The sequence below is a fragment of the Bos indicus genome, chromosome 3 (genome assembly GCF_029378745.1).
Source record: "Bos indicus isolate NIAB-ARS_2022 breed Sahiwal x Tharparkar chromosome 3, NIAB-ARS_B.indTharparkar_mat_pri_1.0, whole genome shotgun sequence".
NCBI lineage: Eukaryota > Metazoa > Chordata > Mammalia > Artiodactyla > Bovidae > Bos > Bos indicus.
Genome location: NC_091762.1, coordinates 13,046,395 through 13,118,483, shown reverse-complemented (window position 1 = coordinate 13,118,483; position 72,089 = coordinate 13,046,395). Strand labels below are relative to the sequence as shown.

Here is a 72,089-nt window from a genome sequence, read left to right as displayed (position 1 = left end):
TAAGTGATGTAGGCATAATATCAGGGAGGGTATAATAATTTCACTCATTTTATTTATTTTTTCTTTTTTTTTTTTACTTTGTATGCTTTTTCTTCACTTAAATCGAAACATTCACATGTGACTAGAGGTCAGCATACTGGGCATTGCAGTCTTAAAACACACACGATTAGGGTGCATCACTCTCTGAGAGGAATGTCCCTTTGATGAAGTATCCTAACAAGGTCAAGAAATGGTGTGTGTTTTAATTTCACTCATTTTAATTCTTTCTCTCTATCATTCTAGACACCCAAACAGTTACTATCATCTGTTGTGTTACCCTTCCTAAATCTTCCTCTACTTGCTCTTCTTCTCTTATTCCCATCTTCCACCTGCAGCTGCAACACTTTTACATTTCCACCAGCAATATAAGAGAATTTCTTCACTTCATCTCAATCTCTCGTTATTTATTTATTTATTTTAGCCATCCTAGTGCTGATGAAGTGGAAACTGCTTGTGGTCCTGAATTGCTTTTCTTAAACTGTTCATGTTGAACTAATAATTTGTATGCCTTATTTGAAGAAATTTCTTTCTCTCAATTTCATTCTCCCTTTTTCTATGCATTGGCCCTACCTCTCCATTGAGTCTGCTTTTGTGTCTGGTCACAATGCTGACTTTATATTGTTAAATCCAGTGGTCAATTTTCAGTCCTTATTTCTCATAAGTTCTCAGCCACAGTGGACCTATACTTCTTGAAACACTATTTTCACTTTGCAGTCACCATTATTTTCTACCTACTGGATGGTTGCTCTGAAGTTTCCTTTATCAGTATCATTCCAACCTCTAAATTTTTGAATTGCCAACGTTCATAGCCATGACCTCGCTTCACTGTCTACACTCATTTCTTTTTGGTGCTCTGGCCATGCAGTAATCCTGTGACCTTCTGTGGCAAAAAGGACTAGAGATGCAATCCGTCCCTGGACTCCATAGTGTGAATATGCAACTGTTTACTTGACATCTCCATGTGCATGTATAATAGGTATCTCCATCTTGACATGTTTAAACTCAAATTCCCCAAACATTCTTCCTATAGAGTTTCTCATCCTTCCAAATGTCATCTCAATCTTTCCATTTTTTTTTTTCTGGTGATAAAACCTTGGTTTATCCTTGACTTCATTCTTCTTTTTCATTTTCATTTCTTTTTCACTCTCTATTAGAAAATATATTTCAGCATTCTATATATATTTGAATACTTATTTTTGTGTATCTATATGAAAAAAAATATGTTTATAACAAAATGCCTCTCACCACCTCCTTGGTCCAGTTGGGTCATGGTTTCTCACTTAGATTATCACAGTTGCCTCAGAGTCTCTCACTTTTGTACTTAATCCTTTAATATCTATTTTCACAATATCACCCAGATGAATCTTTTCAAAACCTAAGTTGCATCACATTACTCGTGAGCTCGGAACTACCCCATTAGCTCCCTTTATCTGGAAGGTCCTATATCATTTGACCTCATCTTCCTTACTCCTCTCCTTCCTTAATGTACTCTAGGATATTGGGCTTCCTGCTATTCCTCCAATACTCTGTGCATGCTCCTTCCTCTCTAGAATTCTTTCCCTCCAGGTATCCACATGTCTCATTTCCTGACCTACTTCAGGCCTTTGTTCAGATGTTAACTTCTCAGTAAGACCCCTAACCACCCTGTATCAAACTGCAAACTCTTTCTGGTGGTCTCCTTCCTCCTTAATGCTCTATTTTTCTCCGTAGTACTTTCACAAGGCTGTGTGACAGGGTACAGTTATTCTGGGCTGTTGTTTAAAGACAGTTGGTATTGAGGCCTCAAAGAATAAACTGCAATCCTATCGTGCAAATACCATTATTATTTCCAGAAAATGGCACATAGCTAATAGGTGGCAGAGCTGGAGTTGAAATCTAAGTGTTGGATTCTAAAGCTCTTGAACTCCATATAGTCAACAATCCTTGCCTCCCTAGCATAAATCTCTCTTGATTGTACTGTATGATTTTTTTTGTGTGTGCATTGTCAGATTCAGTTTGCTAGTATTTTGTTAAGGATTTTTGTGACTGTGTCTCTAACACTGACTTGTAATTTTTTTTGTGTGTGATATCTTTGTCTGGCCTTGTGTTCTTCTCTCTACAAGTTTTTGGAAGAGTTTGAGAAGGATATGTGTTAATTTTTCTCTAAATGTCTGAGAGAATTCATCTGTGAAGCCATCTGATTCAGGACTTTTGTTTGTTGAAAGATATTTAACTAAAATTTAATTTCATTACTTGTGATTGGTCTATTTATATTATTAATTCTTCTTGATTTTATCTTTGAAAACTGTACCTTTCCAAGAATTTACCCATTTCTTCCCAATAGTCCATTTTGTAGGTCCTCACTGGGTCAGACCCAACTCCTCCAGGGCAGCCTAAGGAGAAAACTCCTGTGGAGAATCCAAATGCAGAGGTGGAGTTAAAACCACAGTTGAAATCCAGGGGCAGTGTGGATAAGGGAGAGAATAGAAAACCTTCTCACCAGCTGTACAAGTTACAGATTAAATCCACATGACCAACTAGGTAGACTCTGTGTCTATGGAATATATAAAAGGACAATGCGAGGCCCCACAAAAGAAAAAGCAGTAGCTCTGGCAGATATGCACTTTGGAGGCAAGAATACGTAACAGTATGACCACATTACAGTCTGAGCTGTCCCCATAGCAGGTCCAGAGAGCAGCCCAGTATAGGAGGGCATCCTAGGGACACAGAGATGGACTGTGATCACAGCAAGGGAAAGGACACTGGCAGATGATATCTGAGAAAAACATCTATTATTATTCTTATATTTTGATTTGTTCTGCAGTTGGTTCTGGATTTTTCTTCTTCCTCTGTTGCTGTGGTTGTTGATTTGATTGTTACTATTAGCATATTTAAGCTTTTGAGAACTGTTTTTAAATAGCACTTTTTATTTCCTTCATATACTTCTACATCTATGTTGGCCTTTTGCAGTTCTTTGGGTTTTTTTTTTTAATATATAATTTTATTTTAAAAATCTTTTTCCTAATTTAAAAATTTCCCCTTGGTTTTGTTTTTTCTTATTGTTCTTTTCCCACTGTAGTTATTCATATATATATATATATCTTTTTTACATACTTCTATTTAACTTTGCTTTTCTATTTTCCTTCCTTGCTTTCTTTTTTTCAACATGTTTGTTAGTTTGTTTAGTTTTCTTTGCTTTATTCCTCAGTTGGCACTTTGTTTTGGTTTTGCTTTCTAGTTTGTGTTTTAGTCAGTTTTGTTTTTAATTGGTTTATATCATTTTTGGTTTTCTTTGTTTGCCAGGTCACTATCTTGTACTTTCTTTTCTTTGGATTGTTTTGGTATTCTTTGGGTGTGTGTATGTGTGTGTATGTTCCATTGTTTTTGTTTTTAATGTCTGACTTTGTATGTACCATTTATCTGGGGTTTGTCTTTTGCTTCTCATTTTGTGTGTGTGTGTGTGTGTGTGTGTGTGTTTTAACCCCCTTTAATGCCATAATAAATGACTTGTGCAATTTCAGTTTTCTAGCCAGAGATCAGTCCTGAGTTTTTGGAGCAGGAGCGCTGAATCCAGGACCCTGACTGCCACAGAACTCCAAACCCCAGAAAGTATTAAATAGTAAGAATTCCCATGAAGGCTTCCACCTGTATACAAGACCTAACATTGCCCAATTTCCAGCAGCACCCAGTACAGGAAGCCTCACTCAAACAACAAGCGAGACAGAAACATAAATCCAGTCATCAACAGAGAGGATTCCCATGGACACCCCCCAAAAAAACCACCTACACACAAAAAAATATGCCAAGGCTGTCTATTGTCATCCTGCTTATTTAATTTATATGCAAAGTGCATCATGAGAAATGCCAGTCTAGATGAAGCACAAGCTGGAACCAAGACTGCCAGGAGAAATATCAATAACTTCAGATATGAAGATAACACCACCCTTACGGCAGAAAGTGAAAAACTAAAGAGCCTCTTGAAAGAGCCTCAGTGAAAGAGGAGAGTGAAAACTCTGGCTTAAAACTCAACATTCAAAAAACAAAGATCATGGCATCTGTTTTGGGGCATCACTTCATGGCAAATAGTTGGGGAAACAATGCCAGACTTTATTTTCTTGGGCTCCAAAATCACTGCAGATGGTGACTGCAGCCATGAAATTAAAAGATGCTTGATCCTTGGAAGAAACTCTTTGATTAACCTAGACAACATATTAAAAATCAGAGACATTACTTTGCTGACAAAGGTCCATCTAGTCAAAGCTATGGTTTTTCTAGTAGTTATGTATGGATGTGAGACTTGGACCATAAATAAAACTGAGCACTGAAGAATTGATGCTTTTGAACTTTGGTGTTGGAGAAGACTCTTGAGAGTTTCTTGGACTGAAAGAAGATCCAATCAGTTAATCTTAAAGGAAATCAGTCCTGAATATTCATTGGAAGGACTGATGCTGAAGCTAAGGCTCCAGTACTTTGACCACCTGATGCAAAGAACTGACTCACTGGAAAAGACCCCGATGCTGGGAAAGATAGAAGGCAGGAGGAGAATGGGGAGACAGAGGATAAGATAGTTGAATGGCATCACTGACTTGATAGACATGAGTTTGAGCAAGCTCCAGGAGCTTGTGATGGACAGGGAAGCCTGGTGTGCTGCCGTCTGTGGGGTTGCAAAGAGTCAGACACAACTGAGAGACTGAATTGAACCAATAGAGCTATAGACTCAAGGGTTGGGTTTCCTCATGGCAGGAGTGCGACCCCACCCATCAGCAGATAATTGAATTAAAGTTTTACTCAGCAAGGTGCTGCCCACCAGACCAGTTCCTCCCATCAGGAACCTTACACAAGCCTCTTAACCTCATCCATCAGAGGGCAGGCAGAAAAAGCAAGAAGAGCCACAATCCCATAGTGACTAAAACAATCATTACAGAAAATTAATCAGTATGAAAAAGCAGAAAGTTATGTCCCAAATGAAGGGACAAGATAAATTCCCAGAAAAACAACTAAATGAAGCAGAGATAGGCAGCTTCCCAGAAAAATAATTCAGGATAATGATAGTGAATATAATTCAAGATCTTGGAAAAAGAATGGAGGCAAAGATTGAGAAGATACAAGAAATGTTTAGCAAATACCCAGAAGAACTAAAAAATAAGTAAACAGAGATGAATAATATGCTAGAAGGAATCCATAGCAGAATAATGAGGCAGAAGTACAATGGTATAAATGACCTGGACAGGATGGTGGAGATCACTGCCATAGAACAGAATACAGAAAAAAAGAAATGAAGAGACTCTGCGAGGCCTAAGGGACAGCATTAAATGCATGAGCATTTGTGTTAGAGGGGTGCCAGAAGGAGAAGAGTGAGAGAAAGGATCTAAGAAAATATTTGAAGAGATAATAGCTGAAAACTTCCCTAACATGAAAAGGAAATAGTCAACCAAGTCTAGGAAGCATAGAGAGTCCCAGGCAGGGTAAGACCAAGGAGGAACACACTGAGACACATAGTAATCAAAATGACAAAAATTAAAGACAGAGATAAAATATTAAGAGCAACTTGGGAAAAGCAGCAAATAACATACAAAGGAACTTCCATCAGGCTATCAGCTGATGTCTCAATAGAAACTAGAAGCCAAAAGGGAATGGCATGACACATTTAAGGGTGAAAGGAAAGAACCTACAATCATGAATACTCTGCTCAGCATGACTCTTCTTCATATTTGTTGGTGAAATCAAAAGCTTTCCAGAGAAGCAACAGTTAAGAGAATTTAGCACCACCAAACAAGCTTTACAACAATGCTAAAGGAATTTCTCTAGGCAAGAAGAAAGAAGGAAGAGACATACCTACAGAAAATAAACCCAAAGCAATCAAGAAAATGGTAATAGGATCATACATCTCAATTATTACCTTAAATGTAAATTGATTAAATGCACCAAACAAAAGACATAGACTGGCAGAGAGGATGAAGACATGTAAATGTATGCTCTTACCACATCACTCTGTTTGATCCCCCAAATTGTACATAATTATTTTATATTGTTAGGTTAATTGTTTCCATTATGGCTTGCAACTGTAATTGTCTGTTAATTTTTATCTAGCTATTGATTGTGAAAACTGATAAACATCTTTTACTATTGTGATTATGTAACTATTAGTTAATACCATCGTATCATGATTGGTCAACAGAAAAATAATAGAATTCTCTATCATCAAAGGGCTTCCCTGATAGCTCAGCTAGTAAAGAATCCGTTTGCAATTCAGGAGACCCTAATTTGATTCCTGGAACTGGAAGTTCCCCTGGGGAAGGGATAGGCTACCCACTCCAGTATTCTAGGGCTTCCCTGGTGGCTCAGACAATAAAGAATCCACCTGCAATGTGGGACACATGGGTTCAATCCCTGGGTTGAGAAGATCGCTTGGAGGAGAGCAAAGCAACCCACTTCAGTATTCTTGCCTGAAGAATCCCTATGGACAGAGGAACCAGGTGGGTTACATTCCATGGGTTCACAGAGTCAGATGCAACTGAGTGACTAAATACAGCACAGCACATATTATCAAAACTACCAATTAACAGAAAAACCCGTTATCACTTTTTTGAACCCAGATGCATATCAGAGTATCTTGGAATTTTTTTGAAAAATACAAATGCCTGGTATTCTTTTTTTTTTTTGCCAAAGCTTCAGATATGTTTCCAATGAACAGATATGTTTAAAAACAACTGGGCTATATGAGAATCTTTTACTTTTATCTAGTTTGTTTCATTTTTCCTAGTTCATATTCAGTACTCCCTTTTCATTTGGTTTATGTTTTCCAGTTTTTCCATCTCTTTTTTAAAAAAAATGTTCTGTCTCAAGCCTTCATCCAGCATAGTAGAAAAGCTTTGTATGTACATATATAAATAATATGTATTCTATATATTTAGAAAACATGAATTTTTGCATAACTAAAAAATTTATGACATTTTGATTCCATATGTTTGATTCAGTGTAAATAGAACATTAAATTTCTAAATTAAAAATAATATATGAAACAAGCAACAGATGTTTACTCTATAGCACAGAATTATAGTCAATATCTTATAATAATCTATAATGGAAAATAATTTCCAAAATAATATATGTGTATATGTATAACTGAATCACACACACAAAAAAAGAATTCTACTTTTTGAAATTTAGTAATGTTTATCTTGTTGCCAGGTTTTCTAAATGCCCTATGGACATTTAATAGCAATGTATGAAATACAAAATTTTAAATATATTTGCATAGGATATAAGATTAATAAAATTAATTAAATGTACATCTATTATATTAAAAAGAAAACTGCTTGTATGGTGTTAACTAAACTTATTGTTGTAATCATTTCATAATATATATGAGTATCAAATCATACTAAACACCTTAAACTTTCAATATGTTTCATGTCAACTGTATCTCAATAAAGCTGAAATTTTAATATAAAAAAGCAATAAGTAATATACAAGGGAAACCCCATACAATTAACAGCTGATCTTTGAGCAGAAACTCTGCAGACAAGTAGGGAATGGTAGGATATATTTAAAGTACTGAAAAGGAAAAAATGTACAACCAAGATTACTCTACCTGGCAAGAATCTCATTCAAAATTAATGGAGAAATCAAAACTATTCAGAAGGAAAAAGTTAAGAGTATTTAGCACCAAACTAGTTTTCTCAGGGCTTCTCTGATAACTCAGTTGTTAAAAACAAAAATCCGGAGGCAATCCAGGAGACATTGGTCAATTCCTGGGTCAGGAAGATCGCCTGGGGAAGGGAATGGCTACCCATTCCAGTATTATGGCCTGGGGAATTCCGTGGACTGAGAGAAGTCCATGGAGTGGCAAAGAATTGGACACGACTGAATGACTTTCACATTAAACTAGCTTTACAACAAATACTAAAGGGGCCTTTTATAGACAGGAAGCACAAGAGAAGCAAAAGACCTATCAAAACAAACAAAACAAGAAAATTCCAGTAGAAACATGTATATCAATAATTACTTTAAATGTAAATGGACTTAACACTCCAACCAAAAGACACAGACTGGCTGAATGGATTCAAAAACAAGACCCATGTATATGCTGTCTACAAGAGACCCTCTTCAGACTGAGAGACGCATACAGGCTGAAAGTGAGAAGATGGAGAAAGATGTTCCATTCAAATGGAAATCAAAACAAAGCTAGAGTAGAAATTCTCATATCAGACAAAATATACCTTAAAATATGAACATTAGAAGAGATAAGGAAGGACATTACACAATGATCAAAGTATCAATCCAAGAAGAAGCTATAACAATTGTAAATATTTATGCACCCATCATAGGAGTATCTCAATACAAATGCAAACACTAACAAACATAAAAGAAGAAACTGACAGTAACACAGTATTAGTAAACAACTTTCACTCCCCACTTACACCAATGGACAGGTCATCAAAATAGAAAATTAATAAGGAAATACAAGCCTTTAGTGACATATTAGACCAGATGATCTGCCTCTTGAGAAAACTGTACGCAAGTCAGGAAGCAACAGACCTGGACATGGAACAACAGACTGGTTCCAAATAGGAAAAGGAGTATGTCAAGGCTGTATACTGTCATCCTGCTTATTTAACTTATATGCAGAGTACATCATGAGAAACACTGAGCTGGAAGAAGCACAAGCTGGAATCAAGATTGCCAGGAGAAATATCAATAACCTCAGATATGCAGATGACACCACCCTTATGGCAGAAAGTGAAGAAGAACTACAGAGCCTCTTGATGAAAGTGAAAGAGGAGAGTGAAAAAGTTGGCTTAAAGCTCAACATTCAGAAAACTAAGATCATGGCATCTAGTCCCATCACTTCATGGCAAATAGATGGGGAAACACTGGAAACAGTGGCTGACTTTATTTTGGGGGGCTCCAAAATCACTGCAGATGGTGACTGCAGCCATGAAATTAAAAGATGCTTACTCCTTGGAAGGAAAGTTATGACCAACATAGACAGCATATTAAAAAGAAGAGACATTACTTTGTCAACAAAGGTTCATCTAGTCAAGGCTATGGTTTTTCCAGTAGTCATATATGGATGTGAGAGTTGGACTATAAAGAAAACTGAGCACAGAAGAATTGATGCTTTTGAACTGTGGTGTTGGGAAAGACTCTTGAGAGTCCCTTGACTGCAAGGAGATCCAACCAGTCCATCCTAAAGCAGATCAGTCCTGGATGTTCAGTGGAAGGACTGATGTTGAAGCTGAAACTCCAATACTTTGGCCACCTCATGCGAAGAGCTGACTCATTTGAAAAGACCCTGATGCTGGGAAAGATTGAAGGCAGGAGGAGAAGGGGATGACAGAAGATGAGATGGTTGGATGACATCAATGGACTCAACGGACATGAATTTGGGTACACTCCTGCAATTGGTGATGGACAGGGAGGCTTGGCATTCTGCAGTTCATGGGGTTGCAAAGAGTCGGACATGACTGAGTGACTGAACTGACTGACTGGCTGACCTAATTGTTATCTTCAGGACATTCCATCCAAATGCAGAAGAATACACTTTCTTCTCATGTGCACATGGAACATTCTCCAGGATAGACCACACTTGGAAAACAAATCAAGCCTCAGTAAATTTAAGGAAACTGAAATTATATCAAGCATCTTTTCTGACCACAATGCTATGAGACTAGGTATCAATTACAGGAAAAAAAAAAAATGTAAAAAACACAAGCACATGGAAATTAAATCAATTGTTTCTAAATAATGGACAGGTTACTGAAGAAATAAAAGGGAAAAAAAAATCTCTAGAAACAAATGTCAATGAAAACACAATGTTCCAAAATCTATGGGATGCAGCAAAAGCAGTTTTAAGAGGGAAGTTTGTAGCAATAAAATCCTACCTCAAGAAACAAGAAAAATGTAGAAAAGACAACCTAACTTTACATCTAAAACAACTGGAAGAAGAACCAAAACCCCCCAAAATTTTTAAAAGGAAAGAAATCACAAGGACCAGAGCAGATACAAATGAAAAAGAAATGAAGGAAATGATAGTAAAGATCAATGAAACTAAAATCTGTTTCTTTGAGAAGATAAGCAAAATTGACAAATCACTAGCCAGACTCATCAAGAAAAAAAAGAGAGAAAAATCAAATCAAAAAAATTAAGAATGAAAAAGGAGAGGTTATATTAGACAATGCATAAATACAAAGAGACTATTATGAGCAAAATATGGCAATAAAATGGACAACCTGGAAGAAATGTACAGATTCTTAGAAAAGTTCAACCTCCCAAGATTGAACCCGGAAGAAATAGAAATTATGAACACTATAATTATAAGCACTGGAATAGAAACAGTGATCAAAAATCTCCCCAAAAACAAAAGACCAGGGCCAGATGGCTTCACAAATGAATTCTATCAAACATTTAGAGAAAGCATAATGCCTGTCCTTCTGAAACTCTTTCAAAAAATTGCAGAGAAAGGAACAATTCCAAACTCATTTTATGAGGCAACAATCATCCTGATACCAAAACCAGACAGAGACATCAGAAAAAAAATAAAATTACAGGCCAATATCACCGATGAACATAGTTTAAAAATCCTCAATAAAATTCTAGCAAACAGAATTCAACAACATATTAAAAAGATCATACACCATGATCAAGTTGGGTTCATCCCAGGGATGCAAGAAGTCTTCAGTATATGCAAATCGATCAGTGTGATACACCATATTAACAAATAAAAAGATGAAAGCTATATGATAATCTCAATAGAGGCAGAAAAAGCTTTTGACAAAAGTCAGCTCCCACTTATGATAATATATCTTCAAAAAGTGGTCATGAAAGGAACCTACCTTAACATAATAAAGGCCACATATGATAATCCCACAGAAAACAATAGTCTCAATGGTGAAAAACTGAAAGCTTTTTTTCTAAGATTAGGAACAAGACAAGGGTGCCCGCTGTTGCAACTGTTATTCAACATAGTTTTGGAAGTCCTAGCTACACCAATCAGAAAAGAAAAAGAAATAAAAGGAATCCAGATTGGAAAAGAAGAAGCAAAACTCTCACTGTCTGCAAATGACATGATACTATACATAGAAAACCCTAAAGATACTATCAGAAAATTACTAAAGCTAATCAATGAATTTAGTAAAGTCACAAGATAAAAAATTAATGCACAGAAATCACTTGCATCCCTGAACACTAACAATGAAAAAGAAATTAAGGAATCAATCCCATTTACCACTGTAACAAAAAGAATAAAATATCTAGGAATAAACCTACCTAAGCCGACAAAAGGGCTGTATACAGAAAACTGTAAGACACTGATGAAAGAAATCAAAGATGACATAAACAGATGAAGATGTGTTCCATGCTTCTGGGTTGCAAGAGTCAATATTGTGAAAATGACTATACTACCAAATGCAATCTACAGATTCAATGCAATCCCTATCAAATTACCAACGACATTTTCCACAGAACTAGAACAAAAAAATCCACAATTTGTATGGAAACACAAAAGACTCTGAATAGCCAAAGCAATCTTGGGATATAAGATTGGAGCTGGATGAATCAACCTTCTTGACTTCAGATTATACTATAAAGCTCTGTCATCGAGACAGTATGGTACTGGCACAAAAGCAGAGATATAGACCAATGGAACAAGATAGAAAGACCAGAGATAGACCCATGCACCTATGGGGATCTTGTCTTTGAAAAGGGAGGCAAGAATATACAATGTGGAAAACGCAATCTCTTCAACAAGTGGTGCTGGGAAAACTGGACAACTATGTGTAAAGAATAAAATTAGAGCACTTCCTAACACCACACACAAAAGTAAACTCAAAATGGATTAAAGACCTAAATGTAAGATCAGAAACTATAAACTCTTATGGGAAAACATAGGCAGAACACTCTATGACATAAATCACAGCAAAGGGATCCTCTATGACCCATCTCCTAGAGTAATGGAAATAAAAATGAGAATAAACAAGTGGATTATAATTAAACTTAAAAGTTTTTGCACAGCAAAGGAAACTATAAACAAGGTGAAAAGAAAACCCTCAGCATGGGAGAATATGATAGCCAATGAAACAAGAGGCAAAGGACCAATTTCCAAAATGTGCAAGCATCTCATGCAGTTCAATACCATAAAAAAGAAAAACCCAGTCAAAAAGTGGGCAAAAGACCTAAACAGACATATCTCCAAAAAAGAAGTATAGATGGCTAATAAACACGTGAAAAGATGCTCAACATTGCTCTTTATTCAGTTCAGTCGCTCAGTTGTGTCTGACTCTGTTAATTTTCGCTTATTATTAGAGAAATGCAAATCAAAACTACAATGAAATACCACCTCACACCAGTCAGAAAGGCTGTCATCAAAAAACCTACATTAAAAGCTGGAGAAGATGCAATGAAAAGGGAACCCTCTTGCACTGTTGGTGGGAATGTAAATTCAAACAGACACTATGGAAGACAATATAGAGATTCCTTTAAAAACTGGAATAAAACTACCATATGACCCAATAATCCCACTACTGGTTATATACCCTGAGAAAACCATAATCGAAAAAACACATGTACCCCAATATTCATTGCAGCAGTATTTACAATAGCTAGGCCATGGAGGCAACCTAGACGTCCATTGACAGGTGAATGGATAAAGAAGCTGTAGTATATATACACAATGGAATGTTACTCAACCATATAAATGAACACATTTGAGTCAGTACCAATGAGGTGGATGAACCCAGAGCCTACTATATAGAGTGAAGTAAGTCAGAAAGAGAAAAGCAAATATCGTATATTAACACATATATATGGCATCTAGAAAGATGGTACTGATGAACCTATTTGGAGGGCAGCAATTGAGACACAGACATAGGGAACAGACTTATGGACTTGGGGGTGGGGTGGGGAGAAGAAGACGGTGGGACAAATGGAGAGAGTAGCATGGAAATATATACACTGCCATATGTAAAATATACTACCAGTGGGAATTTGCTGTATGACTCAGGGAACTCACCCTGGGGCTCTGTGAACCTAGAGGGATGGGATGGGGTGGGAGGTAGGAAGGAGGTTCAAGAGGGAGGAGACATACGTATACCAAAGGCTGATTCATGTTGATGTATGGCAGAAACCAACACAATATTATAAAGCAGTTATCCTTTATAGAAAAATAAATATATTTTAAAAAATGAGAACAATCAGTAAGTGCTAAACTAACAAAAGAGCTTCCAAGGTGGTGCTAGTGGTGAGGAACCCACTTGTCAATGCAAGTAGACATAGAGATGTGGGATGGATCCCTGGGTTGGAAGGTGCCCTAGGAGGAGGGCATGGCAACTCACTCCAGTATTCTTGTCAGGAGAATCTCATTGACAGAGAAGCGAGGCAGGCTGCAGTCTATAGGATTGCACAGAGCTGGACATAACTGAAGCAACTTAGCATGCAGGTACACTAACAGAACAAACTTCGCATGCAGGCAAACTAACAAAACAAAACAAAAAGAGGAAAATAAAAAGATAAGGGAAAAATGGAAGAAAACAAACTCACAAAAACAATAAAAAAGAAACAAAAAATTAAAAGCAAGCAAAAAACACAAATAAAATATAAGATAAAAATAAAACATTTAAAAATATATATATTAAAAACCAGTAATGCTGAAGACGCTGAAGTTGAACGGTTCTATGAAGACCTACAAGACCCTTTGGAATAACACCCCCAAAAGATGTCCTTTTCACTATAGGGGACTGAAATGCAAAAGTAGGAAGTCAAGAAACACCTGGAGTAACAGGCAAATTTGGCCTTGGAATACGGAATGAAGCAGGGCAAAGACTAATAGAGTTTTGTCAAGAAAATGCACTGGCCATAACAAACACCCTCTTCAAACAACACAAGAGAAGACTCTACACATGGACATCACCAGATGGTCAACACCAAAATCAGATTGATTATATTCTTTGTAGCCAAAGATGGAGAAGCTCTATACAGTCAGCAAAAACAAGACCAGGAGCTGACTGTGGCTCAAACCATGAACTCCTTATTGCCAAATTCAGACTTAAATTGAAGAAAGTAGGGGAAACCACTAGAGCATTCAGGTATGACCTAAATCAAATTCCTTATGATTATACAGTGGAAGTGAGAAATAGATTTAAGGGACTAGATCTGATAGATAGAGTGCCTGATGAACTATGGAATGAGGTTCGTGACATTGTACAGGAGACAGTGATCAAGACCATCCCCATGGAAAAAAACGCAAAAAAGCAAAATGGCTGTCTGGGGAGGCCTTACAAATAGCTGTGAAAAGAAGAGAAGCGAAAAGCAAAGGAGAAAAGGAAAGATATAAACATCTGAATGCAGAGTTCCAAAGAATAGCAAGAAGAGATAAGAAAGCCTTCTTCAGCGATCAATGCAAAGAAATAGAGGAAAACAACAGAATGGGAAAGATTAGAGAGCTCTTCAAGAAAATTAGAGATACCAAAGGAACATTTCATGCAAAGATGGGCTCGATAAAGGACAGAAATGGTATGGACCTAATAGAAGCAGAAGATATTAAGAAGAGATGGCAAGGATACACAGAAGAACTGTACAAAACAGATCTTCATGACCCAGATAATCACGATGGTGTGATCACTGACCTAGAGCCAGACATCCTGGAATGTGAAGTCAAGAGGGCCTTAGAAAGCATCACTATGAACAAAGCTGGTGGAGGTGATGGAATTCCAGTTGAGCTATTCCAAATCCTGAAAGATGATGCTGTGAAAGTGCTGCACTCAATATGCCAGCAAATTTGGAAAACTCAGCAGTGGCCACAGGACTGGAAAAGGTCAGTTTTCATTCCAATCCCAAAGAAAGGCAATGCCAAAGAAGGCTCAAACTACCACACAATTGCACTCATGTCACATGCTAGTAAAGTAATGCTCAAAATTGTCCAAGCCAGGCTTCAGCAATATGTGAACCACGAACTTCCTGATGTTCAAGCTGGTTTTAGAAAAGGCAGAGGAACCAGAGATCAAAATGCCAACATCTACCGGATCATGGAAAAAGCAAGAGAGCTCCAGAAAAACATGTATTTCTGCTTTGTTGACTATGCCAAAGCCTTTGACTGTGTGGATCACAATAAACTGTGGAAAATTCTGAAAGAGATGGGAATACCAGACCACCTGATCTGCCTCTTGAGAAACCTGTATGCAGGTCAGAAAGCAACAGTTAGAACTGGACTTGGAACAACAGACTGGTTCCAAATAGGAAAAGGAGTACGTCAAGGCTGTATATTGTCACCCTGCTTATTTAACTTCTATGCAGAGGACATCATGAGAAACGCTGGCCTGGAAGAAACACAAGCTGGAATCAAGATTGCTGGGAGAAATATCAATAACCTCAGATATGCAGATGACACCACCCTTATGGCAGAAAGTGAAGAGGAACTCAAAAGCCTCTTGATGAAAGTGAAAGTGGAGAGTGAAAAAGTTGGCTTCAAGCTCAACATTCAGGAAACGAAGATCATGGCATCCGGTCCCATCACTTCATGGCAAATAGATGGGGAAACAGTGGGAACAGTGTCAGACTTTATTTTTTTGAGCTCCAAAATCACTACAGATGGTAACTGCAGCCATGAAATTAAAAGATGCTTACTCCTTGGAAGGAAAGTTATGACCAACCTAGATAGCATATTCAAAAGCAGAGACATTACTTTGCCAACAAAGTTTCGTCTAGTCAAGGCTATGGTTTTACCTATGGTCATGTATGGATGTGAGAGTTGGACTGTGAAGAAGGTTGAGCACTGAAGAATTGATGCTTTTGAACTGTGGTGTTGTAGAAGACTCTTGAGAGTCCCTTGGACTGCAAGGAGATCCAACCAGTCCTTTCTGAAGGAGATCAGCCCTGGGGGTTCTTTGGCCACCTCATGGGAAGAGTTGACTCATTGGAAAAGACTCTGATGCTGGGAGGGATTGGGGGCAAGAGGAGAAGGGGACAACAGAGGATGAAATGGCTGGATGGCATCACTGACTCGATGTATGTGAGTCTCAGTGAACTCTGGGAGTTGGTGATGGACAGGGAGGCCTAGCGTGCTGCAGTTCATGGGGTTGCAAAGAGCGACTGAGCAACTGATCTGATCTGATTTAACAAAATAAGAAAACAGAAACAACACCAGCGAATGAAAAAAAAAATAAAATAAAGGAAAGAATAATACTAATAAGAATATTTTCCTGGGGCTTCCTCAGTCAGTTTCTCAGTGACACAGAGCCAATTCTTGCTTCCCCAGAAGGCCCTCCAATATCTCTAGATAAGTCTGTGCACCTGCTGTAGGCACTTTGGGACCAGCTTACACTCTGATCTGGCCCAGCTCCCACATGTACTTGCCCTCAAAGTTCCCTGCTCTTAAGTATAAATAGCTTTGAATTGTGGGAATACTCTTTGTCTGTTCAGGTATTCCACATATGCAAGATTTGCCAAGCTGACCTGTGGGATTTACTCCATGACTTGTGCAGCTGCATGGAAAGATTTCCTTTCTTCTTTCTTAGTTGCACCACCCCCAAGGCTCAGCTTTGGTTTTGACCAAACCTTTTAATGTATGCACCCTCAAGTATCTTTTTCCTGCTCTGGTGGAAGGGAGTCAAAGCAGGGACTGCATGAGGCACACTTACAGGCAGGCAGTTGGCTAGCACAAGGTGGCCACAACTAGCTTGCAGTGGAGGCGAGTTGTGGTGGGGACTGGTAGAAAGTTGAAACAGACTGCAGTTGCTCACTTTGGGTGGAGTCCCTCCCAGTGCCTTGGAGGCTGGGGCTGGAGAGTGGGGAGCAGTGTTCCCCCCACCCCCATGCACCATTCAACAGTGGTGCCTCATTTCCTAAGCAGACCAAGGTTCCTCCAGGACCATTCCCAGCCATGGAGCCCCTCACTCCCATCCCCTCTGTTGTGTCTATGTAGCAAACAACAGTCCTCTCCCAGGATTCTGTCTCTTAACCCAACACTTTAGCGCTCAGTCCCTGCATGCACTGACGGATTTCCATCTCAGGCAGAGGCACTCAGGGCAGATTCACAAGGAGGCTTTGGGATGGATGGTGCTCAGGACCCCAGAGCCTACACTGTTGGAGTAGGCCTTGGCTTGAGGAGCAGGCCAGCCAGCTCAGATGGGTGCCCTCTAGGTGCCTGGGAGGCCGAAGAAGCTGGGAGGTGGAGAAATGGGTTGTAATGGTGGACCTGCCACTTGCATACCACTCAACAATGATGCCTAACTTCTATGGGGTCCCAGGCTTTTTTCACATTCTTTTTTGGTTGTGAAGCTACTTACTCCTGTCCTTTCAAGCTATGTTTCCATAGCCAGCAGCTGTCCCCTCCCTGAGTCCACACTCCAAATTCTACTTTTCAGCACCTAGACCACCTCTACAGCAAGCAATTCACAACTCAGACTGGGATGCACAGAGCTGTGGTTATAAACCCTGTGTGTAGTTCTTACTTGTCCTGCCTCCTAATCTTCCATCTTGACTTCTCCCCCTGTTTTTAAATTAACTCTAAATCCTCTGCTTCGGCTATTTCTCATATCCCTAGAGCACTTACATGCAGACCCAGGAGCCTGATTTCCACATGTTGGACCAGTCTCCTCCAGTTTGTACCTGCTATGGTCTCTGTCAGGAACAGACACCCTGTTCACACGCCCCCCTCCCCCAAATTGCATCACTTGTGATTTCTGTAACCCCTTCCCCTCTTTGTGGCTGTGTGTGTTCTGCTGGTCTTCTGAAGGTCATCCCGCATGCCTTCTCCAAGAAGCCTTCTTGTTTTTTTTTTCCTTCAGTTTTCACATGTTCTGTTTTGTTATCTTTGGTGAAAGAAAATGTTTCTTAAGAGCCTCTGTACTGTGGCACTTACAATCAGCAGTGAAGTGATTTCTGCTTCCATCTTCCCCCACTGAAGTTTGGACTCCCCTAATACAATGACTTTTCCTCCCGTTTCTGTATCCCAAAGACAAACAGTTGCACACAGTTGACACATGTTATACATCTGTTGAATGTTGACCTAATATTAGAAGACACACTCAGGAAATCTCTAGGACAGTTTGATCTTCAGCTGCCGGATGGCACCAATGCTCAAGTGCTGTGGGAGAGTTGGGAAAAGTGAAAGCAAAAGTGATAGTCGCTCAGTGGTGTCAGACTCTTTGTGACCCCGTGGACTATAGCCTGCCACGCTCCTCTGTCCATGGAATTCTCTAGGCAAGAATACTGGAGTGGGTAGCCATTCCCTTCTTTTGGGTATTTTCCTGACCCAGGGAGAGAAACTGTGTTTCCTTCATGGCAGGCAGATTCTTTACCCTCTGAACCACCAGGGAAGCTAGACAGTTGGGAAGGAAGATGCTTTGAGGGATGCTTGAATGTTGGTTGCAACTGGTTCTGGTGGGTCGTGAAGTCATTCCCTTTTCTCTCCAAGACTTACTGCTTGGTCTTCTGAGAAGACTATTTCAAAATCCCATAGACTGGATGGCATAAACTACAGAAATTACTTTTCTTATAGACCTGGAGGCTATGAATTCCAAAATCAAGCTGCTGTTTGATGTATTTTTTGGCGAGGGCCCTCTTCCAGGATTGCTGTCTTCTCGCTGTATCTTTACATGAGGGACCGGGAAAACTCTGCTCTCCCCTCCTCTTCTAATGAGGGAACTAATCTCATCCTTGGGGCTATACCCTCATGACTTGATCATAAAGCAACCACCTTCCAAAGGGCCACCTCCTAAAACCACCACATTGTGGGTTATGGCTTCAACATATAAATTGTGTGGGGATACAAATATTCAGCCTTTAACACTGCCTTCAGGGGCTTATGGAACCCCATTCCAGTACTCTTGCCTGGAAAATCCCATGGACAGAGGAGCCTGGTAGGCTGCAGTCCATGGGGTCGCTAAGAGTTGGACACGACTGAGCGACTTCACTTTGACTTTTCACTTTCATGCACTGGAGAAGGAAATGGCAACCCACTCCGGTATTCTTGCCTAGAGAATCCCAGGGATGGGGGAGCCTTGTGGGTTGCCGACTATGTGGTGGCACAAAGTAGGACACGACTGAAGCAACTTAGCAGCAGCAGCAGCAGTCAGGGGCTTATAGGTGTGGTTAGAACTAGATGTGTGGGGGGTGGGGAGGTGGATTGAAGGTGAAGCCTTAATTCAGATGTAAAGACGCAGCCTGGATTCAGGCATTAGGGGTGAGGTCCCTGGGCAATATGAGCCTAGGTGAGAAGTCATAGTGGGATAACCTACATGGAGGGTTCACATTCATGATTATGGTGGTGAGAATTGTTAATACTTTGTGGTGGGATTTAGATTCATGTGGGAGATAGTACAGCTTGGGAATATGGTGGGTATCACTGGGTATGGGGGACCCTTGAGAATCCCATGTCTCAGATCTGAGCTCTTGATCCAGATAAGAGAGCTCTGAGGTGGAGCTGCCACAGAGAGGAGGGTGGGGAGACTGGCTTTCCCAACTATATCTCTGTCTCCCTGTAAATCCTCACTTCATTTCTTCTGTGAGCAGTTTTGTTTTTGTTTTACTTGCCCTGTTTTTCTATAGAATGTGGACAGGCTCACTCCTGCCTCTCAGGTCAGTTTGGAGACAGCCTGGGCTAATGGATGCACAGCACTCTGGAACTTGTAGGGTGCTTCCTGTCTCATTCTCACCCTGAGTGCTCACAATTGGGTTCCTGCCTTCCCTGCTGTGTGACCCCAAACTTCTGATTTCTCATGAGCCCAATGAGGATCTTAACAGGACAGGGGTCATTAATTATTGTAATGATTAAATAAAATAAGATATGACTCAGTGGTAAATTTAATATTCATCAAATAGTACCCATTTGAAAGCAATCCAACATTTATTGGTTCAATTTTTTAATATAAATGTATTTATTTTAATTGGAGGCTAATTACTTTACAATATTGTATTGGTTTTGCCATATATCAACATGAATCCACCACGGGTGTACACATGTTCCCCATCTTGAACCCCCTCTCACTCCCTCCCCGTACCATCTCTCTGGGTCATCTCAGTGCACCAGCCCCAAGCTTCCTGTATCATGCATCAAACTTGGACTGGCGATTCATTTCATGTATGATATTATACCTGTTTCAATGCCATTCTCCCAAATCATCCCCCCTCTCCCTCTCCCACAGAGTTCAAAAGACTGTTCTGTACATCTGTGTCTCTTTTGCTGTCTCGCATACAGGGTTATCGTTACCATCTTTCTAAATTCCATATATATGCGTTAGTACACTGTATTGGTGTTTTTCTTTCTGGCTTACTTCACTCTGTACAATAGGCTCCAGTTTCATCCACCTCATTAGAACTGATTCAAATGTATTCTTTTTAATGGCTGAGTAATACTCCATTGTGTATATTTACCACTGCTTTCTTATCCATTTATCAGCTGATGGACATCTAGGTTGCTTCCATGTCCTGGCTATTATAAACAGTGCTGAAATGCACATTGGGGTACACGTGTTTCTTTCAATTCTGGTTTCCTCGATGTGTATGCCCAGCAGTGGGATTGCTGGGTCATAAGGCAGTTCTATTTCCAGTTTTTTAAGGAATCTTCACACTGTTCTCCATAGTGGCTGTACTAGTTTGCATTCCCACCAACAGTGTAAGAGGGTTCCCTTTTCTCCACACCCTCTCCAGTTTTTATTGCTTGTAGACTTTTGGATAGCAGCCATTCTGACGGGCGTGAAATGGTACCTCATTGTGGTTTTGATTCTAATTTCTCTGATAATGAGTGATGTTGAGCATCTTTTCACGTATTTGTTAGCCATCTGTATGTCTTCTTTGGAGAAATGTCTATTTAGGTCTTTGGCCCATTTTTTGATTGGGTCATTTATTTTTCTGGAATTGAGCTGCAGGTGTTGCTTATATATTTTTGAGATTAGTTGTTTGTCAGTTGCTTCATTTGCTATTATTTTCTCCCATTCTGAAGGCTGTCTTTTCACCTTGCTTATAGTTTCCTTTGTTGTGCAGAAGCTTTTAAGTTTAATTAGGTCCCATTTGTTTATTTTTGCTTTTATTTCCAATATTCTGGGAGGTGGGTCATAGAGGATCCTGCTGTGATGTATGTCGGAGAGTGTTTTGCCTATGTTCTCCTCTAGGAGTTTTATAGTTTCTGGTCTTATGTTTAGATCTTTAATCCATTTTGAGTTTATTTTTGTGTATGGTGTTAGAAAGTGTTCTAGTTTCATTCTTTTACAAGTGGTTGACCAGTTTTCCCAGCACCACTTGTTAGAGAGATTGTCTTTTCTCCATTGTATATTCTTGCCTCCTTTGTCAAAGATAAGGTGTCCATAGGTGCGTGGATTTATCTCTGGGCTTTCTATTTTGTTCCATTGATCTATATTTCTGTCTTTGTGCCAGTACCATACTGTCTGATGACTGTGGCTTTGTAGTAGAGCCTAAAGTCAGGCAGGTTGATTCTTCCAATTCCATTCTTCTTTCTCAAGATTGCTTTGGCTATTCGAGGTTTCTTGTATTTCCATACAAATTGTGAAATTATTTGTTCTAGCTCTGTGAAAAATACCGTTGATAGCTTGATAGGGATTGCATTGAATCTATAGATTGCTTTGGGTAGTATACTCATTTTCACTATATTGATTCTTCTGATCCATGAACATGGTGTATTTCTTCATCTATTAGTGTCCTCTTTGACTTCTTTAACCAGTGTTTTATAGTTTTCTATATATAGGTCTTTAGTTTCTTTAGGTAGATATATGCCTAAGTATTTTATTCTTTTCATTGCAATGGTGAGTGGAATTGTTTACTTAATTTCTCTTTCTATTTTCTCATTATTAGTGTATAGGAATGCAAGGGATTTCTGTGTGTTGATTTTATATCCTGCAACTTTACTATAATCATTGTTTAGCTCTAGTATTTTTCTGGTGGAGTTTTTAGGATTTTGTATGTAGAGGATCATGTCATCTGCAAACAGTGAGAGTTTTACTTCTTCTTTTCCAATTTGGATTCCTTTTATTTCTTTTTCGGCTCTGATTGCTGTGGCCAAAACTTCCAAAACTATGTTGAATAGTAGTGGTGAAAGTGGGCACCCTTGTCTTGTTCCTGACTTTAGGGGAAATGCTTTCAATGTTTCATCATTCAGGATAATGTTTGCTGCGGGTTTGTCATATATAGCTTTTATTATGTTGAGGTATGTTCCTTCTATTCCTGCTTTCTGGAGGGTTTTTTTTTTTTTTTTAATCATAAATGGATGTTGAATTTTGTCAAAGGCTTTCTCTGCATCTATTGAGATGATCATATGGCTTTTATTTTTCAATTTATTAATGTGGTGTATTACATTGATTGATTTGCAGATATTGAAGAATCCTTGCATCCCTGGGATAAAGCCCACTTGGTCATGGTATATGATCTTTTTAATGTGTTGTTGGATTCTGATTGCTAGAATTTTGTTGAGGATTTTTGCATCTATGTTCATCAGTGATATTGGCCTGTAGTTTTATTTTTCTGTGGCATCTTTGTCAGATTTTGGTATTAGGGTGATTGTGGCCTCATAGAATGAATTTGGAAGTTTACCTCCCTCTGCAATTTTCTGGAAGAGTTTGAGTAGGATAGGTGTTAGCTCTTCTTAAATTTTTGGTAGAATTCAGCTGTGAAGCTGTCTGGACCTGGGCTTTTGTTTGCCGGAAGATTTGTGACTACAGTTTCAATTCTGTGCTTGTGATGGGTCTGTTAAGATTTTCTATTTCTTGCTGGTTCAGTTTTGGAAAGTTGTACTTTTCTAAGAATTTGTCCATTTCTTCCAAGTTGTCCATTTTATTGGCATATAATTGCTGATAGCAGTCTCTTATGCTCCTTTGTATTTCTGTGTTGTCTGTTGTGATCTCTCCAATTTAATTTCTAATTTTATTAATTTGATTTTTCTCCCTTTGTTTCTTGATGAGTCTGGCTAATGGTTTGTCAATTTTATTTATCCTTTCAAAGAACCAGCTTTTGGCTTTGTTGATTTTTGCTATGGTCTCTTTTGTTTCTTTTGCATTTATATCTGCCCTAATTTTTAAGATTTCTTTCCTTCTACTTACCTTGGGGTTCTTCATTTCTTCCTTTCGTAGTTGCTTTAGATGTAGAGTTAGGTTATTTATTTGACTTTTTTCTTGTTTCTTGAGGTATGCCTGTATTGCTATGAACCTTTCCCTTAGTACTGCTTTTACAGTGTCCTACAGGTTTTGGGTTGTTGTGTTTTGATTTTCATTAGTTTCTATACATTTTTTTATTTCTATTTTGATTTCTTTTGTGATTTGTTGGTTATTCAGCAGCGTGTTGTTCAGCCTCCATATGTTGGGATTTTTAATAGGTTTTCTCCTGTAATTGAGATCTAATCTTACTGCATTGTGGCCAGAAAAGATGCTTGGAATGATTTCAGTTTTTTTGAATTTACCAAGGCTGTATTTATGGCCCAGGATATGATCTATCCTGGAGAAGGTTCCATGTGCACTTGAGAAAAAGGTGAAATTACCAATTAGGTCTAACTGGTCTATTGTATCATTTAAAGTTTGTGTTTCCTTGTTAATTTTCTGTTTAGTTGATCTATCCATAGGTGTGAGTGGGGTATTAAAGTCTCCCAATATTATTGTGTCATTGTTAATTTCCCCTTTCATACTTGTTAGTATTTATCTTACATATTGTGGTGCTCCTATGTTGGGTGCATATATATTTATAATTGTTATATCTTCTTCTTGGATTGATCCTTTGATCATTATGTAGTGACCGTCTTTGTCTCTTTTCACAGCCTTTGTTTTAAAGTCTATTTTATCTGATACGAGTATTGCTACTCCTGCTTTCTTTTGGTCTCTATTTCCATGGAATATCTTTTTCTAGCCCTTCACGTTCTCTGTATGTGTCCCCTGTTTTGAGGTGGGTCTCTTGTAGACAACATATATAGGGGTCTTGTTTTTGTATCCATTAAGCCAGTCTTTGTCTTTTGGTTGGGGCATTCAACTCATTTATGTTTCAAGTAATGATTGATAAGTATGATCCTGTTGCAATTTACTTTATTGTATGGCGTTCAAGCTTATACACCCTTTTTGTGTTTCCTGTCTAGAGAAAATCCTTTAGCATTTGTTGGAGAGCTGGTTTGGTGGTGCTGTATTCTCTCAGCTTTTGCTTGTCTGTAAAGCTTTTCATTTTTCCTTCATATTTGAATGAGATCCTTGCTGGGTACACTAATCTGGACTGTAGGTTATTTTCTTTCATCACTTTAAGTATTTCATGCCATTCCTTCCTGGCCTGAAGAATTTCTATTGAAAGATCAGCTGTTATCCTTACGGAAATCCCCTTGTGGGTTATTTGTTGTTTTTCCCTTGCTGCTTTTAATATTTGTTCTTTGCGTTTGACCTTTGTTAATTTGATTAATATGTGTCTTGGAGTGTTTCGCCTTGGGTTTATCCTGTTTGGGACTCTCTGGATTTCCTGGACTTGGATGATTATTTCTTTCCCCATTTTAGGGAAGTTTTCAACTATAATGTCCTCAAGTATTTTCTCATGGTCTTTCTTTTTGTCTTCTTCTGGAGCTCCTATGATTCGAATGTTGGGTGTTTAATATTGTCCTGGAGGTCTCTGAGATTGTCTCATTTCTTTTAATTCATTTTTCTTTTTTCCTCTCTGATTCATTTATTTCTACCATTCTATCTTCTACTTCATGAATCCTATCTTCTGCCTCCATTATTCTACTATTTGTTGCCTCCAGAGTGTTTTTGATCTCATTTATTGCATTATTCATTATATATTGACTCTTTTTTATTTCTTCTAGGTCCTTGTTAAACCTTTCTTGCATGTCCTCAATCCTTGTCTCCAGGTTATTTATCTGTGATTCCGTTTTGATTTCAAGATTTTGGATCATTTTCACTATCATTATACAGAATTATTTATCAGGTAGATTCCCTATCTCTTCCTCTTTTGTTTGGTTTGGTGGGCATTTATCCTGTTCCTTTACCTGCTTGGTATTCCTCTGTCTCTTCTTCTTGTTTATATTGCTGTGTTTGGGTGGCCTTTCTGTATTCTGGCAGTTTGTGGGGTTCTCTTTGTTGTGGAGTTTCCTCGCTGTGGGTGGGGATGTATGGGTGGTGTGTCAAGGTTTCCTGGTTAGGGAAGCTTGTGTCGGTGTTCTGGTGGGTGGGAGCTGTATTTGTTCTCTCTGGAGTGCAATGAAGTATCCAGTAATGAGTTATGAGATGTCAGTGGGTTTGGAGTGACTTTGGGAAGCCTGTATATTGGAGCTCAGGGCTGTGTTCCTATGTTGCTGGAGAATTTGTGTGGTATGTCTTGTTCTGGAACTTGTTGGCCTTTGGGTGGTGCTTTGTTTCAGTGTAGGTATGGAGGCATTTGATGAGCTCTTGTCGATTATTGTTCCCTGGATTCAGGAGTTCTCTGGTGTTCTCAGGATTTGGACTTAAGCCTCCTGCTTCTGGTTTTCAGTCTTATTTTCACAGTAGCCTCAAGACTTCTCCATCTATACAGCACCATTGATAAAACATCTAGGTTAAAGATGAAAAGTTTCTCCACAGTGAGAGACACCCAAAGAGGTTCACAGAGTTACATGGAGAAGAGAAGAGGGAAGAGGGAGTTAGAGGTGACCCGAATGAGATGAGGTGGAATCAATAGAGGAGAGAGCAAGCTAGCCAGTAACCATTTCCTTATATGTGCTCCACAGTCTGGACCGCTCTGAGATGTTCACGGAGTTATACAGAGAAAAGAAGAGGGAGGAAGGAGACAGAGGTGGCCAGGAGGATAAAGAGGGGAATCAAAAGGAGAGAGACAGATCCAACCAGTAATCAGTTCTCTAAGTGCTCTCCACCGTCTGGAACACACAAAGAGATTCACAGAGTTGGGTGGAGAAGAGAAGGGGGAGGGAGGAGATAGAGGTGACCTGGTGGAGAAAAAAGACAGTCTAAAGGGGGAGACAGCAGTCAAGCCAGTAATCTCACTCCTAAATAAAAATGGGTACAGAAGATTGGGTTCTTAAATGTACAAAATTAATAACAAATACCAAAAAGCAAAGATTAGAAATCTAGAGTAGAGGTTGGATTTTCAAAAATACAATATTAAAGAAAAGCAAGAAAAAAAAAAAAAAACAAAGTCACAAAAATTATTTAAAAAACACACATATATATATATATATATATGAAGTTTGCTTTAAAAAATTGGGTCTCTTTTTTTTGCAAAATAATAATAGGTTATAAAAATGAAAATTATAGGAGTAATAGAGTACTTAAAATTTTAAAAAATTAAAAAAAGAATGATAATAAAAATATATCTAGAACTTTCTCTGGTGTTGTTGTGGGCAGTGTGGGTCAGTTCATTTTCGGATAGTTTCTTGGTCTGGCTTATATTTCTCAAGATCTATAGGCCCCTTCCTATGTAGTAGGTACTAACTACAGGGTTTTAGTCTATTGCACCTGTCACTTCCAAGGCGGTTCTCTCTGTTTTAGTTTCTTCTGTTTGCTGGTCTCTTCAGTGTCTGATTTTTGCTTTGACACAAAGGGGTGGTGGTGGACACTTTTTTTTGGCTCACTTGTTCAATTGCGCTGTGAGGAGGGAGGGACGCTGCAAACAAATAACACTGGCATGTGCTTGCAGTGTCTCAGCCACACTGGGCCTGCCCCTGCTCACAGCGCGTGTGCCTTCCCTGCCCACACTACTCAGGTTCTAGGCTGCTCCACCGGGAACCGTCCAAGGCTGGCCCTGGGCCGTATGCACCTCCCAGGTCTAAGCCACTCAAGTTCAGGCATTCAGGCAGTCCTCAGAGGTGCAGACTCTGTTGGACCTGCATTTTGTGGCCTTCCCAGGTCCAAGCAGCTCAGGTGACCAGATGTTTGGCGAGTGTGGTCCCTGTGACTTATCGCCTCCCCCGTCCCTGCCGCTTGGTTTTCTGGGTGTACAACTGGTGCACCTTCTCAGGCAGATGTTGACCGTCCAGAACCCCAAGAAGTCTTAGTTAGCAAAGAAGCCTGCTTGCAGTTTGGTAGATAATGCCTCTCTGGGGCTGCGATTGTCCCCTTCCAGTTCTGGCTGCCTGTCACTGGAGGGGGATGGTCTGCAGCTGGCTAGCTCTGTTCAGTCCTTTGTTCTGTGAGTGGGCCTGGCGGTGTCTTAGGTTAGAGCTTTTCGTGTGGTAGCTATCACACAGTCTTGTTTGCTATCTCAAGTTAGTTCCCTCAGATTGTCCTCAGGGCATTCAGGCCCAGTCCTTACTCTAAGCAATGCAGCCCAGGCCTCCCTGCCCAGCCCCCAGTTGCTAGTGGCGGGTGTAGGCGTCTGCGCTGCTTCTCCGCTGGTGGAGTTACCATTGGGCACATGATCTGTGGGTTTTAATTATTTATTTATTTTTCTTCCCAGTTATGTTGCCCTTTGTGGTTCCAAAGCTTGCCACAGACTCAGCAGTGAGAGTGTTTCCTGGTGTTTGGAAACTTCTCTCTTTTTAAGACTCCCTTCCTGAGATGGATCTCTGTCCCTACCTCTTTTGTCTCTCTTTTTGTCTTTTATATTTTTTCCTACCTCCTTTTGAAGACACTGGGCTGCTTTTCTGGGTGCCTGATGTCCTCTGCTGGCATTCAGAAGTTGTTTTGTGGAATTTACTCAGCGTTTAAATGTTCTTTTGATGAATTTGTTGGGGAGAAAGTGGTCTCCCCATCCTATTCCTCGCCATCTTAGGACCGCCTCTCACCTGTCTTCTTAGTGGTGGTTTTGTAGGACAGGAAGAAAGAGGACTGTATCTTCCAGTTCCGAGAGCTCCTTATCCTAGACACTTTTGCAGAGCTTTTCGAGTAGGGCCCCAACAAGGGTCTTTGGAGCTAATAGAAAGAGAATGTGTTCACTTCAAAAGCAAAGGAAGGTTTTCTTCTTTGATTAAACAAGACCTAGGAGCACCCACTCCAGAGCGCACTGCTCCCAACATGCTGCTTTATGGAGATCTCGTCAGTGGGGAGGGAGCGGGCAGAGTTTTCTCAGGGCTCTGGTTTACTTTTTAAAACAATAGGGACACAAAGAGAACAATTTATTATGTTCTCTGTGGAAGAGACCCTTGATGGCAAAGATCTCATACATATTTAAAAATTCAAGTAAATATTTAAAGAAAAAGACAATATCCTTTCCAACTTTGTTTCCCACAGCCACTTTCTCCAAGGGTAACTTCTCTTGTTTTCTTACAATTAATAGTAATAGTTTCAAGTCTAAATTTGTTGGATGTTTAGAAACATCAATATTTTTTGAGCCACTAAGTAATATTGACTCAAAAGATGTGTGTCAGGTTCAACAGTGTTACATGTGAAAAACATGGGTGCAAGGATTTGACACACAAAATACCATCACTCCTCTCCCCAGGACCCCGCACAGCAGCAGACTTGATTACAGCCTCCTTTGTAGTCTTCTCTCTGCATCTTAGTTCAAGCTGTTTCCTCCACCTGGAGTGGCCTTTCCTCCCACTCCTAAGTCAGCTGAGTGAAATCCTGGCCCTGGGTTGAGGTGTAGCTCAAGGCATTATTTTTCCTTGAGGTTTTCCAGACTATTCCCTTGACCACCAGTGCTTTTGTGTTTAATAGTGTTGGCCCCCACTGAAGTGTGTTCTGTCCCCATGTTCTCCCTGCTGGAAGATAACATTCCTACAGGAAGGCTTACATGTCCCTCACCTGTTACCACCATGAGGCCTCAGTCAGTGTTCAGTAAATATATATATATATTTTATTTTAATGCCACCATATTTAATTACATATTTTGAAATGGAATAAAACTGAGGAAGGGATATCTTGAGTGTTAAGAATGCAGACATAGCTATGCTCTAATAAACCCATGAGCTCACACTATTCCCAACAATTTCACAAGGTGTATCTTTAATGATACAGTTGCGCATTTTCCTAATTTAATGGAATTACCTAAAAAGGAAAGGAGAATCATTTTTTATAGACTTATCACAGATTTGATAGACTTACCATTGAGTCAAAGTTGTAGGACACAAGCAGAGCATTTGGTCCACATGTAATTAAGGGTGTGTGTGTGTGTGTGTGTGTGTGTGTGTGAGCATAAAAGCAAATACTTAACTTCAAGTGCATTTTATGTCATATGTCACCCATGAGCATCCTGCACCCTAAAACTGAAAGAAGGCATTGAAGAAACCTTGGAAGAGTTACATCTTGGGACTCACAATTAACCTGAGGACTTAGAACCTTAACTGGGTTGGAAAGCGTTTCCCAAAGTTTTGGCATAGATTTTCTCCCTTGTTCTGTAGGCATTTAAAAACATACCATACAATTAAGAGATTATTGTCATGTTAAGACACACCTATTCTAAAACTTTAATTTTGAACTCTAAATACATAAATTGACCTATGCAAAATTACTTTCTAGTGATTTAACTTTCATCATTCTGGATGCATAAGGTCTCCAAAGGGAAACCTCTGTCATGTATCTTATAGTTCTTACCTGCATATTTGACTATTTCTGACAACACTGAAGACTTCTGAGAGAGAACAGCATACTGAAGCCAGCATCTGCCCCTGGGTAAGTCAAAATTCTGACTGTCAATGAGCATGTTCAAACTCATGATGTACAAAAGCAGGGAATGACTGTACAGAAGTAGCAAGCTGCTATGCATTCTGTGCACACCCCTTTGTTCTGGAGAAACCTAAATTATTTGCCTCAGATTTCAAGAGAAAAGCGACATAATGCTACAGGAGAGAAACCAGGGCATAAAATAAAGGAGAAACTAGAACAGAGTTAAAGCCAATTTTTTCCTCTTCATTGAAGTTTTGTTGAATTACAACATTATATGAGTTTAAAAAGTACAGCATGATGATTTGATAGTTTTATAGATTACACTCCATGGTTATTATAGATACTGACCATATTTGCTGTGCTGTACATCTCATTCTTGTAGCTTATAAAATAATATGCCTAGTAGTTTGTGCCTTTAATCCTCTTCCCCATTTTGTTCTTATCTTACCTGCTTCCGTCTCATAATCACTAATCTGTTCTCTATATCTGTGAGTCAGCTTCCATTTTGTCATATTTGATTTAAGACTGAGCAGATGGCATTGCAGATAGCCACACTGTTCCAGATGTATCAATTTCCTTAAAAATCTAATCAATATATGTTCATATGCTGTGCTGGTAGGAAGAAACACTGAAATGGCTGAAACCCAAAAGCTAATATTCTTTTGGCCAGAATAATGGAATTATTATTGTCCTAGCTATCAAAGAAGCAAACAGAGCCATCTGTCAGGCAAAGCAAACACACGCGTAAATTACATAAAGTTCAGTTGTCATGAGAGAATTTGGATTGAACTACTAACTAGGACTGTGAAATATGGTGTGATCTTGTATATAATGGATGCTTCTGAGGCATTCCCTAATTAGCATTAATCTTCTTAAACTATATACTCACATTTCTTCTTCAGTAGCTCAGTAAGCTACATTCTGCACAAACCAGATGAATGTGGGCACTGGGGAAGAACAGTGTTTTCTCCAGTTTGATACAGTATTGACACGGTGACACATCAGTTTCAAAAATGGATATTCTTGATATTAGGTCCCAAACATCTCAAAACTAAGCTTAAACTCTATTAAGGGCTATTATAAAATCAGAAATTTAGACAAGATACAAGAATACTAGTATTGAGGTGACAATAGCCTAGTTTCTATCATTTGATTTGCTAAAGTGCACATGAAATAGAATTACTCTATATACTACAGATAAAAGCTTTCATGTTCTTCTAAGAGGAGTTAGTGGAAGCTTATTCAGATTCTCTAGAGTAAACAGTCATATTGGTCAATGTTTCTTCTCTTCCTGCAACCTTCCCAAATGCAAAATATCTATTATTTACCAACTCTTTTCTTCATTTAACTATTAACCAGCAAATTCGCTAACAGGCAAAAGATTCAAACTGCTGTGGATAAACCTTTCAGTTCAGTTCAGTCACTCAGTTGTGTCTGACACTTTGTGACTCCATGGACTATAGTATGCCAGGCTTCCCTGTCCATCACCAACTCCCAGAGCTTGCTCAAACTCATGTCCATCGAGTTGGTGATGCCTTTCAATCATCTCATCCTCTGTCATCCCCTTCTCCTTCTGCCTTCAATTTTTCCCAACATCAGGGTCTTTTCCAATGAGTCAGTTCTTCGCATCAGGAGGCCAAAGTGTTGGAGTTTCAGCTTCAGCATCAGTCCTTCCAATGAATATTCAGGACTGATTTCCTTTAGGATGGACTGGTTGGATTTCCTTGCTGTCCAAGGGACTCTCAAGCGTCTTCCCCAACACCACAGTTCAAAAGCATCAATTCTTCGGCTTTTGAAGACTTCAGCTTTCCTGAAGTCTTTCTGAAGTCAAACCTCAGCTTTCTTTATAGTCGAACTCTCACATGCATTTATGACTACTGAAAAAAACCATAGCTTTGACTAGACGGACCTTTGTTGGCAAAGTAATGTCTCTGCTTTTAATAAGCTGTCTAGATTGGGCATAGCTTTTCTTCTAAGGAGCAAGCATCTTTTAATTTCATGGCTGCAGTCACCATTTACAGTGATTTTGGAGCCCCCCAAAATAAACTCTCTTACTGTTTCCATTGTTTCCCCATCTGTTTGCCATGAAGTGATGGGACTGGATGCCATGATCTTAGTTTTTTGAATGTTGAGTTTTAAGCCAGCTGTTTCACTCTCCTCTTTCACTTTCATCAAGAGGCTCTTTAGTTCTTCTTTGCTTTCTGCCATAAGGGTGGTGTCATCTGCATATCTGAGGCTATTGATATTTCTCCGAGCAAACTTGATTCCAGCTTGTGGTTCATCCAGCCCAGAATTTCACATGATATACTCTGCATATAAGTTAAATAAGCAGGGTGATAATATACAGTCTTGACATACTCCTTTTCCTATTTGGAACCAGTCTGTTGTTCCATGTCCAGTTATAACTGTTGCTTCTTAACCTGCACACAGATTTCTCAGGAGGCAGGTCAGGTGGTCTGGTATTCCCATCTCTTTGAGAATTTTGTACTGTTTGTTCTGATCCATACAGTCAAAAGCTTTGGCGTAGTCAATATAGCAAAAGTAGATGTTTTTCTGGAACTCTCTTGCCTTTTTGATGGCCTAACGGATATTGGCAGCCTCTGGTTCCTCTGCCTTTTCTAAACCCAGCTTGAACATCTAGAAGTTTACGGTTCACGTGCTGTTGAAGCCTGGCTTGGAGAATTTTGAGCATTACTTTGCTAGTGTGTGAGATGTGTGCAATTGTGTGGCAATTTGAACATTCTTTGGCATTGCTTTTCTTTGGGATTGGAATAAAAACTGACCTTTTCCAATCCTGTGGCCACTGCTGAGTTTTTCAAATTTACTGGCATATTGAGTGCAGCATTTTCACAGCAACATCTTTTATGATTTGAAATAGCTCAACTGGTGTTGCCTGGAGAATCCCAGGGACAGGGGAACCTTGTGGGCTGCCGTCTATGGGGTCGCACAGAGTCAGACATGACTGAAGCGACTTAGCAGCAGCAGCAGCAACTGGAATTCCATCACCTCTACTAGTTTTGTTTGTAACGATGGTTCCTAAGGCCCACTTGACTTCATATTCCAGGATGTCTGGCTCTAGGTGGATGCTCACACCATCATGGTTATCTGGGTTATGAAGATATTTTTTGTATAGTTCTTCTGTGTATCCTTGCCACCTCTTCGTAATATCTTCTGCTTCTGTTAGGTACATATCATTTCTGTCCTTTATTGTGCCCATCTTTGCATGAAATGTACCCTTAGTATCTCTAATTTTGTTGAAGAGATCTCTAGTTTTTCTCATTCTGTTGTTTCCTTCTATTTCCTTGCGTTCATTGCTGAGGAAGTCTTTCTTTTCTCTCCTTGCTATTCTTTGGAACTCTGCATTCAAAAGGGTATATCTTTCCTTTTCTCCTTTGCCTTTTGTTTCTCTGCTTTTCTCAGCTATTTGTAAGGCCTCCTCAGACAACCATTTTGCCTTTTTGCATTTCTTTTTCTTGGGGATTGTCTTGATCACTGCTTCCTGTACAATGTCACCAACCTCCATCCATAGTTCTTCAGGCACTCTGCCTATCAGATCCAATGAGCCTGTTAAGTTAACTGTGTGAAAGTGGTGGTAGAGAAGCCTACTGGTAGGTTCTATGTGACCATCAGTCTAGTGGAAGTGGCCCTCAATAGCAGTAGAGAGGCACAGAGGGCATCTTGCTGATATTTCTCTGAAATGATGGTGTTACTTCAAAGCTAAGGTTGGAGACAAGTTCTGGGTAAGTCACAGGTTAACCATACCTTTGTAAATAGGGTGGCATTGTCAGGGATTAAGAAGGGTTGGTGGTAAAATATATTATATATTATATACATATTTTATATATTTTTATATGTATACATATAACATATTTTATACATTTATATGTATGCTTACATATTTTATATGTATGCATAAATGTATATATATGTATAAAATGCATATATTTTACATATGCATATATAGAGAGAGATGTCAACACTTTTCTGTTTTCACTTAATGTTATAGTCTACAAATCTTTTCAGTCAGTATCTGTAGTGCTTTCTGATATCTTCCTGATATTCTTACAGGTGTGCAGTATCCAACCATGGGAACATTTCATAGTACAGTTAAAGTGTCCCTACTGATAAAACTTTTCTTTTTTAATGGAGAAGGCAATGGCACCCCACTCCAGTACTCTTGCCTGGAAAATCCCATGGACAGAGGAGCCTGGTAGGCTGCAGTCCATGGGGTCGCTGAGGGTCGGACACAACTGAGTGACTTCACTTTCACTTTCACTGATAAATCTTTAGATCATGTTCTATCATATGATTTCAGAAACAATTCAACAAAATAAACTTGCATGAATGCCAACCATGGAAAATCATTTTAGAGATAGGATTGAAGAGCAGATGCAGCCAGAGTTTTTACTCTTTGCTGCTGCTGCTAAGTTGTTTCAGTCGTGTCCGACTCTGTGAGACCCCATAGATGGCAGCCCACCAGGCTATGCCATCCCTGGGATTCTCCAGGCAAGAACACTGGAGTGGGTTGCCATTTCCTTCTCCAATGCATGAAAGTGAAAAGTGAAAGTGAAGTCTCTCAGTCATGTCCGACTCTTAGCGACCCCATGGACTGAAGCCTACCAGGCTCCTCCGTCCATGGGATTTTCCAGGGAAGAGGCCATTGCCTTCTCCATTTGACTCTTTGGTTGTGGCCAAAATTGTGTCCCATATGGGTTCTACCATTTTGCATCACTACCAGCAAGGTACAAGTGCCTGTCTTTCTACACCTCTTTTTTTTTTTTTAATTTTTGGAAATTTGAACTTTTGGCATTTCAAGTCAAATGGTCTGAGTCCAGAAGCCACACTTTTAACCATTAGGCTATTCCACCTCTGAAGAATATTTATGACATGCCTACTATTTTTCTCAGTGCTAGGGATACAGAAGAGAGTAAGATGAATAAATTCCTGGCTTGCAAAAATTCACGTCCTAAGGCAGATAGTGGTAATCAACAAATGACAAAATAGATATGCAGGGTCAGGTGGTGGCAAGTGTGTGAGGACAGAACAAGCAGAGGAAGGCAGGAGGGTTTCTATTTTTAGATGAAACTCCAAGGGAAGACCTCTTTGGGAAAGTGGCATTTTGACAGAGCACTGAGTGAGTGTGAATGAGAGCCATTTTAGTAGGTGGAAGGACATTCTGGGCAGAGAATATGACATGTGACAATGCCCTGAGCTGGGAGCCTACCAAAAGCACTTGAGGAAAGTTCACAAGGCTTATGATTCTGGAGAAGAGTGATTGACAGACCCTGAAGTACTGAGGTGGGAAAGGTGGCCTGGGGAACAATGGCATGGAGCCTGAAAGGACAAGACCAGGGCTTGAATTTCTTTCTAAGTAGAATGAGTAACAACAGCGTGTTTGGAGCAGTAGAAGGACAGGATGTGACACTGGTTTGAAGGTTCACTTTGGCTGTGCATGCAGTACAGCAAGGGTAGGGTCTGGGCATGAGTTGGGAGGCACCAGCAAGAGTCCAGCTTACAGCGGAAGTGGAGGAAGTGGTGAGAAGGGAGTTCAGTTCAGTTCAGTCTCTCAGTCATGTCCAACTTTTTGTAGCCCCATGAACTGCAGCACGCCAGACCTCCCTGTCCATCACCAACTCCCGGAGTCCACCCAAACTCATGTCCATCGAGTTGGTGATGCCATCCAACCATCTCATCCTCTGTCATCCCCTTCTCCTCCTGCCCCCAATCCCTCCCAGCATCAGGGTCTTTTCCAGTGAGTCAGCTCTTCACATCAGGTGGCCAAAGTATTGGAGTTTCAGCTTCAATATCAGTCCTTCCACTGAACACCCAGCACTGATCTCCTTTAGGATGGAGAAGGGGGTGGATCCATGAAATATTATGGAGAGGTAGCAGGATTTTCTGACAGGTCAGACATGGAGTCTGAGTGAAAACCAGGAATTTGGCATGAGCACTATGGTGATTGACAGTGCCATTTCCTGAGATAAGGACCACCAGGGAAGAAGCAGTCTGGGGACTCAGGCATGCAATTGGAGTTTGTGATGTACAGGACCTTCACATTGGGTTTTCAAGTTGGCAATTGTACACATGGGTCTGGAGTTCAGGTGAAGGATTTGTGCAGACAGGGAAGTGGTCCAGGAAACAAGTTTTGGACCTCAGAAGGTCATAGTCAGAGAGGGGAGGCTGAGAAGGAGTGGCCAGGGAGGCAGGGTGAAAATCAGGAGACTCTGGTGTCCAGGAAGCCACGTAAAGAAGGTTTCTTGAAAAAAGCAGTGATGAACTGTGCCAAAAGTCAGTAAGGTGAAGACAGGGATCAGCCCACTGGGATTGCCCACGTGGAGCTCAAGGCCACCAGAATCTATAGGACTCGGCTTAGTCACCCTTCCTCAGAGGGGCCTCCCTGCCCCTTAAGTGCCCTCCTCCCCTCCCAGCACCTTGTACTTTCTCTTCTCTGTAACTGCCATGATAGCTGCGTAAGGCATTTCCTTGTTCAACATCTGTTCCCCACTGTGGTGTGGCCTCTGTTCAGACAAGGAATAGGGATGTTGTGTTCACTGTACATTATGAGCATCTGGCACATGACAGATATCTAGGCAGGGCTCAGTAAACATCTACTGAATAAATGTTGTATAAGCATCTGTGAGCCAGGCCTGACAGAAACCAAATGGGGCTTTCAATTCTGCTTTCATGGGGTCAGCAGTGGGAACAGGGTATATTTGAAAACAAGTATTCCTGTATAAATAGAGGAAGAGAGTCACGCATAGATCTTGCTGGCCTTTGTGGAAATGGTGAGGAACATACCTTTCTTGAGCAGTTGTAACTAGAAGGGATATGAGCTCAGGAAGGTAGCAGTTTTTGTTTTAGTAAAATTTATTTTTTTTAGAAATCTGTTAGATTAACAGAAAAATTCGGGAAATTGTACTGAGAGTTCCCACATACCCTATATACAGTTTTCCTTATTATTGTTAGATGAAACTCTGAAACTGCCAGCCCTGACTAGGTACCACAGTAACCATTTGCATGAGTTACTTTATGACAGGAGATAAGTAACAGGGAACTAACAAGCCACCACCAACTTGAAGAAGTTGGGAAAGGTCAAAAGGAGAGAGGATACATTAGCTCGTTTGTCCTAACAACCTCCCAGAGTCCTCCTCATTGGAATCCATCTTGACTGAGTTATGTAGGTGCCCCGAGGATGCACCCAGAGTCAGAATGATTAGCCAGAAACAACCTAGAAACTAATCTCGTCACCATAAAACTGCCAGCAACATGGCAGAGAAGTTCTCTGGGTTCTCCTACCCTGCTGCTCTCCGCTCAGGTGCCCCTTCCCAAATAAAGTCTCTTGTTTTGTCGGCATATGTGTCTCCTTGGACAATTCTTTCCTGAGTGTTAGACTAGAGCCACCCTCAGACTCTGGGGTCCCCCTTCCTACAACATTATCAGCACCTTATACTCCTAACATTTGTTTCTTTTAATAAACTAAAATTGATATGTTTTAAAGAAAAGTTCATACTTTACTCAGATGTTCTCCATTTTATCCAATGATCTCTTTTGTTTCAGGATCTCATTCAGGACATCATCTTGTATTTAATCACCATGTCTCCTTGGGCTCCTCTGGGCTGTGACTGTTTCTCGGCTGTTCTTTTTTCTCATGACAGTTTTGAGGAGCCCTGGTTGGGCGTTCGATGGAGTATCCCTCAATTAGGAAGTTTCCAGTATTTCTCTCATAATTAGACTAGGGGGTTTGGGATTTGGGGAGGATGACCACAGAAGAAAGTGCTATTTTCATTGCATCATATCAAGGGTACATACAATCACCATGATACACCACAGCGTGTACTGACCTTCATCACCTGGCTGAATTCAGGGAGTGTTCTTCAGGCTTATCCACTGTGAAATTACTCTTTCCCTTTTCCCATACTGTTCTCATTAAAAGAATTGGGGTCACAGAAATCTGCCCACAGAAAAGTGTTTTTAGCTGGATCAGGAAGTTTCAAAATGAGGGAGAAAGAAGCCCCTACCATGAACATTGTGGGGTCTGTGCCCAGCAAACCTCCTTATTGCTGGGGAGAGAGCCTGTTTATGGGAAGGGAACCTAGCCCCAGATTTTTATTACAATAACTTGGCATTCCACTTTATAGGTCACCATTGTTTTAATTTTGTCAACATGAGTGTGTCTCCAAGAGTTTGGTGGTTCTTGAATACTGTAAGAATTTAGTTTTCAGACTTGAATTTCTGAGGATAGCACTGTGGAATTACAGATTATCCTCATGAGGGGTGGATGTTCTTGGGATGCATTTTCAGCACCACTAGAACAGGTCTGTGAAAACATGGCCAAGGAGGAGCTTGCCTTCATTTTTCTCACAGAACACAGCACCCAGAGTCCTCGGGGGCCAAGTGTCTGTCAGAAGGAAGATGCTGGGTGAGGTCATGCTGCCTGTAAAGCTGTCTCAGGTTCCAGGGACTTCAGCAGATGGTGACGTGGACAGAAAGAAGACTGTGGCAGTGCTGAGAGACACAGGTGTGCTTAGTAAATATTTGCTTACTGGAAACCTGTCACAGGTGCCATGGGCTGCTTAGCTGAAAGCTGCCTGTCTTGTTCAAGAGCACATATGACCCCCAGGTCCTCACAGGAGGGCTGGGATCAGGGTGAGTCAATAAATAGGGCACCCACTCTCAGCTGCTGATTCATCATTGGCACCAGACTGAGAGTGGGATCTCCTTGCCACCTCTGTTCACAGGAACTGCATTCTGTATCTCAAGGAAAGAGCAAGAACAAGTGTTGCCTGGTTATATCACAAGTACCAATGTCCTGCTGAACTGCTGTGGGAGCCCAGTGGCAAGAAGACCTAATTTCATCTTGGGCAGGATGGGGAGACTCCCAGGACACCATCCAAGCTGCATCCGGAATGATCAGGAGGCATTTGACAGTAAGTGGGAGGGAAGGGTCTTACTCCATGGAGTGGGCAGGTGTGCAGGCGGGAGGCTGATGGAGTTCTTAGGCCAGTAAAGGATGAGGTTTGACCCCTAAAATGGGAATGTTTTTCCCAGTTATCTGCATATACTGGGACTCTCCTTCCCTCTGTGGGTTTCAAAATCCTGTGGGCATGTTCTCAGGGGCACATAAATCTGAGGAGCCCACCTCTTCCCTGTGAGGTAGATTAATGTGGTCCAAATGCCTGTTGTGGGAAGATGGTTGTTCTGGGTACCGTGGTCTGTCCTCTCCTCCTGGACAGAAGAGAGATGCTGGCAACCAGTCCAGCCAAGAATCACTAGGGAATCTTAGAGGTAAAGGAAGCCCAACAAAAAGAAGCTGAATGTTGTGGCTGGGGTGAGAGTCATGGACAAACAGGTTGGATGGCAGCCCTCCCAGGAGCTGGGCGCAAGCACAGGGTGAGAGCAACCTCTCCACCGGGGGGGTGGGTGGGGCTTCTTCAGGTTTAAAAGGTTAATGTACTTGGTGTGACTGATAGAAAGGATGTTGAGACTGTTTCTCTGTATCTCACTGTTCGCTGAACCCAGGGTAGGCAAAGCATGAGTGGGGAAGCTGCAAGAAAACTCAAAGAGTCATAGGAACTGTAGACACATTTATTCTCTCTTGACTGGCATAGCAGCCATAGCAGCAGACACACTATAGTCTTTCCTCTCATGGTTGATCCAGTGGACATAGCATAAGCTTACGGAACAAAAGTGGGCTGTGGCCAAGCAGGTACATTGTGATGTGCATGCACAGCACTATAAGTGATCTCAACTGTTACATAATCATGTATTTACAAAATATGGGGCAAAAGGCTGTGTGGCAAGACAGCCTGATCACTTCCATCTTGGCTAGTTTGGTCTTTCCCTACAGAGATGAAAAGACCTTGTGAAATCTGGACCATGAGGCACCCTAGGAGGACAGCGTTCACTGCCCAGGGAAGAAGGGCAGGGTCCACTAGCCTGCAGGTCACAGACAATGAGGGCCAGACCTGGGAGACTGACCAACTGCGGTTTCTCAGACCAGCCTTTGCAGGTTTGGGTTGGGCTGTTTGTGACGCACTGAGTGCAAGCGGAGGTAACAGTGATTGGTCAAGGGCTGCCTTGATCTCAGAGGCTGCTGAGATGCAGCCATGCGTCTTAGTTTTCCTGCCTGGAATGATGTAAGGAAGGTGAGGTTCTGCCCTGGGCCAGGCTAGGTCTCCCTCCCCCATCATGTGACTTCTCAAGGGCTGAAACCATCTTGTGTATGAGATTCATTGCACTGAGACGGACTTGGGTCTCTAAAGGCCAGTGGACTGAAAGTGCAGGGACCTGGTCCCAGGCCGCGCTATACTACGTGTTGACTTTCCAACCTTCGGTTTATTCACTAAATTCATTGGATCCTGTTTCCACATGTGCCAAACAGGAGGATAATTGTAATGATATCTGTCTTTCATAAATCTATAAATTTGAAATTTGTAGTAAGACCTAGACAAGTTGGGGGTGTTGATAAAGATTCAGCTTTCCAGCTACACAGGCTAGCTGGCTGACATGTTGAATTGACCTTAGATATCTGGATTTTGAAAAAGTCCCTGGTGTTCTGCCAGCATGGAATGTTGGAATATTTGTTGTCTGGCTCTCTCCCAGTGACCCTGGCCTGTAACTGCTTTGCTGTTTCTCTAGGCTCCTCCTCCCTCCCCAGCCCTGGAGCAGATCCACACAGTCCTCACAGTACTTCCAAGAGTAGAGGAAAAATATGAGGCTTGCTCTCCTCATCACCCCTACAGTGACCAGAGGGCGAGTTGCCTGGATTTTAACTCCTTACAGAAGTTTCTGACCAAAGGATTCATTCCCCCCTAACTAGATGGGGTTGGAGGAAATAGAGCAGTATTGGATATTCTCTTGTCTGAGATGCAGCAGAGCAGTTTCCGAAAGCACAGAGTGGACTCAGGTGACTTGCTTGAGGCCGCATAGTGGAATGGGACAGTGGCTGATATGTTGGGAAATTTTTTTCCAGAGTTTATCAGAGTGATATGATCACAGGGTTGGGGTATCTGCAATACAGTGGAGTTGTTTATACATTTACTCTGCAACTGTTTGCTGAGGTCTTAATGTAGGTGCTGGTGAAATTAATAGGAAACCTCCAAGTGGTTTAGTACAGGCTGGTGGGCTATCCATTTAGAACATGTTCAGTTCAGTTCAGTTCATTCGCTCAGTCATGTCCGACTCTTTGCAATCCCATGAACTAAAACATGTTAGCCCCGCCCTAAGGGTGGAGAAAACAGGAGTGTCCTTTGAATGACACTCCTCCTCTCTTTCTTCTCTTCCTAGATGCTTCTCTGCGGCCTCACAGGCTGGCAGGCAGCCTGTGATGGGGCCCTGCTCAGAAGACCCCCGCCTCTGCGGGGCCTCCAGGCTCCTAGGATTCACCAGCTTCCTCCTCAGTGAGTGATCCGGGCTCCTGGGAGGGAGGGCCTCTGGGGGGAGCAGGGAGGCAGGGTGCTCTTTCCATGTCCTATGTCCTTGGTGAACAAAAAGACAAAACATCTCTGCCATTATTTAGCAAATGCAGAGCCTTTGGTTTAGAGACCTGGGGTGAAAAGAAGAACAAAATAATCTTCTTGTTGTGGTGAGTCTGAGACACCTGAGCTCAGGCAGCCTTCACTACATTAAGGAAAACATTTCTAGGAAGGTAAGTCTGTCTCTGCAGCAGAAATGTGAAGCTGGGTGAACCAGGAGCTGCCTGCAGAGAGGGGAAGAGGCTAAGAAGCTGGCTCTTTGCCTTGGACGGGCTGGGGAACAACTCAGAGGGAACCTGACAGTCTGTGCAGCTGCCCTGTGGAGGAAGAGGTTGACTAGAACCCTGTGTCTGAGATGGAGAAAGCAACTGTAGTCTTGATTTCTTAGGCAAGATGCAGGATGTTAAATACAATGAAATGAAATTCTGCTTTTGTAAAAGGAACAGCAGCCTCTCAAATTTAAGGGTTTCTGTATACCACCTGTTGTAAGAATATGACGAAACTAAGGGAAGAGTAGACTGGTAATGTGGGCTCTTAAGTGAGTGAACTAGAGGAGGAAAGAAGGGAAAGAGACATAGAAAACTATGCAGAGTTAAGTGAAAAGTGAGCTACAGACTGGACAAAACCCAAATTATATACGTGACTTCCTGGGGACTATCTGATTATGTGTGAGAAAATTAAAAATTAATGAGTAAACACTAATGCCCAAGGAATTATGAATTCTGGAGAAAGTTGGAAAGCTTTAATTGTTTAAGCTTTTATTTTTAATTAAAGTTTTAAAAAAATTATTTTTCAGTATTCCAGCCACTAAATGAACTTTCAGGAACTGTATGAAATTTAATGAATTATAGACTTTATAAACAGATGTCTTGAATTAAGAATGAGCTTTGTAAAACCTTACCTCCTTTTCAGTAATGTAACTTTATAAGGTAACAGTAAAATATAGAGCTTCTCTTCTCTTCCCTTCAATTTTATTTAACTTGAAAATAAGTTATGTTATTTAGAGTTTTCTCCATAGGCTCTGTGATTGGAAGATTACATAAAAGAAAGAGAGGGAAAATGGACAAAATTGTAAATTGATTCACAACTATTAAATTTTATATTATTTAAATAAACTCTATCTTGTTTGTAACCACACTCTAACTGGCTTTATTTTCTTCTTCAGGATTAGATCTTTTGGAGATCACATCTCTCACTCCCTTCCTTCTCTTTCCAAGTCTTCTTCTGCCTTCCTCATAGCTCAGCTCACCATCTGCCCCGGGTAGATTCTCCCTGCCTCTCAGGGCTGAGCTTCCTCTCTCTCTGGTTCCTGTTTTTCCAGCAAGTATGGAGTTTGGACAGGCTGCTGGTTAACCCTCAGCTGGCCAGAAGTCCCTGCCCTGCTAAACCCCTCTAAGTACTTGCCTCCCCTTTCTCAGGACAGGAAAGTTGGAGGATGAGCCTTCAGGAGCTTCTCAGACCCTGGTGATCAGACAGTAGTGCTGGAAGGGGAGCTCCTGGGGAGGTCAGGGACAGGTGGAGAGCTGGTGGGAGCTCCTGCAGGGGAGAAGCCCTGGGCTGGGAGTGGGCAGCCCCGGTGCCAGGTGTGGCTCTGCCCTGTGTGACCCAGGACAGGTTCACCCCCTGGGGAGTCTCCTGCTCTGTGCCGGGGTGGGGGAGCCCTGGATAGATGTCCCCTAAGGCCTGACCTGGAGAAGATGACTGAGTAAATGAATACAAAGAAATATCTGAAATCCTTAGGCATATGAACACTGTCATGAGTTATTCTCTGCTTCCAGTGAGAGCCAGAAATGAGAATAAGTATAGCCAGAGGGAGACAGGTCTGAAATGGTGAGAATTTATTGAATTGGAAAGAGGACTGGAACTGTGGAAGGCTGACAAGAAACTGAGGGAGCCTCTGGCCAACATCTAGAGAGGAACTTAGACCAGCAGGTGCATCCTGACCTGCTGGAAGAAGCAGATTGATCATCTTTTCAGGGTAAGGGACTTTCCCTCATCCTGTTCTGTCCTACTTCATCCCCAGAAAGGGTAGAGGATATCAGGTCCCTTGGGCCTATGTCTGAAGAGGGAAGGTGGGCTCAGGAGGTGGTGGCCCTGCAGCAAATGTGCCCACTGGTCACAGCTCTCCAGGAAAGTGCCTGAGGAAGGCCCACTGTGGCCTGGCAGGGACTGATTGGGAAGTGTTGTCTTGGTGGCAGGGACAGTAGAGCTCTTTAAATGATCACTTGCTCTCCCCCTCATATTCTAGTCCTTTGCAGGTAGCCAGGGACTTGTCACGAGTGCTGGTTGAAAAACATGAGCAGAGAGCACGCTACTTGTGGACAGTTTCAGTGAAACCCCTGTGTGATTCTCCTCTCTCCCCTCCTGCTGTGGGGCTGGGAGCCTATGAAGATGCTGTGAGTTCCATGGGTGCAGCTACAAGAAGCTGGAGTTTCCTCCATGAATGACAGGGCCTCTCCCTCACTTTCTCATGGGACCTGTGGTGGGGACTATAGACTCCCCTTATTTGAAGACCCTGAGGTATTGTAACTGTTACACAGCACAGCCTGTAGTTTCCTGACTACTGCACTGCCTGGAAAGAGCAGGAAGGATAGCAGTCTTCATATTTGTGTTAGGTATCTATTGCTGTGTAACAAATCGCCACAAAACGTAGTACCTTAAACACCACTGGGTATAATCTCAGTCTCACAGTTTCTGTGGGTCAGGGCTTAGGGTTGGATCAGCTAGGTCCTCTGACTCAAGGTCTCCCAGACTGAAGTTAGAGTCTTAGCTGGGGCTGGGGCTGCATCAGCCCATGGTCCACTGGGCAAGCTATGATTCCAAGATCTCTCAAGAGATTGCTGCTGGGAAGCAGTTCCTGTGGCTGTTGGGCTGAGGGTCCCAGTTCCTCTCTAGATATTGGCCAGAGGCTCCCTCAGTTTCTTGTCATGTGGGCCCCTCTTTAGGCAGCTGACAACATGGCAGCTGGATTCCTCAGAGTGAGCAAGAGAGAGAGAGTGTGAAAGAGAGGATGTGTGTGTAAGCAAGAGGGAAGTCACAGTCTTGTATAACCTAGTATCACTGAGTGACATCCATCATGTCTGCTCTAGTCTATTCCTTGGAAGCCAATCACTAGATGTATCCCACTCACCAGGGGAGGGCATTACAAAAGGATGTGAACACAAGGGGACAACAATTAAGAAGCTAATCCTACAGTTATGCATTTGGTATTGACAGAAAATCTGCTAGGTTTTTTTGATACATGAAGGTGAAAGTGGAAATCACTCAGTTGTGTCTGACTCTTTGTGACCCCATGGACTATACAGTCTATGGAATTCTCCAGACCAGAATACTGGAATGGGGAGCCTTTCCCTTCTCCAGGGGATCTTCCCAACCCAGGGATCGAACCCAGGTCTCCTGCGTTGCAGGCAGATTCTTTACCAACTGAGCTATCAGGGAAGCTCCATGATCCCATTCAATTTATGAGGTAGGTGGGGAAACTCCAAATTAGAAAATTTAAGTTACCTCCTCAAGGTAACAATTCCCTAGAACCAGGATTTAATTCTAAAATTGCTTAAATCCACTTTACTAGGCTGCCTCCTAAGAATCAAGGGAGTATATTGGATGAATTTCATTTAAAATGTAGGTTATGTAGTTTTCTCATTTATTGTTACTGAAAAAAAAAAATTGTGGTTCCTGTGTCCTACCTGTGCCCTAGGTGTCTGCTGCACTGGGGTCGAGAATTCTGCAGCACCTGGTCCTGGAGTTCAGGATTCTGGACTTGTTACCCTGCCGAGGATCCGAGGAGGTTCTGTGTTGTTTCATGTGACCAAGAATCAAAAAGCTGACCCAGAGGAGGTCTCATGGGGCTTTGGCCCTGAGTTAAACTACAGCGTCATGCTGCGAGTCCGCCGTGGGGCAGACACCCCAACCTGGGTCAGCCTCCAGGACAAGTACCAGCACAGGGTCCATGTGCCTAACATCCTGTTCCTGAGGATTGATAACCTGACCCTAGAGGACAGTGGGCAGTACCGGGCTCGAGCCAGCTTCACTAGAGGAATAGAATTAAACCAGGTTTTCCTCCTCACTGTCTATGGTAAGCGACACCTCCTCACCATGGCTTCCCTCCTTCTTTTGAGCTAGGAGTGTCAGCTAGGCCCCATTTTTCAGGATCCCTTCCAGACATCAGCGTTCAGACTATTTTCTCCCTTGAATTAGGGTAAGTGGGTTTACTGCAAATGGTGAGAGGAGTTGAGATTCACTCCAGGGATAAAACCACTTTAGAATTTTGGGAGAGGAGAATGGAAATTTTGGGAAATTATATTGCCATAGGAATTGTTGTTCTTTATATGTCTAGGTTTATTTAATGTGTGTATTGCTTATCTGTTGCTGCTATAATGCTGCTTTCATTTGGAGCCTGAGCACAGCACAAATCTTCTATCTTACTAGGCTCTAGGTCAGAAGTCAGACATAGGTCTCACTGGGCCGAAGTTGAGTTGTTGGCAGGACTGTGTTCCTCTATAGAGGCCCCAGAAGAAAACTCATTTACTTGTATTTCCCACTTCTAGTGGTTGCTTGCGTCACTTGGCTATGACCACCTTCCTCTACCTTCAAAGCTGGCAATAGTGGGACCAATTCTTCTTACATTCTAACACCTTTGACCCCCTTACTCTTCTTTCTTCCATTTCTAAGGACCCCTGTGATTGCATTGGTCCCAACCAGGTAATCAGAACAATCTCCTTATTTTGAAGCCAGCTGATTAGCACCTTAATTCTTTTACCTTAATTCCACTTTGCCCTGTAACCTATCATAGTCATAGGTTCTGAGGATTGGACATGGAAGTATTGGGGCCCATTATTCACCTACCAGCAGAGATATTACTTTGCCAACAAAGGTCCATCTAGTCAAGGCTATGGTTTTTCCAGTGGTCATGTATGGATGTGAGAGTTGGACTGTGAAGAAGGCTGAGCACCGAAGAATTGATGCTTTTGAACTGTGGTGTTGGAGAAGACTCTTGAGAGTCCCTTGGACTGCAAGGAGATCCAACCAGTCCATTCTAAAGGAGATCAGCCCTGGGTGTTCTTTGGAAGGACTGATGCTGAAGCTGAAACTCCAATACTTTGGCCACCTCATGCAAAGAGTTGACTCATTGGAAAAGACTCATGCTGGGAGAGATTGGGGTCAGGAGGAGAAGGGGACGACAAAGGATGAGATGACTAGATGGCATCACTGACTCAATGGACATGAGTCTGAGTGAACTCCAGGAGGTGAACTCTGGGAGTTGGTGATGGACAGGGAGGCCTGGCATGCTTTGATTCATGGGGTCGCAAAGAGTCGGACACGACTGAGCGACTGAACTGAACTGATTCACCTACCATAATCCAGAAATTCATGTGTAGTCAGTGCCTCTTCCCCTTTAACTCAGTGCCAGTCCAAGGCCAGCCTCACTCACAAAGACTCCAGCAATCCAGCTCTAGAAGCCTGGGGTAGATGTAGGAGAGTGGTTACACGGGAGCACTTCCAGAGAGCCTCACTTAGCCAACACTTTCTTTCCCGAAAGTCCCTGCCTTCATAAGAAAATATCTGCTGTGAGAGAGTGACTATTGCTGCTTTAGGTCCCCCTGTGACACTTATCAGTGTCACACTTATCAGTGTGTCACTTCTCAAGTTCAGTGGCATGTTCTAACCAGACTCAGACTTACGATTCCTAGTTGCTGCTGCTGCTGCTAAGTCGCTTCAGTCGTGTCCAACTCTGTGCAACCCCAGAGACGGCAACCCATGAGACTCCCCCGTCCCTGGGATTCTCCTAGTTGCTACTATAGACTTAAAAAAATGCACAACGTTTGAGCTATGAATTAAGTTTTTATTTGGAGCAATATGAGGATGGCAGCCTAGGAGACAGCACCCCAGATAGCTCTGAGAAACTGCTCCAGTGAGAGGGAAATGTCAGTGTATATGTGACCCTGGTGAAGGAGGACTATAAGCAATACGAACATTTTTTTTCCCAGAAGTTTTATACTAGTCTCCAGAAGCTTTTTCTAGTCACCAGGAGTAGTCACCACCAAGAAGGATTTTAGTGATTTTCTAGATATCATGAGATACCAGAATTTGGCTCATAAAATAGGCTCCTGAAAATATCGAGCTATCTGAAGACATGTCCTGCCAGTCCCCTCTCTCCCACACCAGCACAGACTGCCTCATCTCTTCTCTCCACCCTGAACTCCTCCAGGGGGGTGTGACAGTCAGCAGCTACAGCAGCACATGATTTGACCCTTGTAGAGGGAGACAGCAAGTGCCAATCTGTAGTTGACACTGCCACCGCGTCTCCCACACATGTCTCCACTATTCGGAGCACAGAACCTTTCTCTGGGCTCCCAGCTCTGACCAGGCGTCTTCTTCTCTACAGGCTATAAAATCCCAGGCATTATCTGAGCAGAAGAAGAGGCCAAGTTCCTGATCTGTGATTAGCCCTTCTGTCTGAGACGTCCTCCATGTCTAGAAGGAGCCCCATTTTCTTAGAAATAATTGGTCTTGGGAAGGTGGGATCAGGCTTTATTTTCTTGTTGGAGATGTTTAACGCTTCCTCAACATGCACACAATCTAGTGAAATCACATATGGCTTAATTCAGTGGCTCCCCTCTTTATTGTCATTTGCTATGTATTAAATACTGGGCAAATTCTGTTTATCTATATAATGCATTCACTATCATTAAAGGGAGAATGCCAGGGTTTCAGTTAGATAATGGATGAGAATGCACAGACTGGAATGTTCTCCAATCATGTGAGCTCCTTTCTTTTGTCCCTCCTTTCCCAGAAACTGTACCCGTTCCTAAGATCCTTGTCAAGTCAGCATCCTTCACACCAGGCTGGTGCAATGCCACTCTGGAGTGCACAGCCCCAGGGGATACAAAGGACCTGAAGGTGACCTGGGAGATCAAGGACCTTCCCAGGGAGCTGGAGCAGAGAGTGACATCAGAACTACCCTCCAAGTCCTGGAACCTGACTCTGTGCCTGCCTGTGAGCCAGCCCAGTGGCAGCTTGACCTGTATGGTCAGCAACCAGGTGGACCAGAAAACTGCCACCTTAGGCCTTGGAGAAGTCTGTGTCTCTGGTGAGTGCACCTGTCAGAAGGGAGAGGCACTCTGAGAACTAGGGGCTCTGGGCTTTTCTCCCCACCATGTTATTAGCACCACCTTCCTACCAGGTCACCCCTTTCAGGAGCCTGGGAGGTATAGTCAGCTCATGTCTGCATTAACTGTCTCTCAAGTCCATGCCTGCCTCTCTACCCCCTCTTTTTCCCCAAGAAAAAAGGAATTTGTTTTTGATGCAAATCAAGTCAGTTCACCTCCAGATGAGCAACTCTCAGTTCCAGCTGGCCCTGGAGGTAGAGCAGGTGTGGTGTGGGGGAGACCAAGAGAGCTGGGGCTGCAGCAGCAAAAGCATTCCCTAGAGATGTATGTCCCTGAGGGCTCACCCCTCCCCTGACCCATGCTCCCTGCTGCCTGCACCTGCCTGCCTGTTGCCCTCTGCACACTCCTTCCCTCCCAGATGCTGCAGGGCAGTGTCAGGTCTGGCCCAGGGCAATAGCTTTCTAGCCCTTCTCCTACCTCATCCATTATCCATAGTGTGTCATCCACTGTAGTCTTTTGAAAAACAACTGGATTTTGTGATTGGTCTATATCATCTGTAGGAGTCTGACCCAGGGATTCCCTGCAGAATTCAGGGCTGCAAAGCTCCTCTGCCCATGTTCCTTACCTCACACACTTCACACTGAATTGTTTGCTTGGCTTCCCCGAATGTGTCCTGAAGTTGCAAGCTTCTGAGCCTCTGGAAATGCTGTTTCCACATCAAACCTCCCAAATCAAGAGTTCCTTGCTTATTCCTATTGAAGGATTTCCCTCAGGTCACAGGCATATAACCAATGTCCTGCACTTGGTTATAGTTCTGTTATGAATCAAGTTTGAACAAAAGATGCCTCAATCTCATGTTGCACAGGCACTGCAGCTGCTGTAACCATCTTGCCTCAGGCATCATCTGCTTTAAGGCACAGTCCATGGCCACCCCACACTGAATAGCAATGCTATTGATGGGTTTGTCTTTTCCATAGCTTGGAACACCTTAAGGGCAAAGGACATGTCTTGTTTTCCTTTGAATTCTTATGCCAAACAAAGCTTCTGGCACTATTCACACTCAGTATTTCACTGAGTGAATAAATGACCTGGTATCCTGTGTGCAGTCTAGCCCCTCTAACCCATCCCCCATGAGCTGCTGGTGGGAGCTGATATGTCAGCATCACTTAAAATCTCATGATACCTTTCCCTTTGTTCCATTCTGGAGTCTCAGATAAAGTTCAACACTCAGCATGACCCATAAGACCCTCTGGATAGAGGCTCTCTTCTCTCTGATCATCGTCACCCTGCTTGTCCTTGTCTTGTCCCTCTCCTGCCTGCTGATCGGGAATGATTGCAACCCTCAGGGCTACAGATTTGACATAGCTATGTCTCCTTTCTGGAAAGCTGTGCCCAGCCTGAATTTCTGGTAAACTCCTACTCCTCCCTCAGAGGTGAAGTTTATGCATCACCTCCTCTGGGAGGCCCTCCATGAAGACCAGTGTACAAGGTGTTAACTTATACTGCACTGCTGTCTCTCTAGCTGGAAGACTTTGGTATTTTCTCCATCTCCCCCAGGGTGACCTGTATTGTTTATCTCAGTGTCCCTGGCATCAAGCAGAAGCTCAGGACCTTGAGTTAATGATACTGCCTTTCCCCTTCCTCTTTAGCTTCAGACCTCTCCACTTGTTCTTCTGTATCTTTCCTCAGCAACGGGTGTCTCAAGTTCTGTTTGCATTAACTTTCTTTATTCTTTCTGTGTGAGGAAAACAGATTCACCTGGAAACAATGATGATAAGACCCTGTCAGGCATCATAGGGACTGTCGTGATTATCCTGTTGATCTGCGTAATTGGACTGTTCCTTTGGAAGACCTGTGTGAAGAAGAGGAAGATGACGACTGGAAGAGGCAGGTTGCATTTCTACTTCTTGCCCCAGGTCCCCCCTCCTGCCCTGAACCCTTGGTTGCCTTCCTCCTGCATTTTGCTGCTCAAGGAATATCAATGCAGAAGGGGAAGGTGGGTGTGGGCTTGGCTTTGGGTTCATTGCCATGGGGGAAATTATATGCTTTCAAGGCTGAGGTTCAAGCTCCACTCTGTGTATGACACAGGTGTAGAAGTTCAGGAGGATCAGAGGGACAATGATGGTGGCCTCCACTATGCGGAGCTGAGCCAGCAGGAGTCTGCCGCACACAAGGTGAGAATGGGAGCTGAGCCCAGTCTGGGATCTAGTGGGTCTATCTCCTGGGTCTGTCAACCCAGTCATCTGCTGTTCCTGGCCCATCTGTCTCTGACTCTTTCAAGATCGTCAGTGGTATTTACTAAGAAAATTTAAAACTTGGGGCCAGTGTAGTGCTGGCCACTTTGGGGGAATTCACATGCATTTCTTGTCAACAGCACAGCTTCCTTCTGGGTCACTCTAGGACCTCTCTCATCTTTTTTAGAAACTCTCTGACTTCAATTCCTAGGGTGTTGATAAACAACATTTAGAAGAAAAGGCGTCTAGTACTGTCTACAGTGAGGTCTGCAAGCCAGAAAGGGAGGCCATGAAGATACTTTAATTGGAGAAAGCAGAAGAATCGGAACTACTAGGACACCTCCACTCGGCGCTTGATTCCTGAAGACATCTGCGTCTCCCAGCTCTGGTCCAGCTCCAGCTGCCCCGTGACCCTCCCGCCCTTAAGTCCCTGTGTGCATGTGGCCTTCTCACAACCTGTGTCGACTTCCCCAGCTGTCTTCCCACTCAAGATCCTCACCCTGCAGGATGAGAGCTCTTCTTCCATCACTGACCCAGCGCCTAGCCCCTTTTCTCCTGAAACTTCTCAAAGAGGACCTTCCTGCACATGATAATCCCCACAGCCTCTGCTGTGCGGTTGATGTGTATCTTTCTCAGCACTCAAGCCCAGGCGTGGAGACAGTTGACCAGACTACAGAGGACAAGGTTAGGCTTTGGTGCTGGGTGCTGAGTTGGGCGTCTGTGGAGGCAGCATGGGTAGGTGGGAGCTTATAAAAGACTGGCCTGAGGTTTCCTTTGCCCCTTATGTAGGGCAAAAGTTGTATGTCGGGCAATGTACTTGTGTGTGTATCTATTTGTTGGTATGTGTGATGGGGGGATAGCCAGTGCACTTTATACAGTGGTCCAGCCCTTGTTCCTGATCACTAGTACTAACTAACCTCAGCTTCAGCTCGTGGACCTCAAATCCACCTCCTGTGGAGTGGGTAGAATGTGTACAGTTTCTGGCCCTTCAAGCACCTAGGTTGGGATTTGAGTCCTTAGAAAAGCAGCTTCAGGGCATTCCTGTCTAGTGTGGCAGTCATTAGAATGGAAGTGCAGTGTGTTACCCCCTCCCCAATACACACACACGTTCTCTAATGAACCTGCTGTGAGAAGTGAAGCTTGTGAGAAGGTGTGAACCAGCCCTCTCCTGCCTCTTCTGCTGACCCTCATCCCCCACAACCTGCTGGCCTCAGATCCTAGTCAGCCTCCTGTTTGGTCACTCACATACTTCTGCCTGAAATGATGGCTCCCTCCCTGCCCCTTACTCCTGTCCCTGCCTGTTGGAATCCTAGCATTCCACCCAATCCTAGACCCCCTTCCAGGCCACATGGTCTACATGTACCCAAAGATTTGGAAATGGTCTCTCCCACATCTAACTTTTTTGGACACAATTGACATACCCAATTTGGCTGCCATAGTTTGACTTGGGTTGGTCATCAGTTTTCCCTGCCTGCATCACCTAGAGCTCCCTCAGGAGGGTGTCATGGCTTTAGGAGGCCAGTGCCAAAGAGACAAGCATCTCTCTTTGTGAATTGTCTGAGCTATTCTTCCTCTCAACTACCACAGGAACTCAGCAGATTGATCTCAGAGCACAGCATCTACCGAAGGTGTTTCTGGTAGTAAGTCCACAAGGAAGCAAAGATGGACGTGATGAACCCCAACAATCCTGCCTAATCAGGATTGCTTGAGGACCTGATGTCACCTGCACTGTATTGTATGGGATCTTCTACTCTTCCTGGGGGTCGTCCTCTCCTCAAAGCCTCTGTCTCCTGCCTTCCATTCCAGCTCTTGAGTTGGAGATGAACTCACTCTGGTACTATGATCCTTTTGTCTTCTGGCCTGCATTCTTGAATCTCTTGGTTTCCCACCCAGCTTAGCAATCTCAGCTTCTTCATTTCTGACCTCAGAAAGAAAAGTTCTGAACTAAAATCTTGAGCAATAAGAAGCAATGCTAGGATCCTGCTGGATGAGGAAGAAGCAGAGTTTCCTTAATAAGGCTGTTTCCAGCCTGTTTATTGTCAGGCTGAACAGCAGGCTGAGAGGGAAAAAGATGACTTCTCTCACTGGAATCCTAGGTGACCGGTCATGGCTGATATCAGTGCCATCAGTCCAGAAGCAGTGTGAGATGTGACCATCCATTGACCCCCCCTCCCACCCACCTCGATTCCCAAAGCATAAGACAAAAAAGAAAAAAGAAGGGAACTCAACATTCCAAGCCTATATTGAACCAGCTTTTGTCCCATGAATTTTATAAATATTATTTCTTCTTATAAGAACTCTCTTATTTTTAAATTTTTATTTATTTATTATTTTTTTGGAGGCTAATTACTTTACAATATTGTATTGGTTTTGCCATACATTGATATGACTCTTTTAGAGTAGATATTACTATTTATTCCTGGACTTCCCTAGTGGCTCAGATGGTAAAGTGTCTGCCTACAATGTGGGAGATCTGGGTTCAATCTCTGTGTCAGGAAGATCCCCTAGAGAAGGAAATGGCAACCCACTCCAGTATTCTTGCCTGGAAAATCCCATGGATGGAGGAGCCTGGTAGGCTACAGTCCATGGGGTTGCAATTACTATTCCTATTTTGTAGGACAAGCAACTAATATCCCAAAATAGTTGGTAGCAGAGCAAATTGTTAAATTCAAACCTAGGTAACTCCAGCATTTGTATCTTTTCCTTTGCCACATGGTCAATGAAGTTCTTGGAATCCTAGAGTATTCAGAAAAGAGTATCTTCCATTTGTTCCTCTTCCAAGTTTCCTGGTTCTGACTCAAGTGCCTCAACTTGAATGAGTTCATCCTGATGATGAGTGGAGCAGTTGGTGGGTAAAAGGGGAGTTGTTCCTTAAGAGGACAATGGAGTGGGAGATGTGGGTGGGAGACATGCAATAACAGGCCCTGTGCTCTGGTTCAGAGGAGACATTTGAAGCAGAGCTGCTTCTTCTTGGGTCTTATGGGAGTTCCTTCCTCTTATACAAGGTGTGTTGTGGATTTCAGCATCTCTGTTCTCAAGTCAGCTTCCCTTTCCATTATTATTCATAATTTCATTCAAGAACTGTGTGATGCTGAAATCTCCAATGTACAAATGAAAAATTAAAATCCAGAGATACTAAGTATTTTACAGAAGTTCTCATGAGTGTAAGTTATATAGGCATGATCACTTATAGGCACGATCAGTTATATAGGCGATAATAATTTCACTCATTTTGATTCCTTTCTCTGTCATTCTGGACACCCAATCAGTTACCAAATTCCACTGTGCTATCCCTCATAAATCTTCCTGTACTCCATTCTCCACTTCTTTCATCCCCATCTTCCACCACCATTTTTGCAGTTCCACTAGCAGTGTGTGAGAATTTCTCCGCTTTATGGCCAACTCTTGTTATTTTTAGATTGTATCCATCCCAGTGCTGATGAAGTGGTATCTCATTGTGGTTCTGAATTACATTTCTCAAATGATTCATGCTGAACATGTTTTCATGAGCATATTGACCTTATTTGAAGAAATTTCTTTCTCTCTTGAATTCTTTCTTGTTATGCAATGACCCTATGTCTCCATTGAGTCTGCTTTTTTTCCAGTCACCAGGGAACTCCACATTGTTAAATTTAGTGGTCAATTCTCAATCCTCATTTCCCATAAGTTCTCAGCCACAGTGGATATATATTTCCTGGAAATATTGTTTTCACTTTGCTATTTTCTACTTACTGGGTGGTTGCTCTGTAGTTTTCTTTATCAGTATCTTTCCAACCTCTAAATTTTGGAATAACCAAGGTTCATACCCAGACCACCTCGCTTCACTGTCTACACTCATTTCTGTTTGATGCTCTGGCCATGCAGTAATCTTGTGACTATATGACCTTATCTGGTAAAAAGGACTTAGAGACGTAATCTGTCCCCTGAACTCCAGTGTGAATATCCAACTGTTTACTTGACATTTCTGCTTGCATGTATAACAGACATCTCCATCTTGACATGGTTAAACTCAGACTCCCCAAACATGCTTCCTACAGTTTCCTATCCCTCCAAATGTCACCTCAGTCCTTCCCTTTGTTCTGGCCATAAAACTTGGGTGTCATCCTTGACTTCCTTCTTTTTTCTTCATTTTCATTTCTTTTTCACTCTCAGAAAATACTGATAGCTCCACATTCTATATATAGTTGAATACTTATTTTTGTATATCTATATGAAAAAATATGTTTATAACAAAATGCCTCTTATCACCTCCCTGGTCCAATTTCATCATCATTTCTCACTTGGATTATTATAGTGGCCTCAGAGTCTCCCACTTTTATCCTTAATCCTTTAATGTCTATTTTCATAATGTCATCCAGATGAATCTTTTCAAAACCTAAGTTGCATCACATTCCTTGTTGCTCAAAACTTCCACTTTATCTGGAAGATTTTGTATCAGCTGGCCTCCTCTCCCTCACACCTCTCCTTCCTTAATCCACTAACAGATACTGGGCTTCCTGCCAGTCCTTCAATACTCCATGCATGCTCCTTCCTCTCTAGAATTCTCTCCTTCTAGGTATCGATGTCTCATTCCCTGACCTCCTTCAAGTCTTTTTATAGATGCAAACTTCTCAGTAAGACCTACACTGACCTCCCTATATAAAACTGCAAACTCTTTCTGGTGACCTCCTCCCTTCTCCATGTGCTATTTTTCTCCATAGCTAGTGTAACAGGGTAAGTTAGTTATTCTGGGCTGTAGATAGTACATATTGAGGCCTCAAAATATAAACTGCCATCCTGTAATGCAAATACCATTATTATTCCCAGGAAATGGCTACACTGGTAAATCAATGAATTTACTCAAGTCACATAACTAATAGATGGCAGAGCTGGAACTGGAATCTTGGAGTTGGATTCTGAAGCTCTTGACCACTAAATACTGGTGAAATAAAGTATATTTTCTCCATATGATGGAATACTATTTGTGTACTAAGAAGAGTTAATTATATCCTTATATATTTGAATGGAAAGTTTCCCATGAAATAGTCAATTAGTTATGGAATATGCATGGTATTAGCCTACATTATAAATATATAAAAATATGTTTATGTGGGGATGAAGTGTTCCAACAGTTAGTATGTCAAGAATTTAACAGTAGCTAACTTCTGTGGTCTGTCTCCTTTTCTATATCATTAGTTTCTTTACAACACTAACTAAAAAAATTATCTATTAAAATTTTTGAACAGTGAAGTGACATGATAAGAAATGCTTCAGATAGATAAAGCTGCATATATGCCAACAAGAACTTTATCATCTAAACCAGCTAACGAACTTATGCTTATTTCCACTTCTATTTTATTGATTTACGGCTTCAGGATCTTTATTGAAATAACCCCTAACAGGTCTACATCAGTCTATATAGTTCAGGCAAAGCAAACATTTTGGTCTGATTTTTTTATCCAAATGGACACTCCCCATGTATTGCTCACAACCCAGGATGTTCATTAAATCAACTAGAGAACTTTAATGAACAGATGCTTGGACTGTATCCTGAAACTGGGCACCACTTATATTTTATTTTTTATTTTTTCCCTCATCCTGAACCTCCCCTCCCTCCTCCCTCCCCAACACCCTCCCACCTCCCTCCCCATCCCATCCCTCTGGGTCATCCCAGTGCACTTATATTTTGAAATACTCATTAGATGTTTGATCAGGTTTGAGAACTGAAACCTTGGGCCTACATGAAGTCTTCATGAAATTCAAATGGGAATGTACATGGCAAAGAAAGTCTGTGAATGTGTTTTCCAAAGTGTTTCTCAATGTGCCTTTTGTTTCTAATAGATTGAGCTAAGGAATGAATGAATGACAAAACCCTACAGTTTGTCATTACAGTTGACTCTTGAGCAACATAGGGGGCTCCCACTCCCTGAACAGTCAAAAATTCACCATAGAACTTTATAGTCACACCTCTGTATTCACAGTTCCACATCCACTGGTTCAAGCAACCACAGATCATGTGTACTGTTGTACACATTTATTGAAGAAAATCACCGTGTACCTATGGACCTAGCAGTTCAAACCCATACGATTCAAAGATCAGTTGCACTTCAATGTGTTCACCAAGGTTCAGAGTCTGACATGTAGGTCCTGAGCCAAAACCCAGAATCTCCATTTCACCCTTTTGCCTTGTGGGTGCAAACTCTTGATAATAGATGTGAAATGACCCTGGTTAAACAAAACAAGAAAGTTTATTTATTAATTTACAGTGGGAAGTATACTTGCTAACTCAGATGGGTATTCCTGTTAGCCTGACCAAGTCATCCTCTTCCCAAAGATAGGCCACACTGGAAGCCGAGGTACCACTGGACTACTTGGGGAGCACTGACTTGGGGCAGGTGAGCAGATGCTGCTGGTGTGGATTCCAAAGGCCTTCTCATCTGAGCTCTTCATCTTCATGGTAGGACCTAAGCGCCCAGGGCATGGAATTCTCCTGCCAGCCTGATGGAACATTTTGTTTGCTTCTGTCATCCATCTCTCTTTATGCCCCATTTCTTATTAACCATCCTTCTGATTGACATTTTTTGGTTATGGGCATATGTAAGAATAAGACTTTCCTTGATATCAATGGGAATTGCTGTATCTGTCCTGTGATCCAGATATATAGTGTTTTATTTAATCTCTAAAAGTAAAAAATAATCCCTCTAAAATACCCATCCTATTTCTCATTTCCAAATTGTAGTTGAGGATGTGGAGGGTGAAGATACTCCCTCAATACACCATTTGTCACTAGATGAGCCACCGAATTGCTTTTGCTTTTCACCCAACAAACTGGTTAGTGGGATCCCGTGGCTCTCAAGGCTGGAAGCGTCACCTAATTTATCACTTACCCTTTCAGCAAGATTTCACATTTAAAACAGCAAAGCAACAATAATAACTAGAGAAACTCTTAAGAGAATGTAGTTCTTAATTACTGTCTATTTAATTTTAAATCTTCATTAAATGGATACTTTCTAGAAAAATATGAATTGATAAAATTAATCTAAGTGTGGGCACACTCACTTTGCTCGGCATGCTTTTGATCCCAAACAGAGCTCCCCAAGGTGGCAGTTTTCTGGTCCACATGGTCACTGACCACACAGGTGAGACTGGAGTTGGGGCTGGCTCAGGGGCAGACTCAGAGCTTGGTCCCAGGTTCTTCTGCTCCAGCTCCCTGGGGAGCCCTTGATTATCCAAGTCATCTTCAGGTCCTCTGTGGCCCTGTGGTGCAGGGTGACCATTGCACCAGCCTGTTGTGATGGACTGTTACTCAGCCAGGATCTGGGAAAGGGGCAAGAGGGAACAAAAGCTTATTATTGTATTTGGAGAGACTGTTACTCACCCAATATCATGCCGTTCTGCGCAGTCAACTGGGAAGACAGGGCTTTTCACAGCTAAAGAAACTGAGGCCTTAGAGACGTGAAATAGTTTTCAAAATTATATAATGAGAAAGCAGTACCAAATCTCAGTTTAGAGAAGTGTGGACAGCCAGTCTGTCAGCTCTTTTTCATCTGTGGTACCCCCCAACTGTCACCACACACAGCTGAAATCACATGTTTGCCCTCCACATGCATTTTCAGAAACTTTATGGGACTTTCCTGGTGCTCTAGTTGCTTAGACTCTGCACTCCCAATGCAAGGGGTCCAGGTTTGACCCTGCTCAGGGAACTAGATCCCACATGCCACAACTAAAGAGCCCACATGCTGCAACCAGGACCTGGCATAGCCAAATACATAAATATTAAAAAAAATTAATAAAATAACATATGGGGAAATTTGTTGTTGTTGTTCAGTCACCAAGTCATGTCTGACTCTTCATGACCCCATGGACTAACTGCAGCATGCCAGGCTTCCCTGTCTCCCACCATCTCCTGGAGTTTGCCCAGGTTCATGTCCATTGAATCAGTGATACCATCCAACCAATGGGGAAAATACATTTATATTAACAAATAAAAGATTTGGGAGAATGGCATTGAAACATGTAAAATATCATGTATGAAACGAGATGCCAGTCCAGGTTCGATGCACGATACTGGATGCTTGGGGCTAGAGCACTGGGACGACCCAGAGGGATGGTATGGGGAGGGAGGAGGGAGGAGGGTTCAGGATGGGGAACACGTGTATACCAGTGGCGGATTCATTTTGATATTTGGCAAAACTAATACAATTATGTAAAGTTTAAAAAAAAAAAAAAAAAGAACCTTCACAATCTCTCTAGCACTTGGACAGTGTAATGAAACTTCTTAGGCATATACTTTTTTCATCTGTAGAATTTTTAAAGAAGGTTCTGAAAACTCATTTGAGATTCTTAACCCTCTCTCAACCAAACTGAAGACATAAGGTTAGGATTTGGAGATAAAGGGGAAGAGAATGGCTTTGGAGAGAGCTGTGCTGCGTAAGTCCCCTTTTAATCTGAGGGGTACCTGCCTCTCACCTCCACATGGTGACAGAGGCTTCAGTGAGACCATTCTAAGAGCTGGATGTGTGTTCCCTGCAGTTTGGGGATGCACTGGACAGGTGTCTGATTTACACCTGAGAAAATGAAGGGATGAGATGCTGTAGAAACAGCCTGCAGTATTCAGGTGTTGGTTTCTAATTGGAAAGAAACTGCAAACACATTGATGAGCTAAATGAACATGCTTTTAATCGACTAGAAGTAGGGTCTTAAAAGAACTGTGACAAGAAGGGCATCTGGAGAGGCAATAGGTTCCCAACAAAGAGAGCCTATGGAAACAGACCAGCCAACACAAGAACCAAAGAGAATGACATAGGTGGCTGTCCTGAGAGTGTCACCTATGACAGGGTAGGTGAGATCCCCAGCATGGGAGAGGAGAGGCATCCAAGGGACTTATGAAAATGCCCTGTGAGAGGAACAACCAGCAACCTAAATGCTGTCACACCCAGAGAACCCAAGAGCTTGATTGCCACAATAGGAAGAGTCAACCACCACCCTCCTTACTGTTCCTCACTGCTTCCCTGTGCCTGCGGAGTTGGGGAGAGAGCTCAGTTTATTTGGCTGTTCTCTCTGATCCTTGTGGGCCTTTGCCAGGGAACTTTGCCCTGGTCTGGGTCTCATTCTACTTCTGCTGCATTTTCTGTAGATGTGGCTACTCCTGCTTGTCTGGGGCAAGTGTGGGTAACACTGGTGATGACCTTGGTTCCTGCCACAGTCTCCTCTGGAGTGAGGCCCCTGTACTCTGACCTTTCTTATTCTGAACTCAGGCACTTTCTGGCCTATGGCCCCTTCTCAGCACCTCATCTCCCTTATAAGAAACCTTGAGAACATCTGAACCTCCCCAACATGGAACACAAGCTAAAGGGACCTTGTAGTGCTTCTAGAGAAGCCCTTTATTGCCCAAACACATGAGGCTCAATTTACTAAACATGAATCCCTAGGAGGAAGTACTATCCTATCAAAGAAGTGGACCCATGCTGCTTCTGATTTGCATTCCTGCTCCTCTTATCTGGAGTTCCTATCACCTGACTTGCTCCTCACTTTCTGTTGAGCCCCTAGGGAATGACATACCACATTCCTTTTAATTTTTAATTATAGGTTCATCCTTAATGCGTTTTTAACATTTACTTACTTCCAGATATATGTATAAAACCACTCTGATGTCTTACCTGGCATCTTTTAAGTTTGTGACTTGCCAAATGAACTCTCTTTTCTTAGTCTACTGTCTGATTTTGGAGCACACAAGTCTCTTTTGTTCTATCAATAAAATATGGCTCTTGCCTATTTTGGAAGTCAAAGGATGAACAGAGATTTGCATCCTCAGTGGAGTTCTGGCCTCTGCCTGAAGCAATGACTGTCTCAGCCCTATGTTGGAGGGTGTAAGGAACAATGATTAAACTTCGGAATTCTCCAGAGAATAAGATACATTAACTCAGGAGCTTCTCCTTAAACTCTAACCACACAGCCAAACTTGATTGAAAAGTGAAAGTAGCTCACTTGTGTCCAACACTTTGCGACCCCATGGACTATATAGTCCATGGAATTCTCTAGGCCAGAATACTGGAGTGGATAGCCTTTCCCTTCTCCAGGGGATTTTCCCAACCCAAGGGTCGAACCCAGGTCTCCCACATTGCAAAAGGATTCTTTACCAGCTGAACCACAAGGGAAGCCCCAGACTTGATTAAATGTAATTAAAATGTTTAAATTATGCTACTTAAATTCAGAAACAAGAAGGAATTCAGTGTTGAAGAGCTGAGTGGAATTAGAAATTCTTGTGTCCCAAGGGGTTATCAGACTCAGAAATATACCTTAGAGGCCAAAGTTATACGTCTGTAAGTGGGGATGAAATATTAGTGTGGCCTTGAACTTGTAGGGATGCTGTGAAAAGTTACATGAGAAGTTGGGAGAATTAGTGTAAGAGAGTGTGTGTCTTTTGTTCTGGGGGACCAGTATGTGGACTGAAACTTGCCCTGTTCTATGAGAGTAATGTGAGAATTTGGAATCCAGGCTTGCATTATGCACGGGGATGGAAGTGAATTCTTACAACCAGAGACAACGTCGCCAGTCCAGGTTCGATGCATGACACTGGGTGCTTGGGGCTGGTGCACTGGGATGACCCAGAGGGATGGTACGGGGAGGGAGGAGGGTTCAGGATGGGGAACATGTGTATACCTGTGGCAGATTCATGTTGATATATGGCAAAACCAATACAATATTGTAAAGTTAAAAAAATTAAATTAAATTAAATTAAAAAAATAAAAAAAAATAGGCAAAACTTACAAAGACTCAAGCTGGGGAAAATACTAAACTGTTTTATGGGGAGACTTCCTCACCAGGGTATATGTGTGGACTAGATCCCCTGGAGAAGGAAATGGCAACCCACTCCAGTACTCTTGCCTAGAAAATTCCATGGATGGAGGAGCCTGGTGGGCTACAGTCCATGGGGTCACAAAGAGTCGGACATGACTGAGTGACTTCACTTCACCTGTTCAAAGAGATTAAGAAAGGAATCAAGCCTATAGTACAAAATAAACATTTTGAAGAATTAACAGACATAAGGGAGAGAGAGGAAGTGGAAATACTGTGGAAAAAAACAGATAAAGGACAAAAATAAAATTAATGTATTTAACAGATATTTAGAAAGTAAAATTGAGAAGACTCACTGATCAGTTGGCTATGGAGTTGAGGTAGAAAAAGATGTCAAGGGTGATAGTAAGGACGCATCATTTGCTAGGGTAGGAGACACTCAAGGAAGATCAGGCTTAGGTGCTCAGTTTTGAACTGATTGAGTGTGTGATGACTTTGAGACATTCAAAGGGAGCCTTCAGTACAGTTGGGCTTAAAAATTTAGATCTGAAAGGTCTCTAGACCTAAGGCTCAAAAATCCCTGGGGAACCATACCCTAGAGAATCACATTCACACTGATGGGTAGAGATCTAATATGGAGCTATGTCATTATAAAGCTAAAATACCTGAAACTTTAATGTAAGAAAAAATATACAAAGAAGTTCAGAAGAGGGAGAGGTCACTTCTGGCTGGTGCAATCGGCAAAGACTTCATGAGGAAGGTGTCTTGTGGCCTGCTTCTTCAGGTTGAAGCATTTTAGTCCCTTCAGCTCCTCTTGATATGACCCAAAGGGGTCATCTTCAAGACCTACATCAGTGGGGTCAGCATAGCGCCCTTTTCTACCTGGACTATTCAGGTCAGCCTCGTTCCAAATTTAAGGCTCTTCCTTAATGTCTGTTCTTGTCCACATCCCACATCTTCCTGCTGTTTGTCTAGCCCGGGAGGCAGTTTTATCTGTTTTTTCATCATACTCCCCACAGAGCATGCCCTCAATACGAGGTGAACAGCCTGACATAGGTCCTTGAGGGGTAGACTGAGAAGAGATGCATGAGATTTGCTGCATGGGAAGGGCCCTTCCAAACTAGTCATGACACAACCAGACCAACTGGTCTCAGGATGCAGTGCTCACATATCAGTAACAGGAGGGGACAGAAGTCCACACTAACCCTCTCTGAGCTTCAACTCCCTCTATTATGTATCCACAGGATTCTGAGTATATTAGAATCTCCAATGTCTTGAGGAAAAGAAATCCAAGTCAGCCTATCCCAGTTCCATATGTTGACATTCCAGGTGAGGCATTCTGTCTGCTGAGGGACTCCTTCCAGTGTGCAGAGGAAGGTGCAAGTTCTGTTGCAGCCATGAGTGACTCTGAGTCATGAGAAGTGGCTGCCCTTCTCAAGGCACTTGTGTGCCCTCCTCCTCGTACAAATCAGACCAGGGCCTTCCAAGTGAAAGCTCTTCCTGCTCCCACTGCTCCCCAGCCCTTGTCCCAACATGGCAGATGTGGGAAAGCAGCAGGCCTGAAGCAGAGGAGGTTCTGGCTGTGGTAGGCAGTGTCACAGCAACCCCAGTCAGTGATCACAGAGTCACCTGGGTTAGAAGTCTAGGTCTCACTGTCAAGGACAGGAGTAGGAAGGTGAAGCGGCAAAGGTGGTCTGAAGGTGCTCATGATTTTCTCACAGTCTGTGGGGGAGGGGAGGATGGCAAGACTGTCCCTCAATGCCAAGGATGAGGCATAGGGGTGGAAGCAGAGGCTCCTGGGCAGCTGCTCCAGAGCGCTTCACTACAGTGGGGAGAAAAACCAATCCCTTGGACACACTCACTTGCAACTCCCTAAGAAGTCATTGCTATAGCCATTCCCAGATGCCTGAGAAACCACCATCCACACATGGCCACTCCCCAGAGTGTGGCACAGCCAGGAGGCTAAGGAGGCCCACTCGCGCGTCTGCCACCGTAGACCCTGGTTTTGTCCCACCTTTCAGCAACTGACTTTTCCTTTTTTCAAGCATGGGAAAAGCACCTTTCTGATTAATCTAGGTCCTGAAAGACCCTGTTGACGCTGCATTTACATGACTGAGGAAGGGTACATACCCGAGGAAGGGTACATACATGACTTCTAGCTGGAAATTTTCTGTCAGAGCCCACATTGAGGAGCAGCCAGAGCCTTCTTTGGGTTAAGAAGGGACAGGGGGCATTCAAGCTTCCATGTGATAAAGAGTATGATTCCATTTTTGATGTTTGACTCCTCATTCCAGCTTTACTGAGGTATAATTGATATGAGAAACTATATGTAATCAATAAATACAAATAGGTGAGTTTGAACGCATGTATACACTTTTGTTATCTTCACCACAGCCCAGGCAATAAACATTTTCATCACTTCTGCAAGTTTCTTGTGTCCTTTTAGGGTGTGCATATAGGTATGTATGTGCATAATAATGTTTAACATGAGATATTTATCCTCTTAACAAAATTTACCTTATTGTTAATTATAGGCACTCCATTTTACAACAGGTCTCTGGAACATATTCATCTTGTGCAACTCTATGTGAAAGTAAAAAAGTGTTACTTGCTCAGTTGTGTCTGACTCTTTGCGGACTATAGCCCACTAGGCTCATTTGTCCATGGAATTCTTCAGGCAAGAATATTGGAGTGGGTAGCCATTCCCTTCTCCAGGGGATCTTCCCAACCCAGAAACTGAACCCAAGTCTCCTGCATTGCAGGTGGATTCTTTACCGTCTGAAGCCACCAGGGAAGCCCAGAACATGCAGTATATGTCATTCTGTGCCTGGCTTATTTCATTGAGCATAGTGCCTTACAGGTGCATCCATGTTATTCCAAGTAGTAGGATTTCATCCTTTTTTAAGGCTTAATAATACTCCAGCCTTAAAAATAAGTATTCACATTTCCTTTATTTATTTACCTATTGGTGGATATTTGAGTTGTCTCCATATTTTGGTTATTGAGAATAATGCTACAACAATTATGGGAGTTCAGATATCTCTTCAAGATCCTGATTCCAAAGCTTTTAGATATATGCCCAGAAGGGAGAATACTAACTCATTTGACACACTCATTCGGGACCTACAGATCCTCACAAAGGAACTCACAAAGAGTTGGACCATTGCTCCACACAGTGTAAGATCCTTCCACTTTGGTTAAGTTTCTCAAAATTATTTAGGAAGTCAAGGGTTGCTCCACCCCTACACAATCAAGAAACAACAATTGACCCTTTCAGCACTCATGACATTAAAAAAAGCCCAACATCTTTTAGGCATTTTTGGTTCTGAAAGCAATGTATAATGTGTTTACAAATTTTCTGAAGCCCATTTCTGTTCTTACTCACAAAGCAGCCCACTCTGTATGTGACCCCTTACAAGAAATGGCTCTAGAGTCTGTCCAAATCACAATACGACAGGCACTCCTATTAGTGTCCCCAGACTCTCCTTCACTGTAGAGACTATCAAACTTCCTGCAGGTCTCTAAGAGTCTCTGGAGCCCCATGGCCAAAAGTTGCCCGTGAATTATTGATGTAAATTGTCCTCTGCTGACCTCATGCTATGTGCCATTAGAGCAATATATGGCAATTGCTGCTTGCATCCCAAGGCTTCCTGGAAAAACAGACTCTCACAGGTTCCAGGCCTATCCTTCACACCTAGCAGTTCATTATTCCTTATGTCATGCAAATACCACCTGCATGTTTGGCATGGCTGCTGAGGCCTCCTTTCTAAAATAAAGGCCTTTATAAAGGTTTGAGCACAGAATCTGGTCCAAACAATACTCAATAAAACTATTACTGTTATTATTACTTGACCAAGGCCATAGGCATAACCAGTATTCCCCAGCCAGTGCCCTTTTCTCCACCAGGTACCCCTACCAGGGACTCCTCCCCAGAGACCACTGGACAACTTCAGATACAGGGTTCAAATCCAGAGAGTCATGCATCTGTATATTCCATTGCACAGGAGGAAGCTGTGGTCCCATCAGAACCTTTATGTTCAACACATTGACTTTACTGGGACATTCATTGCATCGTGTTGAGAGCAGCTGGATTCCTCAGTCACTGTCAGGTACCAAGTACCTGAGCACATCTGTGCAACTGGGAGGAGAGTGGCAGAGGGAAGACCAGAAGGACAGTCTATAAATTTTGTAGTTCTGTGTAGAAAAAAGTTGAATATTTAACATAACCAAAATACAAATAGAAATACAAATCATATATATACATAGCTATCTATCTCTTAATTGGCTCCCACGATTTCTCTTCTCACTCTAATTTCCAGAGCTGTGAACACGATCGATTATACTTCTTGATTAGATTATGTAGTTTTAAGGAAGGAAGATAATTCAGAAGGCCTAATATATTCACATGGAGAAGGCAATGGCAGCCCACTCCAGTACTCTTGCCTGGAAAATCCCATGGATGGAGAAGCCTGGTGCGCTGCAGTCCATGGGGTCGCTAAGAGCTGGACATGACTGAGCGACTTCATTTTCACTTTTACTTTCATGCGTTGGAGAAGAAAATGGCAACCCACTCCAGTTTTCTTGCCTGGAGAATCCCAGGGATGGTGGAGCCTGGTGGGCTGCCTTCTATGGGGTCACATAGAGTCAGACACGACTGAAGCGACTTAGCAGCAGCAATATATTCACAAGAGTTTCTCAAAAACAGTTTTCTCCAGATGGAAAAAGAGGAACAGAGAGATTAAAGCGTGAGAGGTTCTACACTGCTGTGATGGAGGGGGCCCTGGGAGAAGTACCTGGATGTGGCCTCCAGGAGTTGGAGGTCATCTCCAGTTAACATGTAGCAAGACCTGTAACCACAAGAAACTGATTTCTTCCAACAATAAGAATGAGCTTAGAGAAGGACCCCAAGCTCCAGATAAAATGCTATCAACTGAAACACTTATTTCAGCTTTGTGAGACCCAGATCAGAAAACTCACCCAAATGTGTCAAACTTCTCACCTACAGAACTGAGAGATATTAAATGAGTGCTACTTTAAGGGTTTGTGGTATTCTGTTATGAATCCACTACATGTTTAAGTAAACAACATTTTTTATGAAAAACTATTTTTCAAAACAAAAATGTGGGTGCAATAGACATACGTTATGAGATATATAAGTATTTCTCCAATTTTGCGGCAGCCTGATTGCAGATTCTTTTCTAAGGTGGAAGCTCATTTCTCCCTTAAATTTTAGATCTGAAGCAGGACAAGGACCCCACCATGGGTTTTCGGGGAGTTTTTTCAGAAAGGCTGAATAACAGAGTGGATTCAGAGCTTTGTTTACAGAGCAATAGCTATTCCCCAAGAGCAGGAAAAAAAGGAACACTCCTTTCATTTGCCAGCTTTCCAAGACAGATGCTAGGAAGTGAGTGAGTCTTTTGGAACATAGGATGAGAATGAGAGTAACTGAGCTGAAGCTCAGTGGGTGCAATAGTGAGGATTCCAGTGGCTCATACTGTCTCAGCTGCGCCCAGTGGCTCAGCTTCCCAAGCCCTGGCAGCTTAAACAGCCCTCCAGATGGTCAGGATCCATCTATATCCTGGCACCACTCTGTTGCCATGCAAGTCCCAGGAAACTTGAACCATAATCCTAACCCTGCAGAAGGCAAATGCAGCCCAGAAGCTGGGAGGCCCAGCAGGGACCCATGTCAGGCTACCTGCTCAGCTGCAGATGACAGAGAAGAACAACGCTATCCAGCCACAGAAACTGTGACTAGATTTGCTTGCCACTGGCTAAGAAATGGGGGCTTCCCTGGTGGCTCAGAGGTTAAAGCATCTGCCTGCAATGCGGGAGACCTGGGTTCGATTCCTGGGTCAGAAGATCCCCTAGAGAAGGAAATGGGGCTAAGAAATTAGTTCTCGGAAGATGACCCTGAGAGAAAACCAGGCTGATTGGCTAAAATGAAGCCAAAACTCCTTCCAAAGGATGTTAGCTTCTAGTAACAGAGAATTCCTCTGCCATCTTAAACATTCTGAGCTCTTTGCCCTTCTGTGTCACCATGTGCTATTTTCTTCCCAAGCACACATTCTTTAAACCAGTTCTCAATTGGCAAACTTGCAGTGACCTGCCAACTGCCTTCACCTTCTTTACTTCTGGGAACATCATGGAGCATTCAGGCCAGTGGAGGGTGTTTCTAGGCTCACAACTGTGTTGTGGGTATAACAACAGCATAGTGATTTTCTTTTTCTATTATGGTTGTTCGAGTTTCTCCCTGGACTGTCAGCCCCTTGAAGGCTGGGATTGAACTTGATCATCTCTGCACTCCCAATATCTTCTTTGCTGAATCAGAATAAGCATTGAAACCCCAGCAACACAGCAGGCAGTGAACAAATAACGCTAGACTATATGAATCACTTTAGGACCTGCCTGGAATCGTGATGGGGAGTCCCCACACGCATCATCCACCCACACTTTGCTGCTTTCCTGGGTCAATAGCTCTACCCCAGCAGCCTTGATCATCAATGCCAACCTATGGTGAGGCACAGAAGTCATGCTTTTATAGCAAGATTGGGCTAGGCTTTCCTGGATATGGTAGTTGTCTTCGGTTCTTACCCTCTTCAGTGTGAGTCAAATTTCCTTTCTCATTTTCAATAAATGTCAACTGTCAGTTGCCCAGCTACAAAGCTCTGAATGGAAAGTGTCAACTCCCCATATCCCCAATGCAAATATTGGTATTTATCTTGTGCTGGGAACCAGTATTCAAGGCTTTATAGCCTGTAGGTTTGATTTCACTCCCACACACTCAAGAAAGTCAGGTCACTGCATATAAAACCGTATTACAGATGTGAAACATGGGTCCTAAAGGGGTTATGTGACCCATAAAAGGTCACGCAGCTAATCAACAGATAGAGATAGGGACTTATGAAATAAATTCAGGAATTACTCCCCAACATCACAGCCCCTCTCCCATCCCACTGTGTGGCCTCTAGCAAGTCACCTACAGTCTAGCCTCTCCTCTCCCCCAAACTGCTCTGAAGCATCCCAGACAAGAGACTATTCAGCAAAGGCTTTATTTCCCCTCTATTCTGCATAGTAATATGAAAAAAATCTTACAAAGGCTATCTGTGCAGCCTGTGGTCAGAAGCTTCTTATTTTGGAGTCAAAATAGAAACAGTTCATCCCCTGGTCACCTGAATAATAATGCAGAGCCAGTCTCATCTGCCACTACTCCCTCTTATGTCCTCTATTTCTCTCCTGAAAAGGCTCTTTCTTTGGTAACTGTTTGATTATGAAATTATTGTTGTGGAAGAGGCTGGAAAAGACGGGTCTGGAGATGGGAGCCAGTCACGTGGCTGGAGGCCTGTGACATTGGAAAGAAGTCAGCCAAAACACATCCCAGGCTGATAAAATGCCAAGGACTTTTTAAGGGAGTCTAATCTTAATGTTCCATCCATCCTGTCAAGGCATAAACAAGCACACGCATACCAACCACAGAGCATTTTGGTAAGTTAAGAGTTTAAGCAATGGTCTTGTGATGGCAATGTTTGTGAAATAAAAGGAAAGCGGACTTTGATCTGCAGCAACAGATCATGCATGTGTGGGGGGGATGGGGGGAGTGGGGGCAGGTGCCATATGGGAGAGAAATACGGAGTCTAGTGAGATGAGGAGTCCAGGAAGAACAAAAGATCTGAGATGCAAGCCCCGCAGAAATTGTAAGGCAGTCTCTGGACTGCTACAGGACTTTTCCTGTCTTCCCTACCCCCAACTCCGGCCACCACCAATCTTTTTTTCTGTTTCTATGAAGTTTTTTTGTTTTTTTAAGGTTCCACATATGAGTAAAATCATAGTGTTTGTCTTTCTTCATCTGGCACATTTCACTTAACACAAGCCCTCAACTTTCATCCATGTTGTTTCAAATGACAGGATTTCCTCCTTTTATATGGCTGCATATATTTCGTTGCAATATAAATATACATCATATCTTCTTTATCCACTCATCTGTCAATAGACACAGGTTGTTTTCATGTCTTGGCTTCTGTAAATCAGTTCAGTTCAGTTCAGTCGCTCAGTTGTATCCAACTCTTTGTGACCCCATCAACTGCAGCATGCCAGGCCTCCCTGTCCATCACCAGCTCCTGGAGTCCACCCAAACCCATGTCCATTGAGTGAGTGATGCCATCCAACCATCTTATCCTCTGTCGTCCCCTTCTCCTCCTGCCCTCAATCTTTCCCAGCATAATGCTACAATAAAAATGAGGGTGCAGACATCTCTTTGAAATGATGATTTCATTTCCTTAGGATACCCAGAAGTGCAGTTGATGACTATATGGTAGTTTTCTTTTTAATTTTTGGGGAAACATCTGTGCTCTTTTCCATTGTGACTGCACCAATTTACAATTTCATCAACAGTGCACAAATGTTCTCTTTTCTCCACCTCCTCAGCAGCACTTGCTATCACTTGTCTTTTTGGTAATAGTGATTTTAACAGATGTGAGGTGATATTTCACTCTGGTTCTGATTTGAATTTCCCTGATGACTAGTAATTGAGCAACTTTTCACATACCAATAGTAATTTGAATATCTTCTTTGGAAAAATGTCTATTAAGTTCCTTTGTACTTTTGAAAAATGTATCATTTGTGTATTTTTGCTACTGGATTGTGCCTTGTTTGTATTTCAGATATTAACCCTTTATCTGATTTATGATTTGCAAATATTTTTTCCCATTCCCTAGTTGCCTATTCATTTTGTTGATCATTTATTTTGCTGGGCAGAAGTTTTTTAGTTTAATGTCATAGTTAGTATATCTTATATTATACAATAAGGGGATAAGAGATGGAATAAAAAAAGATATTTAAGACATTATATATAATATAAATATATACACTGCACACACAAATGTCCTCATAACAAAATGAGAAAAAGTATATGACAATTACAGTCCTTGCTTCTGATTTCTGTAACTTGAATATGGTAGCTGGTATTTATAACTACATAACCCATTTTGTATTTCCTTTGCTTTCAGCATGATAGTTTGGTGGTCTGTGGTTAAACGTCAATCTTTACTAAGGCCCAGTAGTAGGCCAAATGCTGTTTCTTAGAAAGAGAATAATTATCCACAATGACAGGGCTGTGCTTCAAAATCCTGAGGGCCTTCACTGTGACTCGCTTATAGAGAGCTGCTAAGTCTCCAATCAGCAACCCCTTCAAGCACCAGTGGATCTGTTGGATCACATGACTTGAGCACAAAGAAGTTAGCTCAGCAGCCTGGACCTATCACACAGCCTTCTCTTGTTCTGGGCCCTACTTGAAACTCATAGCTTTTCAGGTCATCTGGTAATGGGCTGGAGTAGCACATACAAATGAGGAGCAAGTTATTACAAAATCCAAACAGACTTCCAGGCATTGTGGCTAGGTTGTTTTTTGTTTTGGTTTGGGTTTTTTGGTTGTAGGAGGGACCAGATGTACAGCAAAGTATCCTCTACCTTAGAAAGGATATTTCAACTCGCCCTGTACCATCAAACCCCTAGAGGTTTCACTAAAGTAGAAAGTCCCTGATTTTTGTTAAGTTTATTTCCCACCCTCTAATACACATATGTTTTAACCAATATGTCTAGAGTTAGTTGCAACTACTCACTCATTAGGTCCAATCAGCACAATATCAATGTAAAGAACCAATGTGATATATTGTGGAAAGGAGAGGTGACCAAGATCCCTGCAAGTTATGTTGCATTGGCAAAGATTCTGAAGCTGGGAAAGTTTAAGGACAGGAGAAGAAGGGGATGACAGAGGATGAGATGGTTGGATAGCATCATCGACTCAATGGACATGAGTTTGAGCAAACTCTGGGAGCTAGTGATGGACCTAGAAGCATGGCGTGCTGCAGTTCATGGAGTCACAAAGCACTGGACGTGACTTAATGACTGAACAGCAACAATTCAGGTGAGAGTTGATATAACCTTCAAATAGAACAATGAAAGTTTAATTATTGCTCTTGTCAGCAGAAAGAAAACTGCTTCCAGTGATTTTTTTTTTTAAACAGGGATGGAGAAATAAGGATTTGCCAGATCATTAGCTATATACCAGGTAGCAGGGGATGAGTTAATCTGGTCAAGCAGTGAAACCACATCTGGTACAGCAGCTGTAGTTCAAGTCACCACCTCAGTCCTCTGTAAGCAAGCCTAACTCTTATAACCCACTGTCATTTTCTAAGACCCATCTGTCTTCTGCACAGTTAAAATAGGCAAGTTGGTTGGGAATGGGAACCAATGCCCCTGCATGTTTTAATTTCTTGGCACTAATCTGTGAGGTTCCTCTGCAAACACAGAGTTACCCATGGTTTACTTTTTTAGGTAGAGTTGGTTCTAGTGGCTTTCACTTTACCTTTCATACCGGAATAGCTCTCACTTCACATCAGGGAACCAGTGTGAGGATTCTGCCAGTTGCTGAGTATGTCTATTCCAAACATACATTCCAATTATAAGTTTGTATATTTGTTTACTGACTTAAAGAAATATATATATTTCTTTATAGTAAATATATATATATATATATTTCTTTATAGTAAATATATATATATATATTTACTTTAAGGAATTGGCTCATGTGACTGTGGAAGATTGGTGCTTCCAAAAGCTCAAGGGGTAGGCCAGAAGGCTGAAGCTTCAGAAAAGATTTGCAGCTTAAGTCCAAAAGCAGTCTGCTGGAAGAATTTCTTTGTGCTCAGAGGAGATCAGTCCTTGTTGTATTAAGGCTTTCAGCTGATTAGAAGAGGCCCACCCACACTAAAGGGAAGCCCATGAAGGGTAATAAGCTTTACTCAACTTTATAGATTTAAATGTTAATCTCATCCTAAAAACACCTTCATGAAGATATCAAGAATAATTTTTGACCAAATAAGTGGGTGCCATGGCCCAGCCAATTTGACATATAAAAAATGGCTATGCACTCTAATAGTCTTGCCTGGGAAATCTCATGGAGGGAGGAGCCTGACG

At 42.1% G+C, this 72,089-nt stretch overlaps 1 protein-coding gene across 4 annotated transcripts; it reads left to right on the top strand.

The window, feature by feature from the left end:
* Positions 1-38,081: 38,081 nt before the first annotated feature.
* LOC109579146 (SLAM family member 5-like) lies at positions 38,082-63,545 on the top strand. Of its 4 annotated transcripts, none has more exons than XM_070784229.1 (8): positions 38,082-38,171; positions 38,264-38,452; positions 40,812-40,924; positions 44,697-45,074; positions 47,793-48,089; positions 49,861-49,995; positions 50,197-50,282; positions 50,554-63,545. In XM_070784229.1, exons 3-8 carry the CDS (start codon positions 40,852-40,854, stop codon positions 50,644-50,646), a joined length of 1,062 nt encoding a protein of 353 aa, XP_070640330.1. In that variant the 5' UTR covers positions 38,082-38,171; positions 38,264-38,452; positions 40,812-40,851; the 3' UTR covers positions 50,647-63,545. The 4 variants fall into 4 exon arrangements, 2 of the variants coding, with proteins under 2 accessions (XP_070640330.1, XP_019844225.2); XR_002183785.2 differs by lacking the exon at positions 38,082-38,171 and having other exon boundaries at positions 38,207-38,452; positions 50,554-51,026; positions 56,656-63,545; XR_011565283.1 differs by lacking the exon at positions 38,082-38,171 and having other exon boundaries at positions 38,207-38,452; positions 50,554-51,026; positions 51,930-63,545.
* The last annotated feature ends 8,544 nt before the right edge of the window (positions 63,546-72,089 follow it).

What these genes read in the sequence shown, in the direction of transcription:
- LOC109579146 (XM_070784229.1), top strand. Translation starts at nt 40,852, where the DNA reads ATGGGGCCCTGCTCAGAAGACCCCCGCCTCTGCGGGGCCTCCAGGCTC. An exon ending in TTTCCTCCTCACTGTCTATG is followed by an intron (nt 45,075 to 47,792) that starts GTAAGCGACACC and finishes CTCCTTTCCCAG; the next exon opens with AAACTGTACCCGTTCCTAAG. An exon ending in GAAGATGACGACTGGAAGAG is followed by an intron (nt 49,996 to 50,196) that starts GCAGGTTGCATT and finishes TGTATGACACAG; the next exon opens with GTGTAGAAGTTCAGGAGGAT.